This window comes from Lepisma saccharinum, chromosome 2 (genome assembly GCF_977018435.1).
Source record: "Lepisma saccharinum chromosome 2, izLepSacc3.1, whole genome shotgun sequence".
Taxonomy (NCBI): domain Eukaryota; kingdom Metazoa; phylum Arthropoda; class Insecta; order Zygentoma; family Lepismatidae; genus Lepisma; species Lepisma saccharinum.
The window spans coordinates 144,651,265-144,723,353 of record NC_139230.1 but is presented as its reverse complement, the minus strand read 5'-3'; the positions used below and the strand labels follow the sequence as shown (position 1 = coordinate 144,723,353).

The 72,089-nt window shown below is 37.8% G+C and overlaps 2 protein-coding genes across 2 annotated transcripts; both read right to left on the bottom strand.

The window, feature by feature from the left end:
• Positions 1-38,089: 38,089 nt before the first annotated feature.
• Positions 38,090-38,455, bottom strand: LOC145983686 (protein GVQW3-like). Its single transcript, XM_083116742.1, has one exon. The coding sequence runs from the start codon at positions 38,453-38,455 to the stop codon at positions 38,090-38,092; it is 366 nt and encodes a 121-aa protein (XP_082972868.1).
• Positions 38,456-43,445: 4,990 nt separating this feature from the next.
• LOC145983685 (uncharacterized) lies at positions 43,446-51,244 on the bottom strand. The gene is made up of 3 exons (XM_083116741.1): positions 51,101-51,244; positions 44,250-44,495; positions 43,446-43,652 (listed from the first exon to the last, which is right to left on the bottom strand). The coding sequence occupies exons 1-3, from the start codon at positions 51,242-51,244 to the stop codon at positions 43,446-43,448; spliced, it is 597 nt and encodes a 198-aa protein (XP_082972867.1).
• Between the last annotated feature and the right edge of the window lie 20,845 nt (positions 51,245-72,089).

Below are 72,089 nucleotides of genomic sequence, written 5' to 3'. Positions count from 1 at the left end.
CATAAACTTGTTGTTTAGATACTGCACAAAAGACACTAACTTTGAGTGAATCCCATACATTCTGCAGAGTTTCCCATGGATTCTGTGACCCCCAGATACGAACATTATGTGTGTTCACTTAGATGAAATGTGAATTTATCGCTGGATATCACACGGCTAAGAATATCATAATTTTCTTGATTGAAAATTTCTGTGCAGAAGTTCCTACAAGCCAAATGATCTCTAGGCTTTAGGGCCTGTAACAGCTGCAGACAGTACAATCTCATTTGGAGTCTCTTCCTTAACACTTTCCACACTGTCATTGTTGGCATATGCTAGTTCTTGACTCACTCACCACACAGATTTTCTAGGACTGTGAGTGAAAGCTGTTCCGATGCTTTCCACCTTCTCATCTGATACACGCGGCTGTCCGGAACTCTTGCCTTTAAACAGGCATCCTGTTGTCTTAAACTGGTTATACCACCTACGAATGTTGTTGTCATTTAAAAATCTTCGCTCATACGCCCATTGAACTGTAACAACTGAATTAAACCTCGCGCGTTCCAACACACAAAAAGACTTACGCTTTGGAATCGCCATCTTTACGAAAGGTTCCACCAAGCGACAGAGTTAGGAAACAAATTTTGTGCATGCATAGAATCGAAACTTGGTGAGTTACTCTTTCATTTTATACATGGTTCATATTTGTAATGTGTATAGCATAGAAAATATACAAGTTTTAAACTCCAATATTCATTTGTGTACACCCAGTATTTAGTGATATGGTATCCACATGTATTTGGCACCAAACATGTGAAAAGAGAAGCTGGAAAAGAGTAAATAATGGTGGTCATAAGAAAGTAAGAAAGACTGCAAAGAAATTAATGTAAAAAAGATGCATTACATAACATCATTTCCTTAAATATAATGCTTATAGTGTTGGGTATTCTGCTTAATTTAAAGAATGCATCATTTGGATGATGTACTTCTATTAGCAGTATTATTGTAGTATTGTGTATGCTGTAATAATTGTACTAAATATACATACAGTAACACCTTGCATGTTACCCAATAAAACAGAAAATAAAATGAATGATATAAAATAATAGTATCAACATCTTGTCGCAGGACAATTTTACTTTAACAAGTGACACTTGCACTGAAGATAGAATCCACATAATTATTGCTATGGATTACTAAAATAATTATATTTACCCCAAGCACAGGGTTCTTTGAAGGAGGAACTGTATTAAATTCTCGCCATTAGCTTAAGAATTTCTAGCTAAGGTTCTGTAATAGGTATCTCATGAAACAATAACTGAATTGGTCACATGGCTGCAGCATGTTATTTGGTTTGCCCAGGTTGAATTTTCTATCTTACGTTGTGTAACAATTTCAGTTAAATACTCAAATTGTGGGTTTTATAAATCTCACAAATCTTATTCTCCATTCACAAACACTGTTAAAATGCATATTTATATAATTTAACTTATTACACTTAACCAATCAATGTGCTAGCTTTCCATTATCTCGAAAACTGAACTATTAAAAATATATAGAAATTTAACATGGTGTTGTATTCAAATGAACATCAATTATTACTTATTTATCTAAACTATTTGGGAGGGGATTATGATTAACGAATTTGGGGAGGTAATACATCCATGATCTTGGGGTGATGTTTCGATTGATTTGGTAGGTTTATTTTACTGCACTTTTATGCCAATTTTGGCTAATTTGCGAAGATGGAGATGAGTGATGATATGATAAAATAGATGAATGGACACTCACAAACATCCTTGACCAGGCCGGGATTAGAACCTGGGGCCTCTGGTGTGTTAGCTAAATGTGATAACCACTCTGCCATGGGGGCTGGCAGCTGATGTTCGATTAAAGGTTATTAAAAGTAGGTTGCGTTCCAGGTTGGGGGATTCATTATTGTCAAGTTTGCTTGATTTTTTAGTGAGAGTGACATTCTTGAACAATTTCCAAATGATGAAATAATAGATAAATTTGCAAGGTCCAGTATCCAGAGACAAAAGCTTCTTTTAAGATCTTCATAGTAAAGTTTGTTTTAGTATCAATACTGTCTTGTAAATAAACATTAATTTCAAAACAGCACAAATGTTCTATTTTATGCACGTTAAACTGGTTTGTGTGATGAACAAAATATAATTAAGTGATTGAGTGCAAGTTTGGAACTTAAAACATTACGAAAAGTACTTATCCTTCTCCATATCATGGTTCCTCAGACACCTTCACAAAGTGTTTACCTTGAGGAAAACAACTTCCTCTCCCTGGGTCAGAATAAAAAATGGGCTGCCTGAATGGCTGCAAGGTCGCACTGAGGCCTCCTTATTACGTCATTGCGTAATCGATTCTATGGACCTCTGGTGGCAAAATTAATAATGATTCCATAAATCTGGCACAAATGAAACTGGAACATAACAAAATGACGGCTCAGTACGCACTATGGTCCATAACTTCTAATATTATTTTTCACGAGTAATCAAAAAACAAGGCAATATGAGTAATATGGCTTACCATTCATGCGATACTCTGAGAACTGAAGATTTCTTTTGTCATCATAAAAATGTACTGTGTAAGCTGTGGTTCAATATATATGATTAATTGGTTTCATTCTATGAAATATTAAGTTTTTCATCCTTACTAGGAAAACAATTGTACATTTTGTTCAAATACCTACATCTTTTAATGAATGAGCACAAGAAATAAAAAGTAAATAGTCAATACGTTTTTACTAAAATTCACATAATTATAATTACGTATTGTATTTCCAAATATGCAACATATTTTTTCTTCACAGAACTTGCACATTGTTATTTCATATAAATTTAAGCAATTTAAAAATGATAATGCATTTTATGCCGTTAAATATGTTAAGAGTTATCTATATATCCATACCACATAGTTTGATGTGGCAATGCATCTCTTATCCCCTGATTAATAGTAACGCAAAACAGATCACTGAGTCTCCACTTTGCACTGCACAGTAGTTGATGTAATAGTGACATGTTAGATAAAGGAAAGGAATAACTCAGGTGAAGTGTTCATTAAAACTAAAAAAAAATAGATGTCCTAATTAAATACTTTATGGGGATTATGACATGAACTTGTGGGGGGGGCTTGATTGGCTTTTGGGGGGATGTGCCATTGACTTCTGGCGGGGATTGCACCATTGGCCTTGGTGTGATGGGCACCCCTGCTCATGCATGCATGTACATGTATGTGTGTAAGGGAGTAGGAGAAGGGGGAGAGAGAGAGAGAGAGTGAGAGAGAGAGAGAGAGAGAGTGAGTGAGTGAGTGAGTGAGAGAGAGAGAGAGAGAGAGAGAGAGAGAGAGAGAGAGAGAGAGAGAGAGAGAGAGAGATGTAAATATTCCAGTCATACAATTTGTGATAATGCCACAAGAGTGTTGTATGTTGAGGATGATGAATATATCTATCATACGTCATACCCACTTAGAGGGTTAAGGAAAATATTGGAAGACGGCTTATGTTTGTCTCTGTGTGTGTTACCATTAACAGAACTACACCAATACCAATATATGTACAAACAGAATAAAATAAGAGTGCATGGTAAATATAAGTATGAAATTTAATTGGCTAACATTAATATAAAGTAAAATCTAAACAAAACCTTATACATAATAAAACATTCTGAACAATTTTATAATTTACTGACATTTTTCACCAGTGACTCTTTACATATGTAATTAATAACATAATAAATATGAATGTCATATAGCCCTAATACTTTTATATTTGTATCTGCAAGTGAATTAAGACACCCCCCCCCCCAACAAGTCTTAAATGATTAGTGCACATTGCATCACAATAAAGTATTAACAGTGTTTGAATTAAAGAAGTGCAAAGATAGAAATCAATCTAAATCGCTGTCATGTTAATAGGTGGGAGGGAGGGCAACTTATGACTGACTAATTTTGGTGAAATTGGAATTTTTTTGCATGAGGAACAAGCATTTGGATTTGTTTCATCTTCCGTAGAATGTTGGGCTAAAGATTTGCATATAACAGTGTTTATGACCATAACCGGAAGCAAAACAATAGGTTCGGGATTCTTTAATGTTGCACAAGAGTTGGTATGGAGCAGAATATGATGTGATGACATATCAATGTATCAGTAATAATGACTAGTGATAATTTTACCAAAAAATAATCTGTAATTTAGTGTAATTTTCTGCCATTTTGTTATTATTTGTTACAATTTAAGGGGTCAGTGGGAGATAGTCATAAGCCACAAATTTGAGTTTTTTGAGATGAGCATACCATTGTGTACAATAAGCAACTCTCTATCCAGGAAGTGTGAGACACTGCAATATTTCCCATTGGATGGCAGTATAATGCGTGACTGAAGTTCTTGAACCAGGTGGTAATCTGTGTAGCAATATTGTCATAAGTAGAGCTCGGGACTTTATGTAGTATAAAATTGTAAAGTAAATGTAATTGTGTCATAAAACTTGAAAAATATGTCATGAAAAATTAAAAATATGTCAGAAAAATGCAGGAATATTCCCAGTAATGCCAAATATATGCACAAGAGTACTTTCAAATTTCTCATATGGAAAGTCAGTATCTTCCATGGAAGATTGACTAGGGTGGGGGTGGGGCATTAAAAGAAGTCAGAATCCCTTTAACTGAAGAATGTAGTGGGGAAAATACTGAAAATATAGTGAGGTTCACTGCAATTAAGTATCTTAAATTTTATTTACCATTATGTCAGGTTTATACTTTGTGGAAATGAAAGCAAAATTGGCAGCTCACTACAGCTCTGGTAAATTTAGGCAAGCAATACACAAACCCAAACATTTTTTAGTCAGATTTTGATGTTTCACTGTGCCTAAATGCTGCAATCCTGAAGATCTATTTGAATATCCTACCCTGGTTTCACACAACTTGCAAAACAGAATATAGTCCCCCTCAGTCTTACCAGCACCGCAACAGATTTCTATATAGAAGACATTCAATTCACTCCCACTGCTATACACTGATACCCAGATAGCACGTAAGTTAACTGCAAGTTAAATCGACATTCGATTTAACTTGCAGTTAACTTACATACTATCTGGGTATGTGCCTTGCTTAAACGACAAGTGATCTTTAAACTCCCATACTCTATTGCTGATAGAGTAGGTACTGTAATGTACCGAATGTTATTTTTACTTTTGACTGATTGTTGTGAGAAGCGGAAAAAAGGTATAGATATGAGAACAATTGACACTTGTTTACTTCCTGTCCAGTAATTCTCGTGCCTGCACAACAATGAGAGAGAACATTTCTCCTCAATAATGTTTGCACAGCTCTCAATTGTGATGGAATTAAAGGGGGGGGGGGATTATTGTTCTGTATTAGTTGCTAAGAAAAGATGACATCTGCTTTTAATTTCTTCGCTAATAATTTCCTTATCCTGTCATCGATAACATGAATTATCCTTTGCACTAAAGGCATGAAGAATAAATTATAAAATAAACAATTATATGCAATACAATTACAAAATTATGCAGAAATGTGTCTTATGAGAAAATTGAAGAAATATGTTGTAAAAATGTGAAATTAGTAAAATATGTCAAAATATGCCTTAACAAGTTCATTTATTTTGGCTGATTTTCATCAGATATGTAAAGATCTCACCCCAGTATTCGATCTGCTACCAAATAAAACATTTGTTAAAACATAAAGTCCTGATGCCTAGTCATAAGCCACATAGAGATGGACACACTCATAATGTCAGCCATTGGAAAAAGTGCATTTTGATTGATTGATTGATTGATTTAGTTTATTTTACTTCGCTTTTTGTGCCTCTTGGCTAATTTGCGAAGATGGGGATGAGTGATGAAATGATGAAATTGATGAATGGACATTCACAAACAACCAAGCCCGACTGGGATTCGAACCCGGGACCCTTGGCGTCGCAGCGCGATGTGCTAACCACTCGGCCACAGGGTCGGGCAAGTGCATTTTGATTACAATAGTAACAGAACTTATGAGTCAATATTTTTTTCTTCTATTGTTTATAGTGAAAATACCTGGCACCCGTCAACTAGCAGTTCAGGGTCAGAGGAACCTTCAGTAATTGTAATAATGAATAAATAACAGTTGTGGTTATGTTCACGTGGTTCGTGACTATCTCTGTCAACAGTTAATGTACTGCATAAAACATTGATTGATACAATCCCCTGATCACATTAACTTAATGTGAAATATCTATCATAGAAAGCAAGTAAATATCTATGTCAAACTTGATTGATTAAGTAAGAAGTGCAATTAAGTGGGTGGTAGTATTGTAATATTTATTTCTTGTGGCTATGAACTATCTCTCATGTCAGCTGTTCATGCTGCATTTTCTCACTCTTGCACCAGCTGAAATGTCACCACAATAATCCAAACCTTTAAGGAAAAGGTATCTGAATTGCCCACAGTAGAGCCAATAGAAAACATAATGGCTACATAATGCTGGATGCCATTATGTATCAGATAAAACAAAGAAGATGGTGCAGGCTGACACACATTCCTCTGCTTATCAAGGGGAAATGTTACAACAAATTGCTCTGAGAGGAAGAAAATATATTTCAATAAGTTTGGGACATGGGAGATTTTAATGTCCATTGTCCAGAATATTAGACATATGACTGGCAAGAAAATAATGTGAACGGATAAGATGAAGAGCAGGGAACAGGAACAATATTTTTTAAGTATGACATACAGGTTCATGGAGTTAAAATTTCAATCTGCAAGAAATATTTTTAATTTTCCATGGCTTGCAGAACCATGCACAAAGAGTGATAAATTTTCAAGAGCAAATAAAGGGTAGTTTAACAATAGCAATACATGAAGGGAGAGATAAATATGATAATCATCCACATATATCAGATAACAACATGCATTCTACATGTCTCTAGAGGTTATTACTGAACAGAATTACATTTGGGAAAGGCTGACAATAGGCTAAAGTTGATTGTGGGTACAATCACTTTGGCAAAGTAAAATCCACAAGAGTATCACGTAATAACAATAGATGTTCAGCATGCATGTCTCACTCCAAAATCTACTGCTGCTCCTGCATTTTACAAAAGAAAAATTTAGCCTAAATCTACAGCATACATGGCTGTGAATTGACTGTCATAGAACTGTCTTGAAAGAAAAAGTTTTCAACAGGCCAGTTCTATGTGTAATGTTCATAAGATACTTTATGTATTGTGCATCATTCTACGCATGAAATATAAACAACATGTAAATAATATATGGTAGCAACATGCTCTCTTTTCAGAAAATTCATGCTGATTTTTTTTTGTGCCTCCCTATCACATTCTTAACTCATTGTAAGCTTTGAGTCAGATATACTCAAAAGCCACATTTGTTTTTATCTCCAAGTTATTAGGTTAAAATCTACAAGAAGACATGGGCATTCAGATTTAATAAATGATTTAAAACATATTACAGTGTATGTTCATCTCAATCCCGCATCCATAAATTGTGATGCTGATTTATGAGTGAACACGAAACATTCAATTGACTGTATCTCAAAACTATGTTGCCATTCGCCACCGGACAGCCCATACCAGTACGTTAATCCGGTCGCAGCACCACATCAGTATCGTGTAAGGCCACCTTTAAGCGCAATGACATCCGCAACCCTTCGAGGAAGACTTTCCACCAATTTGCGATATGTGTCGACAGGAATCTTGCCCCATTCCTCCTGCAAAGCAGCAAACAGCTCAGTGGTGGTTTTTTGGGCAGCATGGCCTGGCTCTCAAGCGGCACTCCAACTCGTCCCAAAGGTGTTCAATGGGGTTGATATCTGGACTTTGGTCTGGCCAATCAAGTTTTTGCAGACCCATGTTCTCGAACCACGTGTTGATAATGCCTGCTGTATGACATGGAGCATTGTCGTGCTGTAACAGGTATGGGCCAATACCGAATTGTTGCCTCAATGTCGGTAGCGCAGAATTGTCCAGAACTTTTTGTTTACGCATCGGCATTCATGTTTCCCCGAACTAAAACAACAGGACTAAGACCATACCACGAAAAGCAGGACCACACTATGATGCCACCTCCACCAAATTTCACTGTGGGTACAATACAGTCCTGTAAACAGCATTCACCGGGCATACACCACACCCACACACGTCCATTAAACCGCCACATCTGGTAGTGCGATTCATCACTCCATAGGATGGATTTCCATTGTTCGAGAGTCCAATGCTGGTGTTCCTTGCACCACTGTAACCGACGGGTCGCATTGCGGGCTGTGATATGCAGCTTGTGAACTGCTGCGCGGCCTTGAAAACCAAGTGCGACAATCTCCCGGTGGACAGTACGATCACTTGCAGCACTACTGGAAGTCAATTGAAACTCCTGTGCCACCATCTGTTATGACGCCTTCCGGTTTGACTTCACCACACATTTCAAGCATCGACGGTCACAATCTGTTAATATTTTCGGTTTACTGGGTCTGGGTCGGCATGTCATGACCCCCTCTCGCTTCCACTTCACGATAACATCACTCACTGTCGACCAGGGTATCTGAAATTTGTTGGAAATCTCAGGGGTCGAATGCCCAAACCTGTGGGCTCCAATGATCATCCCTCTTTCTGCCACACTCAGTTCGCGTCGTCTGTCCATATTGACTGCTGTAGTTGGTATGAGTGTATTCTCAACCGGCAATGCCTTTTATAGGTTGTATGATGTGTATAGAAGATCCCGAGTACTTTTTGAGGGGTGTCCGGTGACGAATGGCAACATACTGTATGTCATGGTTTTGTGAAATAAATGTCTAAGTTCACAGTTCTTCATTTAAGACAAAAAAACATTGAATCACTTTGTCACACACACTAATTCATAAGGTGAAAGAACCAGATAATTTTTGGTTATCTGAAAATATTTCCTATCAGGACACTTTGTGATACTAACAAAACTAATTCAAGAAAAAAATGTCATCTCTATAATTAAGGACTAGGCTAAGGTTGCAGATATTTTTGGGGGTAAGAGTTCTGAAAGTTTAATGATTTCTCGTAAGTATTAAAGGAGTATTAGGAAGCACTTTAGAATGCTGGAAATGATTATGTAAGTTGAACAAGCTGATTAGGGCAGTTAAAAATTTCACAAAGTAGTATTTACGGGAGAAATTTTGATTTAAAACTTAGCTTATGCAAACGTCCACACTTTGCACCGACCATCCTTTCTTGGTGTCTGGTTGTCTCAGACACAGAGTTCTAGCAGATTTCATGTGAAACTCTTGGAAGTTTTGTGATTGGGACTAGATTTGTTACATGACCAGGTGCTGGAAACATTTAGGGGCATAATTTGAATGTTAAGAGCACTAAACCTGACCCACCTAAAAAAACAAAAGGCATTTAGGGATGTTTTATTAATGCCAAGAAACCTAAACCTAACCTGCCTAACCTAACACTGAAAACATTTAGTAATGTAATATCATTGGTCTATGGTTATAGTTCCTCGCACTCCATACACATGAAGTAGATGACATGAGCAGCCCATGTCCAAGATGAGAGTGAAGGAATGGTAGCTCGTGAACAAAAAAATCACATACGAGTGTATGAAAGGGAAAAATAGTTGTCAAGACAAGACTCTTAAGTATACGTTAAGAGACATAAATAGACACTGAACCATGTAAAAAATGCCTGTGTGCCATGATTAATTTTCAATTCAACAATTGGAACATGGCCCGAAATATTTTCACACTTTTGAGAAATGAAGTTTACAAATGAACACAATATAGTAATTAATCTGCAAAGCAAAATAAACATACATAGCCTACATCTTCAAAGAAGCTTGTGTAAAGCAAATTTCAGAAGTTGTAACTATCTTGTTTATTCTAATTGTTATTATCAACAGGCAGGAGCATATTCTAGTCCTCCAGATGTACTTCTTGAACAATTATATGATTTTAGCTTAAATTTCCATGAGATTTTTTTTTATTTCAAATTCTCTGAGATTTCCAGGTTCTCCAAGTTTCGAAACCCTGAATATACAAATATACTTACACAAATGCTTCTCTTCCTTTGCAAAGGCTTCTGTGTTTTGTTGCCTTCTGACGACTCCATTTGTAAATTACTGAAAATAAAAATAAATATTTGAATAAATAACACTATGCATATTGTTACTTATTAAATAATATGCTTGTGCATTTCATGGAATAGTAGAGCTATAACTAGTATTGTTACCACACAGTAGGCTTGTTAAAGAACTAAAGACTGACACACATAAACTGAATGAGCCTTGCACTGTGACGTTATACAATTTCATGCACACAAATTTAGAGAAATAGATTTCAAGAGCAAACTCCTTAATTTGTGAGGAGGCTAAATAAACGTGAACTGACAATGAGTTATACTTATATTACATTACAACTGCAAGGACATTGGCACCCACATAAAAAATCACACATGATATAAAATTGTGTGAATGTGGGTGTACATCATCATAAATGGGCTCGTTATCACACAAAGTACGAATTTCGGGTGATAGATTGAGTAACACGACATATAAACACTTCTTAAAATGATAAATAAACTAATGGCTAACAATTTTTTTACAATTTGGACGTATTACACAAGGGCCGGTGTAAATTGTCATGCACAATGATGCTATATTTTGAAAATCCAAATGCTCCACTACGCATTAAGTATTCCTTGTTGTACAATTTTACTAGGCACACAGTAATGGGCAATAATAACAGTTTAAAATGTCGTCAAAAAGTTATTAATTATAAAAAAATATTAACCTGGTCGAAAAATGTTGTAAGGAGCTGTGCGAATAAAATGACAATTATTACGAAAAGAGACACTAGAAAAGTGAAGTGAATGTCTATTTGCTTAATTAACAATGCATTGAAGACACTATGCTACACTAATAATAAAATAAACACAAATTACCAGTGCTTCTTCTAAGATAACAGCTGATCAACTGCTCTATACTTCATACATATGACGTGTAATGTCACTATGGCAACTACGGACAAGATTTTATGTGCAGTACGCTCGTAAAGTCGTCTGCTAGTCTCGCGCATGGGCGCGGCCATGTTGGCTGTATACATTCGGTTGCTAGGGTGGTTGCTAAGGCGCCAACAGGCGAAACGCTATTGTGTGTTCGTACAGTTTGGAAAGATGAGCCGAAAACAATGAAGAAGGGAGAGTTGGCACACAAGGAAAACCACTTGCAAGTTTTAGATACGTAAGATGAGAAGATGTCGTCGAAGGAAGCTCCAACGAAGCATGAAAGAAAAGAAAAAATATATATTAAGGAAAGTGCTACTCAGATGATGTAGCACATGTTGCAACTAGCACTTTTTCGAAATGTCTACAGCAGTTTTCTTAATAATAACTTTATGTGTGAGCGAAGAGATGTTTACGGGGACCAGATTAAATATTATTTAACCAATGTGGCCTGTATTCCTTTGTTACGAGGTTATCACGAACACAAAAGGGGTTGAACATAATATATGCCATTTCCTCTATTCGTAATTGTTTTGTCGTTCTAATTTCAATTTATCACGCTCTTTCATGCAAAAACAAATCGAAGAAAAACAATTTGTTGTAACTAATAATGGTCTTCCAAGCTAAAGACATCTTCAGGTCGATCCGAATGGACATTTCCACTCTAACCAAAAATATGATTTTAACTGTATCACTGCATCCCATTCATTTTATATTAACGTTGTGCAAAATAGTTTGTGTTAATTCGACATAGTTTAGATCTTAGAAGGTGTACCAGATTGATTATATACGTCACGAAAACGATACGGCCTCTGATTGGATATTGCAGTTATGACGTTCTCGTTCGGCAGTGAAAGCGGTCGTCTGCTTCGTACTCTGCAAGAAGGCGATGCTCCTCGTGGTCGTAACGCTGAACAGAACACTGAAGATTCTCTGTGATTTTCATAAGTAACGTTTCTATTATGACAGACGGAAGATATACGAAATCCAATTCCGGCAATCTAACATGTGTACATGCATTCACGGTAGCTTCATGTTTTGCTGAAATGAGAGGAGCGAAAGCAGCGAGTTAAGATTCAAGGGAAATTTAACATTTTTTGCTTTTACTTTTATCAGGGACGTCGTTAGGGGGGGCACGGGGGGGCACTGGCCCCCCGAAACGTTCAAGTGGCCCCGGCAAACTGTTCTACACTTGCTGAAAATTTTACTTTCATGACAAATATTGCAAAATAGTGTTTCAGTAAATTTTGCTTTCAGTTTGAAACACTGCTCTTGAATGTGAGTGGCACGAATCCCAAACAATACATTTCTTTCTCGTTTTCCTGGTTCTAGCTATAGTAGATGTCAGTGTAGGAACCTAGCACTTCGATATTTCTCGGAATTTTGAAGGAGTGGTCTTTTTCCACCCCTCGCAGTCGCAGGTCAACAACAGGCAGGGTTGGGCGTTGGGTGTTGCCATTGCGTCCAAATAATGTTTCGAGCTTGAGTAGTTTGTGACGAGATTAAAGAACGACCGCTTGGCAGCTGTAAACCACATACATGCAAACAGTTCAACGTGGTCCCGAATCAGAGCGCAATACACGCAAAAATAAGTATCATATCTCCGGGTAAGTAGTATTATTCGCATCAAAGAACTATTCTACTATTGAAACAGTCTAAAGCACGCAACATGTTAAAAATAATTATCTTCACAAACTGTACGATTTCTTGAGTCGCATATTTTTTTCGATTTCGTGAAGACCGATGTTGAGAATCCTCCTTAACAAACGATGCCTCCCCGATAGCGTCGTTGCTTTGCAATCGAGGGGTCCTGGGTTCGATGCATGGGTGGAGGCACATAGTGGTCTGGATCTTACTTTTAACTGTAGGTCCAGTCCTGAGTAGCCTTACTGTGCATAAAGTAGACTTAAAACACCAACTCAACTCAACTCCTTAACAAACGTTTCGAATAATCGAAAATTTCAACAAGTAAATACATTTTTGTAATTTTCAAATAAATTATTATTATTATTATTATTATTTTGGCTATTTTTGGTTCGTATGAATCTGCCTCGCATAGTAAGTTTATTTTATTGAGTCAAGTACAATAACCAACCCTTGCAATAAGTCATTGGAAAGAAATGTGTGGTTGCACATACGTATATTTAAGCATCTATAAATAAATAATAACCCGTTGTTCGACAGCCCTGGAAGGGCCTTGGCCTATCTCCCGACTGCCAGTCCCCCTCCCACAATCCTACCTAGAGGTGTGGAGATCATTAACCAGTAATTGGGTGACGTGAAGTCAGCACGTCGAACCCCCAACCGTTATGTGGGATATCCGTAAAGAAAAATTATATTCTTGTGGTAAGGAGTCGTTGTCATTTAACAAACTTTATTGATTTATTCCATCAGCATTAATTAAAATATAGTGCCATACTGAACATACCAACTTATCAAAGGCACATTGCTTTCTTAATGAGGCATTTTCCTTGTCTTGCAGAGCAGGTTCAGTTTTGGAGTATTGAAATGTTTTACACAGTCCGTTCGAAGAATTTTGAGAATATTGATATTTTGTCAGAGGGACCACCCCCGAATAAATATCTGTGGATGTTTTACAGGTTTCATCGTATTTAAGAAGGTAATTTTTCCGGTGCTACTTTCCTCCGTACAACATGTCTTTGGCACTCAAGCTGAAGAGCCGATTCATAGGTGCAGACATTGGCAGAAAGAAACTCTGATTGGCACCATGTTGACAAAAGACTCAACCGACAGAACTCGAAGCGCTCGGATCCTACTTTGCTTGAACACAAACAGATGCATTAGTAGAAAATGCAGTGATTTTATGGACCGTCCCTTTCTGGGAAGTCGGGGACCTTTTGAAAACATACTTTCCCTTCATGCGCACCAGGGGGCCTAAGCCAGGTCACCCCTTCCCACAAACTCTTCTTTTCATCTGGCTCTGGTTATCGGCCGCGCCGAAACGCACTGCAGGTAGCTAGAACTTTCTGGGTTAATTACTCTATGGTTCAGCATGGACATAGGGTTTTCAAATTGCAAGTGACAAAATTCTACTGTTTTTCCCTTTTCTGGCGGGAGATGAATGACAAAGATGTCACGGTTCCTTCAGGTTCCCACACTCAACCCTTGTGCTCATAACACAGACTTTATATCTTGCCTTGGTAACTTTCTACTCATTTTCAAGAAACATCTGCTTCTTTTTACCCTACTGTGTTGATTGATCGACAGTTGATGACTGTCGAATACGTAGTTCGAAGAACAGCTTGATCCGAGAAGTGGTTTCTGTAAACGCGAGATTCCGGTAGGATCACGGAGTGCTTGAGATCTCATTTTCATGCATTGCGAGTGAAATTTCGATTGATTTGGTTCATTTTACGTCGCTTTTCTGCCACATTTGGCTAATTGCGAAGATGGGGATTAGTGATGATATGATGAAATAGATCAATGGACACTACAAACACCCATGCCCAGTCCGGGATTAGAACCCGGGGCACCTGGTATCGTAGCACAATGTACTAACCACTCCGCCACGGGAGCCGGCGAACCTGCCAGCTTGTCTTCCTCTCGAAAAAAATGAAGTAAGGTCGACTGATCAACCACATGTTTAATCTCACTTGTGATGAAGAATAAGTCACGTTTAATTCATGGAAGGAAACGAGGTAAGTAGTCAACTTTTTATAGTAGTGTGGACCCTATTTAAACTGATCCGGAAAAAAAATGTTCGTTGACCGTATTTAAAATCATCAGGAAATTAGATTCCTGGACCGAATTTAAATTCATCTGAAAAAAATATTCCTAGACAGAATTGAAAACTACAGATGAAAAGGTTTCTTACGGTCCAGAACCCATTTACGCTTGCTGATTTTCTCTCCTGGATGGGAATTGAATTTATTTAATATTCCTGGACCTTTAACAACTCTGGCCTCCACCCGCAAATGCAGACGCTGTGGCTGCTGCTTAGGCGGGAAAGTTGACTACACATACAAATGGAATTAATCCGAAGTTATATAACGAATAATAGTTACTTACATAATAATATCATGAAATATGGAGAGTGAAATTACTTATCAAGCAAATTCTGTTATTTACTATCCTAGTGGGAGCGAAAATCTTTTGCCCTTGGTGGTGAACTCGGTTCCTGCAAATTCAAGACGGTATTTTCTAATTTTCATTTCCATTTTCGCCGTCAACTCCGTGGTGGAGTGGTTATCAGGTTACGCTAGGAAGCAGTGTGCTCCGGGTTCGAATCCCGGCTTGGGCATGTGTCTTCTTTGTGATGGTCCTTTCATCAATTTAATCTTAACTCATTCTCATCTTCACGATTAGCCAAAAAGTGTAAGAGAAGTGAAGTAAAAATGAACCAAGTCAATCAATCATTTCTATTTCGTTATTTTACGCCGTTTTTCTACCTCTTGGGTTAAATGCGACGATAAGATTGAATGATGATCCGAAGGAATAGCGATGCGAGAGACATGATGCAACCACACCTGTCCAAGGTCTGAAACTGGGACCTATTGTTTCGTAGCGCGTTATGCTCATGCTTCGGGAGTGGAATCCTTTGAATGTATAACTATAAAAGTAGGGTGAAAGAAAACAACATTGTACTGTGCAAAAAAGCCATGTTTAGGTCCTCTAAAGAAAACTACAATTATTCAGTAAAATTAATTTTGAAGGACAAAGCCTGCGAAGTGTTTTTCCATTCGGTGGCGCGTGGTCATCACATCGAGTCCCATCTAGTTTTGAGAGTGGAATTCGCTTACATATTGATTTTAAGTAGCTTCCCAATTGTCCTCACGATGTTGGGTCATCACAGAAATTTTGGATTTCCTACCAGGGATCGAACCTTGAATCTGTCGTACCAGAATTTTGTTATTTCTATTGCCATCATATATTCAGTTTTGCACGTACAAAAAAGATTACTTTTAAGAAATTAAATGTGTGCATAACATTTCTTATATATCGCCATGATTCTCCAATGTGTACAGTACGACGCCACAAAGACTCGGGCATGTTCCATAGAATAGTGATTAACGGTGTCGCCTTGCACTAAAGGGCACCGGATTCGATTCTGCTATAAACAAAAGCCACAGTGTTCTCTACTTCTCAATTTCCTTCGATCAAATTTACATATCTAAGGAGTAAGGACTAATGGCATTGTTGTTTGTGTCTCAAATCTAACATAAGAGAAAATACATAGATTTTTAAAGACTGTCTAGATGCCATTAAGTTAATGAGTTCATTCTGCATTTAGATTCTCGAAAAATGGCCGTGGATTTCGCGAGTCTATATTCGTAATTTATTTATGTATATATAATATATATAAAGCACAGACACACACATACTGTACATATATGTAGGCCTATATGGTCTATTAATAGTTTGTTAGTTTTAATGGTTTGATAGAAAAAAAATCTTTAGTTTTGGGCCCCCCAAACTAATCAACCTAGCTACGTCCCTGACTTTTATCGACAGCATATTCAAAATCAATCAATATTATTCTGTTGCAAGACTTTTCTAAGTAGCAATCGTTCCTAATGTTCAGTTATTATTTCGGGCCTCCCTGATGGCACAGTGTTAGCGTCGTCGCCTTGTAATCAAGGGGTCCCGGGTTCGATGCCCGGTGGAGGCACAAGTTGTTCGGATCCCACTTTAAACTGTAGGTCCAGTCCCGATTAGCTTTACTGTGCATAAAGTGGACTTAAAACACCAAATCAAGCAACCAATCAGTTATTATTTGTAGTGGTGGTGGTATTACTGCAGTGCAATACGTTTGCCTGCAGAAAAATGTTACAGTGTCTTTTTGCAGGACGGTACAAACCAGCGTCTTTTTCTTTTTCCTGCGTAGCCGAAAATAAATGCACGTAATGCATACGAGCGTCGCGAGGACCGGGGGGTTCGAACCTATCCGTTGACCAGCTCCTAGAAGTTGGCATCGTTCATTTCAAGTTACAAAAAACAGAAAGTATGTTATTTTATTGTTAATAACAATAACAAATTAATTTCATTTAGGCATTATTCCAACCAAGGCCGTTGCCAATTTTTTTTTGCAGGAACTCAGGACAATGATAAAACTTGAATAGTAGAAGAACATTAATAAAATTTGAAAAACAAATAAAATTGTTATTTTAGAATGATAAATATTATAAACTAATAAAATAAACCAATTTTATTCCAGTTTTTATAATAATAATAATTATTATTATTATATAAACGGGGACAATTTCCGACGGCCATGATTCCAACAGAAAAACAAAGTAAAAAATGCACGAGATGGAAAAAGTTAAGTGTAAATGCAGGTACCATATTTTACCATTTAAACCAAAGAATAAATGATTCTACAGTTTTCAAAATTACAAAAAAATATTTTTTTTATGTAAGAGGTCGAACAACATAAACTTTATGACCTGAATGTAAATAACAAAATATAGTACTATGCATTTCAGTATAGTAACTATTGAAATGTGGCGAAATAAACGTTGCGCTGAGTATTCGCTCACCTGGTGGACCGAAAACAACAGCCTCTCGAAAGAAGGATGTAATAAAATTATTACAGGAATAAAACTCCTTTATTTTATTAGTTTATAAGTGTTCAATAATGACAGTCATAACCATTATTATGTTTATTATTTCTACTATTTTGATTTTTATGAGCCTAAACCTAATACCTCGTACAAAAATTTCTGGCTACGCCTATAGTAATGCACGACATTGTAATAAAATAGAACAGTGTTTTTAGTAATTTGCACCTTTACATAACCTTCACAGACCAAGTTCATTGTTCTTGTAGCTTCATTCATGTGGCATCTCCATGCAAATCGCACCCAAGCAAGTCGCCTTTTTTTAGTCGTGGGTACATTGAGGAATATGTTATTGGGACATCTGGTACTCGTATTTGTGCATAATGTTAAAATGCACCACTTATAATTCTTTATTTTCCATTGTGATACCAACAACACTGACCAACTACAAAATTCGGGCGGCTCGGCTCTTGTACAGTAACTCACAAGATGGAAACTTGTTGTTTCTGCGCAAGGCAACGGTAAACTCTTATTTGCAGTGTTAACTCGGCGGAGAAAACTGTAGTACAGCGCTGACAGTGGTAACGACCACTTCCTATTCTAGTAATTACTTTTGTTTTCCAATCAATTATTGCTAAACTAATATATATATATATATATATTAGCATGAATTATGGGGGTCGGGAAGGGAAGTCGAATCGGTTCTTTGACACCCATGGAAATTGACACAGTTCGTTTCAAGTTACAAAAAAGCAGAAAGGTTATTTGTTAATGAGAGAAATAGAGATAACCAAATAAAAACTGCATTAGGTTGGAAAGATACCCATTTATGTTTTCATTCTATCATTTAATTAAAGGAATAACTGGTTTCACAGTTTCCAAAGAATTGAGCCGTCCCCCGTTGCGGAGTGGTTATCACTTCGCGCTACAACGTCAGGGGTCCCGGATTCGAATCCCGGCATGGACATGGATGTTTGTGAGTGTCCATTCATCAATTTCACCATATCATCACTCGTCCCTATCCACAACAAATTTCATGACAAAATTTCGACTAACTTTTGTCTGTAAAATTTAGTAATAAATTAGAATGACTATGCATTACAGGAAATATTAAAAATAAAATATGAAAAACAGTTGTGCTAGTTATTCACTCATCTGGTGGATCGAGTAAAAGAGTCTTCAGAAGGATATAATAATAATAATAATAATAATAATAATAACTATTATTATTATTATTATTGAATAAAATTGGGTCATGTCCATGAGTTTATAATAGCCATTGAATAACAACAATCATAACCGTAATAATAATATTGTTATTACTAATACTCAGGGCGCCGGACTTTATTGCGACAGTGGACATCTATTTTATTTATTTAATAACTGTACAAAAGTCAATCCTTTTTTACGTTAATTCCTGTTGTAAATAATAGGTGAAGAGGAACAGAATCAGTTCTTGTACTAAATTTGTCTCTTGTCGGTGAGATCCTGTAGGTTTCAGGCATTTCAGGGCAACAGGTTTATCGCATGTTTAATCTTTCATTGGATAGTCCTCAAATGCCGAAAGCGATATGCATATCTCAGAAGAGGAATTCTTGAAGAAGGTCCTTTCCAAGGGATCAGTGATCGGTTAGTTCCTATGAACTTTCCAGCCTGATTATTACCAGTGCGTAGTTAGAGATCAGTTAGTTCATTGAACTCTCCAGCCTAATTATTGCCTATTTTTGTGGGAGCAGGAAAAGGTTCATTATCCATTTTGCCTTGACTCATCTCACTCAACAGGTTGCTAGGTGCCGTGACTTGCCGCGAGTTGATAGCTTGCTGGAGATGAAGCCTTGCTCGAAAAGGTTTATTAATCATACCTCAGAAGAGGGGTGAATTTCCCAGAAGCCGGAAAATAGGCTTCTAGAGGAGAAAGCTTTCCTATTGCGGTCAGTTTACCATTGTCAGTTGCATACTATGATAAAATAATGTAATTGTTTCTAAGTGATTTTATTTTATTTACCTAAAATGCCTACATATGCAACATCTTGTTGCTTTCTCTTCTCGACATTCATAAAGTTTTCGGCTGTCCCTTCATGGTAGTTAAGTATTTGAGTGTGTGTCGAACCCAGTAGGCTTAAAGAAAAGTATAATGCCATGAAATTATCGGACTGCACACACGAAATTTGGTCTGGGCTCAACTAAATCATCACTCAAAACTTTGATTTTCAGTTGATCTGTGCAGCTTATTTCTCTTTTAATAAACCCCTCCAATACCCGGTACTGCTGAAATATTCACTTTTGAGAGAGAGAGAACTTCGATCTCTTCGGCCCTCGACCTGAACTAGCACTAAACTAAGGCTCCGGAAGTTCTGCTGTCGTCAATGTCTTCAGCTTTGGATCAGAGCTGGAACTAGTGGTAGACTTCGTTACTTTACGGTATTTAGTCCTTTTCATTTTCGAATCACTGGATCTTATAAAGCAACCAATGGATACTGACTGATCACTAATCGATTTTATGAACTTTCACACTTACATCTGAAGTCTCATTAACAGATTATGTTGTTAAAGATCAACCAGGAAATTGAAGCATCGTATTTATAGCGTCATTATATTCTAGAACGTTTTGTAGATAAAGCGATTCGTTAATATTGCCAGTAGTTCGACTCCTCTCATTCAAGAACGTTCTCTCTCGCGCTTTCCAGAGCTTAAAAATTACAATGAATCGTCCTACTTGTGGCGCTACCTTTGTTGTGCAGCTTCCAAATGCTCACAAGTCTTTACATAGTGTTCAAGTTCGCTGCTACAACACCGAAAGCAATAGAAAAGTTTACGTGCAATTTTATCAACAACAGAAATTATAGAAAGTTATCCGTCTTGCCTTGATAATTATTTCTGAAGACAAAAACCTAATTTTATGTAGTGTAAACTGAAAAATTTCCTGAAGGGGGATCCAGCCTCCTGATCCCCACCTTGGATACGTGCTATTAACAATAACAGAATTACAGATAGCGGTGGGGGGGGGGAGGGCGAGGGTGCAGTTGCCCACACTTCTTTTTGCCACTTTTGAACCCGAACTATGTAAATCTTATCTACCAAGGAAAAGTAAACTGTCCTTGCCTCCCCAGTTTTGGAACCCAATTTCAGCCACTGGTTATAGAACATTCTCCGTCATGTTTCGATAATTATTTCTCTCACATTACCATCACATTCAAGAAGCCAAAAACCCAATTTTATCTTGCGTAAACACGAAAAAGGGGACTCGAGCCCCCTGATCCACACCTTGGATACGTGCTATTAACAATAACAAGGTTATACAACATTATCCGTCTTGCCTCGATAATTATTTATATCCGTAAGTTATCGTAACACTAGCTGATTACCCGGCGTTGCACGGATATTTATTTATCCAAATCTTGTATTAGACAGGAAAATAATGAATTCTAACTATAGTGTAAAATGTAACTAATTTTAAATGGGATCGTGAATATCACCAATTAGTTTAGCGACTCCAAAAACTGTGGATTCGACACTAATCTAGGTCATTTGTGGCATTTTATTTTTCACCCCCTCTCACCTCCCATGCCGATAGGTGACGAACTTGGAGTTGAACCGCAACACAGCCTGAACGTTAGACAACCCGAAAAACACGATCGTTGTGCGGAATGCATAGAGTCACGGATGTCTGTTTGCGCGGAATTTAATATCGGTAGTTCTGATTATTTTTAAATGTCACCCCTCCCACCCCACCCCTAGGGGTGCCAGGGGTGTCTTACCCCAAAATATTATTTCCAGATTGCAAGTGATACGTGTACCAAATTTGGATGATATTGCTCCAGGCGGTCAGGGGCGTGATGCTGATCACATCACCTCCACTCACGACCGGATCAAGGAAGTGTGGGGCGTTACCCTCACACCCCCTATACGCCTTCATGGCGTAGTGCTATGCACAGGGGAGCACTTTACTTTTTTTACCTTTATTGCTCCAGGCGTTCGAGAGTTATGCCGGAACAAACAAATATACACACCCACCCACACACACATACATCCATTTTTATATAATGGGTGTCCCAGAAGTCTTTCCCTGATTACAAACTTTATTCATATAGAGATGCGAAAGTGGTGCCAAAATGTTGGAAAACTAACCAAGTTTGTTTTGTTGCAGGTTTGAGTAACGTGGCTATAGTGCAGCAGTGTCAGTGCGCAGAAAACCGGAAATGTTCACAAATCAGGAAAAACCTCACCATGTCCTCTGCTATCACGAGACCCGGTCACCAATAACAGTGCAGAGGAACTTTTAAATGTACAGAATTCTTTCGTCTAGAATATCTGTCATCAATAAGTTGGTATTTAAAAATTGGAATTTATCTTCATTCGCAAATCCTGTCAAGTCCAAGAAACAGTGTATGGAAAGATGCCACCCGATGTCAAGAGCATTAATTCAGGATTCCTTGGCACTGACACTGCTACACTACAGCCACTTTACTGAAACCTGCAACAAATAAACTTGGTTAGTTTTCCAACATTTTGGCACCACTTTCACATCTCTACATTGCAAATAGCGGATATGAATAAAGTTTGTAATCAGGGAAAGACTTCTGGGACACCCGGTATATAGAAGATAGATTATTCAAGAAGCCAAAAACATAATTTTATCTAGTGTAAACTGAAATATTTCCTTTGGGGGGGGGGAGCTCGAGCTCCCTGATCACTACCTTGGATACGTGCTATTATCAATAACAGTGTTACATAACATTCTCCGTCTTGACTCGATAATTATTTCTCTCCTTACATTATCGTCACATTATTTTATTTCACACCACAAGAAACCAAAAGCCATACGCAAAGCAATAAGATAGCCTATATCTGACCGCAGAGAAAGAACCAACCAGGTGACTTCACGTTTCTTTACTCGACACCAAGCCTGTGTAAACCGAATAAATCGTAAGTTCCGGTCAGTTGTTTGCTGCTCACTTTCTTCGAAAATTCTTGCTTTTGTTTCCCCATTTCTTCTTTAACTTATTGCCTGTCAGCAACCTGTTCTTTTATCTACGTATTCTTGTGAATCTAATCTTTACAATGGTATAAGATACATATTGCTATTTTCCTTGATAGACGCTGTCACTTACAACAAAAGTATCCCTCGCGATCCGTTTCCATACTAACTGCATGGGGAAAGTACGGGGAGCGCGTTGTATTAAGCCAGGTGTACCGTTGCTATGGCGACAGCGCCGAAAGTGACGTTTACTTTACCAGAAAATATATCGGAACTCAAAAAACCTTAAAATTTGCACAGCACTTGTTTACGTTACTTGCAATTTTTACAATTTAAGTGCTTTATTCTTGTAAATCTGGTAAAGAATAATACATAATAATTCCACGCGACTGTACTTTTATTCTCATAGTTGTTATTAATAACTAACTCTTTTTTTTAATGTGATATCATACTTTTCCTCATGGCTAGTAAATATGCTTCTTTATTTTATACATACATTTATCGAGAAGAATAGTTATTTCAAAAAAATATATTATATTCTGTTTCATGTTTCGCAACCTCTAGGGCTTTTTTATTTACAGGAATTATAATTTTAAAATTGTTTTAACCCAAAAGAAGAAGGACGAAAATACGAGGGGAAGATGTCTGCTTGATACAAAAAAAAAACATATGTTAATATTAAGTTACTGGACAGGGCATTGTGCATAATAAGAAATAGCATGTGCTTACTCATTTAATACATTTTTCTTTGTAATTTGGGTAGTTTCTCCGATTCGTACTCCTGCCGTTGAATTGCACATACTCTCAAGTCGTAACAAGAGGAAACATAAAAGCGTAGTGTAAAAACCTAAATTTTTGTATTATTGACCCATGGCAGCTAGGGACGACCAAAATTACATCAAGTTTAGTGCTCTTTGTGCCTAAACATACTATATTTAGCTCGTCTGAGCTACCCTACCGTTGCACCTTAATATATTAATTCTCAGGTTCAGGAGAATGTAATTTTCGGAAACTTTTGACTTGCTACATAATCTCAAAGGTATGCTAAACACATTTTTGTTATCGTTGTACACGAGAAATTCTTACCTTCGTTGAAAATAAGGTTTGAATATCTATCCTATCGCACTCCAATGTAAAGCTTAGAGCAATCAGATGACGAACGAAATTCTTTAGGGACACAACAGAGAGAGCGCCTCTAACGGAAAAGTCTGGCAGTGCACAGCTCCATTTCTAGTCCATACATTCTTCAAATTGTTCGTCCATCTTTACAGATTGTCTGCTCTGCGCAATGTCTTATGGGACCAAAAGTCTATCGACAAGTACGGTGACAAGTATCGTGTGAGGCAAATGGGTAGCCAGTCCAGGGCCAACTAGGGCATTCCTGCTGGAAATGCAGTTCCGTGTGATTCGGGTTTTAATTGACACGTGGGTTCTGGGGGGATTCTAACTTAAACCGTTGTAGGGGACAGTATCCAACTGTATGTCTTAGATTATGACGGGTATTTTAATTACCATTGAGCATTAAATTGACAGGTGTATCCATTTCTTGTGTATTACTATTGTCTTAGACTTTTGCGGAAAAGGATGATATTTATGTGACTTCAGCGGCGCAGAGCATGATGGGAAATTTGACGAAAACCGCATGGTCCGGCACTCGGTCCGGCAAGCCATAGCAAGCGTGAAGCGAGGTAAATGCTGCGTGCATGAAAATTATCCAATGTTTAACATTTTAAATAGTATTATTTTATATTTTCAAATGAAGTCTCCGTTTGGTGAATTAATGCGTTGTGTATGGGTGTGTATGTGGGTGTGTGTGTGTGTGTGTGTGGGGGGGGGGGGTGTGTGTGTGTGTGTACAATCAGGGACGTAGCTAGGTTGATCAGTTTGGGGGGCCCAAACGTAAGATATTTTCTATCAAAGTATTATAAATTAACAAACAATTTATACACCATATAGGTCTATACTGTATACATATATTATATATGTATGTGTGTGTGTGTGTGTATAAAATTAAATGTTTTTGCCGATTCGTACTACCTTCGTTTTCTTTGTTACAATCAAGTATTGTTTGCACATTACATGTAGGAGGAGGGTTTGATCTACATTTCACATTGGTCAGCTGCTTCTACCTGCTTTCAGGAGAGGAAGCTTGTAGGGTAGTGGATACCGTTAAGGATTGTCAACCTGACGGTCTTGGGTTCAAACCCCTCCGGTGGCAGAAAATTTTCATAAGTTTTAGACATATTCCATTGTGCTCATTGTCCACGCCGTGTGAAACGGAATGATTCAGTTTGGAATTAACGATGGGGGGAGGGGAAATAACAAAATCTCCATTTCAACTAACCGAGAAGTAGAGAAAAATTGGATAATTCTTATAAATATTAAAATTACATTCATGTTTTAGTGGTATAATCGCAGGTAAAATCAAAGATCTTACGTGGAAAATTTTATCTTGCTCTAACCCAACCAAAAGGCATTTCGCACCCATCTAATGCATTCTCCAATACATTTTAAAATGTTTAAAATTCGTACTTTAAGTTGCTTTTTTTGTGCAGAACCAGTAAATATTTTTCTCACGAGCCGCCACTGACTGGTGGAGATATGAAGTGTTAAAGTGTTAAATCTTAGATTGTCAAGGGATTTCGGCAGTGAAGAGAGAGTTAAATTTTGGAGACTGTGTTTAGCAGTATTAGTCCAGCCGATATATGCAGATATTTTGCTGAATTGTGCATTCTTGTGATAAAAGCATGGAACTTCAAATGTAGTTTAATATCCTTCTTAATATCATTTTAAAGATTGGAGGCATTTAAAATACCCTGTTGGTCATCAATGCCGCACTTTTTCGAAATGGTGGCCGTATATCTTTTGACACAAGCGGTATAAATGAACTTTTTATTGGTACTGTTTGAAGATTTACACTATCTGGCCATTCGTCACCGGACACCTGGAACGAGTACTTTAATCCGGTTTCAGGCGTCCGTCAGTATCGTGTGGGGCCACCTTTCGCAGCAAGTACAGCCGCAACCCTCTGAGGAAGACTGTCCACCAAATTGCGATAGGTTTCGACGGGAATCCTGCTCCATTCCTCTTGCAAAGCGGCGAACAACTCTTTAGTGTTTTTTGGGCGGTGTGGCCTGACTCTCAACCGGCGCTCCAACTCGTCCCAAAAATGCTCAATCGGGTTGAGATCAGGACTTTTGGTGGGCCAATCAAGTTTTTGCACACCCATATCCTCGAACCACGTGTTGATCACACCTGCCGTATGACATGGGGCATTGTCGTGCTGAAACAGATAAGGACCACTAATTGTGCCCACAATGTCGGTAGCGTAGAATTGTCCAGGATCGTTTGGTATGCATCTGCATTTATGTTTCCACGCACTAACACAAGAGGACCAAGACCATACCAGGAGAAGCACGACCACACCATGATGCAACCTGATGAGGTGTCCGGTGACCGGTGACGAATGGCCAGATAGTGTATCTCTGTTATTGGTCAAGGGAAAGAAAAACTTTGCAATAAGGCCTACGGAAGCATTCTAAATGCGTATTAATGAGGAAAAATACCTTGATTGCCTATGTTAATTTGGTGCGATTTTCCGCTCCTGTGGCGGAGTGGTTACGACACTGCGCTACGACGCTAGGGGTCCTGGGTTCGAATCCTGGCCTGGGCATGGATGTTTGTGAGTGTCCATTCATCAGTTTCATCATATCATCACTCATCCCCATCTTCGCAAATTAGCCAAAAGTGGCACAAAAGGCAAAGTAAAATAAAGCATATCAATCAATCAATCAAGATTGTTTATAATAGCATGTTGCTGTTAAAATCGCTTCAGTTTTGAAGTCTGAAGTGTAATTGTTAATTATCAGCATTTTAGTTACTAATTATCATATTTCACGGATGTGGAAATTTGGGTTGTATACATTCCATAGGGGAAAAAAAACACAAACAAGGAACGAACCATTTAATTCTACTTGAAAGAATCTCAAAAAATTCAAAAAGAGTATTAAGTGTTATCCATTAATTTTATTGGTGGCTCAGTCGGTAACGCGTCTGACTACCATGTTCAAGGTCCCGGGTTCGATCGCCGGCCGGTTCAAATCCGGGAACTTTTCTAACGTTGGAAGCGGCTCCGGCGCCCACCCAGCGTCGAATGACATGGGTATCTGGGGGAAACCCTGGGGGGTAAAGGCGGTCAGGGGCTTTGACACCCCTTGTGTCAAACGTTATACTAATAAATCAGCCGCCATCTTGAAAACGTCCGCCATTGCTGACCAACAGGGTATTTTAAATGCTTTCAATCTTTAAAATGATATTAAGAAGTTTCATTCTACATATTACATTTGAAGTTTCATGCTTTTATCACTAAAATGCACGATTTTACACATATCAGCCGTACTATATGGTAACCACACGTTTTCGTTCCCGAAAGTACAAAAAGAGAAGCTGGAAAAGACTAAATGTCTCGGGATCCTGAGAAAGTATTGATACTCTATTAAATTAATATTCTTGAAAGCCTGCAAACAAATGGATGTAAAAATTTTCTTGATCGCTTCGCTCGCAATGTTATATTGCGGGAATGCGTGTTTGTGAAGTTATTTTGCTATAGCTGCATTCCCACGTATTTTGCATATATATATAGGAAGCAAATTTCTTGCGAACATCGTACCACGCAGTGGATAGTTAGAATGGGCCCCCATTTTCCTAGAGCCATACAACTACGTGCCTAGTAGTGAGAGCAATAGACCATATCAACTAATTGTAAATTACAAGCAAAGGTATCTTTTCAATTTCATGTTTATTACAACCAAAGCATTAACAGTAAATAGTAATTACTAATAACAAGAATTCTAGCATCACTAATGTTTATATAAATAACCAGTAAATAACGTTGACTTCTTGGCACCTAGATTGAGTGTCCACCCCCCTGTATATGTTGAAATAGGACGATATTAATTCTTTACATTAAGACACGTAATGTTATCGGCCATAAAAAAAAGCTATGGAAGCTTAATTTAAGAAAATAAATTTAAAAAATAAACTCTCCATTTTAAGTATGTTAATTTTAGCCCTAATGGCCGATAAATAGACTAACGCGGATTAAGTAATTGATTATTTCATACTTTAATTGAAATACTTAACTGTAGTAGAAAATTTCTCCAGTATGTGTGTGTAGCTTCGCTACTAGAGACCAAATGCGAGGAATATAGGACCAAGTGGTCGAGAGATTCTCCTTGCTCGGACACAAGGCCTCGAGATTAGCGTGACGTCAGAGCATGTGATGTAGCGTTGCCAAGTTTATCGTACAGCTATGTAATGGGGTGGTGATAACCTCCTCCTCTTCCCTTTACAAAGGTACGGTACCAATTTGTGCCTTGGTATTCGGGTAGCGCTGTGTGCACGTGTAGTTGTTCTAGGTCGACCTTATTCCAGCATATCTCCTGAAATATACAAGGACAAGAAACAGTATCTTCGTACAATTTATATATGTAAGCACACATTTTGACTAACAAATAAATATGAATCCATTTTCAGCTTACAATATTTTTGTTAAAATATCATTTTAGAAAAAAAAATAAAGGTGAAATCGTTTTCTAGGTCAATTCGTTAACCTGTAACACTCAAACTAACTTACATAAAACACGTGACTACGTAAATGTAAACCAACATCAAATTTAACAGGAGATACAGGAGTACGTACTCTTCACAGATATAGACGGTGTTAAAGGCGGAGCTACTGCGGAGCATGCGCACTCGTCTGGTCCCCCTCGAACATCCGGTTACGCTTACGATACTATGGACATTAATATGAAAGGGCAAAGTGAAGGTTCTTTTACAAGGAAATAGGGTGCAGCTGTGTAGCAAGCATATGGTTGCACAGTTCGATCGGGAACAAATTTATTGAGTCAAGTATCACTTCATAGGTTTCCGAAGGACGTAGAGACATTCTATGGTAGAGAGACGAAACCTGTTGTTACAAGCAGAACGAGAAAGGATTGGTACCCGAAAAGGATTTTTACGACTTGCATTTTGTTACAAGCATGTTGATCGTTTATATGCGTATTGTGTTGTGGTGAAAAGCACGCCTCTTGGTGAGGTTTCAAAGCGAAGCGACACGCGACAGTAGTGATTCGTAACGTAGTGACAAGCGGCACAGGCCCATTTAGTCTATAAATAAGCATTTACCGCTCATGGGAAATCAAGTCTCAGGCGGCACAATACACACCATTGGGAATCTGAGCGACACGTGCAGCTTGTCCTGTCGCTTCGGTTCGAAAAATTTCATTGATCACTGAGAATTCACTTTAAGTGGCACGGAGATTACACACCGAAGCGACAAGCAACAGCCCCTTCACTCTAAAGGAAACAATTCCCCTTGCATACGAGTACAACAGAGTGAGGCGACACGATGTATGGTACTGAGAAAACAACAGTCCAGTCCAAGCGACACTTGCATTTTCTCGTGGTGAATTGGTTCGAAAGGAAGCTTTCAGACTGCAGCGATACGTGTCTTGGAAACCAACATTAAAAAATAAACAACACCTTCCGAACGACAAATTGCAGGTCCGTTTTATCAATACCATGCATTGTGTTGCCCTGACCTGTTATTTGCGCAAGCGTGACTGGTGAATGGTTTGCTTTAGATCGAATGCTTCTGTACGAAATCCTGATATCGCTTGTCGCTTCAGTCTGAAAACTCCCTTGTTGCTTGAAGTAAATCCGTGCAAGTGAAAGTGGCATGCCAGCCATATCATAGGTTTTCCTTAAATCCCTCAGGCGGAAAGGCGATGTTGAAAGCACATATATTTACTAGCATTTGTTATGTGTCATTAGCCTACTTCTGCAGATTTGTTGGCAAAGATTCACTTAACCATACTTTATAATATAATAATATCACTAGTTTTATAGAATTATTTTTCCCTCACTTTTCCATTTACAAAATAATTGAATATATCTAAACGTTCGTCGTGCTTGTACATGAGATACTTGTATGTACGTAGCGTGCTATATAACTGGCGGCCACAAAGACACGTCATATTTTAATAATCTGCTCTGCAGTTGATCATCCGACGGATTCTAGACGTCCACTCCTTCATAGTAGAACTTTAACAAATACCTTTCTTGACTATAGTCACCCAACTGATGAAAACAAGCGCTCATTTCTTACTTCGTATGTCGGCGAATCTGCACTGGCAACAACGGGGACTGACCTAAACCGGAAGTTCCGGGGGGACCGGGCAAGACCTCACCAATGTTTATGTTTACATTTTTAACACGGTCTATATACAAAGATAAGACAACACAAACTAGTCAGTCTCGAGTAGCTACCCCTAAATTATGGATTTATGCGAGGTAGGTATCTTTTGAGAAGCTCACATGTGACCTTCGCAAATTCTTGGCGTCTCTACAGTCTTCCAGCAGAACAGTGTTTCCACCTAAGAACTTTTTAAACAAATATGGTCCCTGATATTTCAAACATAAAGATTTAGTAATTTTATCAGACAATTTGGAAATTTCTTGAGACTGTACCAGAACTAGATCACCAACATAACATATGATATCAGAGTATCTTTTCTTGTACAACGCATCAGATTTTTTCCACATTTTTGCCATATTTCCAATAGCAATTTCACATTTTGAAGCAAGATCTTTTATATTTGTTTCTTCCTCAGATTGAGAAAGTTTCCATTTAGTTTCCAATGGCAAATGTAATGGACGGCATAAAAATAATTGTGCTGGCGACATTTTTAATGTTTCGTGATACACAGAATTAAAGCTAAATTGAATTTATTTTAATACTGTACTCTAATTTATCTGATTATTGTGAATGTAAGTTCTTAATGCACTTTTAATGGTGGCAATGTACCGTTCACTTAAATTAGCTGTGGCATGATATGGAGAGATAGTTATATGTCTTATTCCAATTTGAAACAAATATGACGTAAAATACTCACTCTTGAAATATGCAGCATTATCTGTGACACATTCAAAAGGTATGCCATTCAACATAAACCAATTATGCATAATTTTTAAGCAACTTTTAGCACTTAATTGTGCCATAGGTTGGCACATGCAGAATTTTGACGCTCCGTCTACACAGATAAGAATGTACTTACAATTATTAGACACTGGCAGTGGTCCAACCACATCTACGTACAAAGTTTGCAATGCCTGCGTGACAATTTCTGACATTAGAACATTGGATGGTAATACATTTATCTTTTTTGCCTTTTGGCAAATATTGCAAGAAGAGACAAATGCCTTTATTTGTTCTTTCATACCAGTGAACTTCCGTTGAATATTTTTCAAGATTTTAATCCCATAGCTATGGGCACCTCCTATAACATTTGTATGATAGTAGTCTATGATGGAGTTTTGCAAATGTTTAGGAACAGAAATGTTAAACGGTTGTCCACTTGCTCTGGTACGTTTATACAACAAGTTACCCACTAATTTATAGTCATGTATTACTTCCTTATTTTCTATTTTATTAATGATGTCTAAAAATTCAGAATATTTCCCTTGTTCTTCTTTCAAGAACATAGAAAACAGAGGATGAAAATACATACCTAAATTTACACTTTCCAATGCTTCTGCATCTAAATCTTCAGTATCGAATTCGTTACTATTGTATATTCTGGACAAAAATCTGCTATTACATTGCTTTTGCTATAGATGTGTTTAACTTCAAATTTAAATTCTGATAATTTCTCCATATATCTAGCATATAAGGGTTACTTTTTTGCTTTTTTTTAGCATCCATGTTACACTTAGAGAGTCCATTTGTACTTCAAACGGCTGTAATTTAAAATAGAATGCAAATTTTTCAATGGCTAACCATTCAATTTCATAAATTAACTTATTCTTATCCCTTTCTTTAATTCGTTTAGTATGAAAATGAACAGGCCTCAATATACCCATGTCATCCTTTTACAACAATGTACATCCATACCATCTTAAACTACAGTCTACTTGTACTACAAAGGGCTTATTTAAGTCTGGTAACTTTAATATTACATTCTCTTAGAAACATTTTTTTATTTCCTCTAAGGCCAATTCTTGAGCTTCTCCCCATTTAAATTTTACTCCCTTAGTTTTTAATTCATACAGGGGTGCCATTAATTCTTGGAAATCAGGAAAAAAATCTGCTGAAATATGATAGGAAACCACATAATTTATTAAGACTGCATTTGTTCTTAGGCTTAGGAATCTTTCTTATCGCCTCTAAACGTTCTGGGTCCATATTCAATGTACCATTTCTAGTAATAATTCCTAAATATTTAATTTCATTTTTCATAAACTGGCTTTGCTCTGGTGAAATTTTAACGCGCCATTTACGAAATCTTTCCAATACAGTAAGCAAGTTTTGCAAATGTGATTTCTTATCTTTACTAAAATAACCACATCATGAGCGTAGAATTCTAGAATAGTTTCCTTGAGATCCCCTAGAATTTTATACATTAATCTAGACAAACAGCTACTTCCTATCGAAACTCCAAATGGTACGAGTGTACTGATACAAATTAGAACTAGAAGCAAAGGTTGTTAACGGTTTGGATTCTTCTGTTAATTTTACATGGTGAAAGGCTTTTGCTATATCAAAAACACTATATATAGAACCCTGGCAAAGAGGTGTTAGTGTTTCTTCAAGCACACTATTTGGAAAATAATCATAAATTAACTTTTTATTCAATTCTGAATAATTACAAACAAGCCTGCTCTTATTTTTTCCCTTTAACTAGGAAACAGGGACTACAATAGTTGCTAGTAGATTTTTCAATAATACCCTTCTTTAATAAGTCCTGTATGATTTCTTCTATTTCAGGACGTTTTTCACGTGTCATAGGATACGGATTAACCCTAACAGGAATATTATCTGTTACTTTAATTTCATATTCAAAATCCTTTACGCATTCGTATCTCACTCCCATTATAATATTACAACACCTTAAAAGGTATTATGATCTTCGATTACAAAGAAATGTTTCATTAGTTAGTGCTACAAGAATTTTTTTCAAGAGTTGTTCCTAAAATACTTTGCTACGCATCGGCTAACACACTCGTGCACAAAAATAATCTTACTTGTTTAACATAAAATGTCAGATGTGATTTTGTATATGCCATTGAAACGTATATGTATTCATTCGAATGTATTGGAAATGAAAACACACATGAATGTGAGACATTCCATTCCAGGATGAAACCTTTAACACATATAACAAGATAGAAATGTTATACAAAAATTATACAATTGTTCTACAGTTACAGTTTTAAAAATTAAAGTAAAACATTATAATATATGCAGTGTTATATAATTACAAAGTGTAAGACTAACAAGGGACGTTATCTAAGTGTCCCTCTCCGATTTCCATGAAACTTGGCAGGTGTATAGTGGGGCCCAAAGGAAGAAACACGGGTTTTTTTGTTTCAGCTAAAAAAACTGTTTTAGGGGGCAAAACCCCCTCAAATGTCAAGATGAGGACAAATTGAAGTGAGGATCTGATCCCTGTGTCCCCCTCCGATTTCCATGAAACTTGGCAGGTGTGTGTATAAACGGGCACCAAGAAAGAAATATGTGTTTTTTTTTGTTTCAGCTAAAAAACGGTTTTAGGGGGCAAAACCCCCTCAAATGTCAATGTGAGGACAAATTGAAGTGAGGATCTGACCCCTGTGTCCCACCGATTTCCATGAAACTTGGCAGGTGTATAGTGGGGCCCAATGGAAGAAATACGTATTTTTTTGTTTCGGCTAAAAAACGGTTTTAGGGGGCAAAACCCCCTCAAATGTCAAGGTGAGGACAAATTGAAGTGAGGATCTGACCCCTGTGTCCCTCCGATTTCCATGATACTTGACAGGTGTGTGTATAAACGGGCCCTAATGAAGAAATACGTGTTTTTTTTTTTTTGTTTCGGCTAAAAACTGTTTTAGGGCGCAACCCCTCCTCAAATGTTAATATGAGGACAAATTAAGTGGGCATTTGACCTATGTGTCCCCCTCCGATTTCCATGAAACTTGGCAGGTGTATAGTAGGGCCCAAAGGAAGAAATACGTGTTTTTGTTTGTTTCAGCTAAAAAACTGTTTTACAGGGCGAAACCCACTCAATTGTCAAGATGAGGACAAATTGAAGTGGGGATCTGACCCCTGTGTCCCCCTCCGATTTTCATGAAACTTCGCAGGTGTATAGAGGGTCCCAAAGGAAGAAATACGTGTTTTTTTTTGTTTCGGCTAAGAAACTGTTTTAGGGGGCAAAACCCACCTCAAATGTCAAGATGAGGACAAATTGACGTGGGGATCATCTGACCCCTGTGTACCCCTCCGATTCCCATGAAATTTGACAGGAGTATAGAGAGGCCCTATGCCCCCTGTTTCTTCCTATGCCATATTTACGTGGTTTCGGGGTCAGATCTCCACTTCAATTTCTCCTCATCTTGACATTTGAGGGAAGGCTTCTATACACCTGCCAAGTTTCATGGAAATCGGAGGGGGAGACTTAGACCTCCCTTGTAAGCGTATTAATTAATTACAAATCGCGCACGCGCGCACACACACTATATATATATATGTATATTAGCAGGTAACAATATGTTATAAGCACATTCTTACTTTCCAAAGAAGCACATGTGGGATGGCAAAACGGATCCGGATCCGAAAATTCCGGATCCGCGGATCCGAAAAATTTTAGGATCCGGATCCTTAAGATCCGGAACCAACCGCATCCGGATTTCGGATCCGCCAGGATCCGGATCTGGCCATCCCTAGTCCAGAATATCTTGAATGAAGTCCTTGGGATCCAGAACGTGCTGTAGAAAAGGAGTTACTACTATCCTGAAAAATGTCAAATCCATTAATAATACTGCCACTATTCCACAGAATAGGTACACTATTTTTCGAATGTTTCAAAGTCACTAAACCATTTTCCAAATGTTTTTATTTGAAAGTTTAATCCTAATACACAGTCTATAAGTAAGTTCTTCGCAAAATAGAATTCGACAGGCCATGACACTTCATTTCACTAATGGTAGCACTACTTTCTTATGCATTTGCAACACCCTTGAATTACCAACTGTAACTTGAAAGTTTACATCCTGTTCCTTACATTTCCTGTTCTTTTTAATATTGTCCCACAAGGATTCTTTCAAAAATATTGTGAGTCCTCCCTGTATCCACACAAGCTAATATATCTTGTTGAGCAACCATACAGTTAATGAAAATAGCGTGACACTTAATATTAGGAGAATTGCTTCCTATTTTCTGCTGCATTGCAAACATTTTTCTTTTTAAAGGGAAAATATTTTCTCTATGATTAAATCCCTGGTACGTACTTACGGCACTGATTAACTGTTCTGTCTTTATTCTGGGGTGGTAGAGGAGAATGAAAGTTCACTTTTTCACTTTTAATATTTTCAAAAAAATCCTGTGCAAGCTTATGATATTTCTGGATATTAGTCAAGGCCACTTGAATTTCAGCAAATGAATTAGGAATAACACCACCAAAAAAGAACCGTTCCGAATATTTAGGCAACAAACGTTCCAAAAACAATTTGCATTTCCCCTCTTCCGTCCACGAAACACTAAGTGGGCAATCGGATGGGCACAGGAAATTTTGGGTGGGCGCTAGCGCTTGTTCTCTCGAACAATTTTGTGGAATTCGAACTTCCGATCGTTAAAACCGTTGACGAGACCGCGTCTATCGTTAACGGTGTTTTTAGCATAAAGCTGTGTTTGCTTTATTTCCCATACGTGTTCCGCTAGAATTCGAATCAGCGGATCTTTCAGATCCACTGAAGGTCGCTGGTGTAATTTGCTTTTAAGAAGCTACTTGCAGCATCCCGGCCGGAACCTTTCGGCGACGTGATTAACCTATTGAGTTACAGGTGTCCCGGGTTCTAGTCACGCCCTCTTTTGTTTGTAACATGTACCCGACCAGTCTAGTCAATTGTAGAAGACAATTTATTTACACCAACCCAAAAATATAGTGTTAAACAAAGGCGGTGAAAGGAGAAAAAAAATGAACACAACCAAAAACCATGCACTTAAAACTCTAAACATACTGGATTAGAAGCAAAACAATTAAGGCGTGCATACTAACAGAGGTCAGCTGATGCTGATTAACAACAATTTTCCATGGTTCCTCCGTAGCGGTGTTTATCACTGTCACACGGAACTCTCACTGAAGCACTTTAACACACGTGAGAAAAAAGGAAAAACAGAGGCGTATTGCCGATACCCTGTCAAGGAGTCAGTCCCTCCTGAACATTGTTTGGCACTCCAAAATTGTTCATACACTTTGAACCGTTTGTTATATATGTATTAGTAATATACATATACTGATAACAGCATTCTTGTTCGAAAAAAATTGTCAAGTCTTTCTGCGGGTCATAAAAAAACTGTTCCCTGATGTTACACTGTTAGCTTGTAGTTTATACACTAAGTACTGGCTTAAGATGTTGTGAGGCCAGTGGGAACAGAAAAAAATACACTAGTAAGCATTCGTTAAGAAATGACATCGTCTGCTCCTTTAGAAATCGCTGTGGTGAGCGTTCATTGGCTAATGGAGATCGTTGTGGAAGGTCCGACGACAGGAGTCATACCGAGAACCGACGAACATGCGGACAACGCGAACACACGCACACACGACACACAAACACTTGGGGCGTATCTTGGCTTCCTGGGGTTAACGGACGGCGACGGAACTGTTAATTCCTGAAGGCGCGACGATATCACTCGGGCGAACTTATGCGAGGACGACTTCAGCGATGAAAAAGGGGGCTGCTTTCGACGGGGGGGTTTGACCAGTGGATCCCTGGTACTTAGGAACATGCCGAATCTGCATGGTGAGAAATGTTCTCTCGAACAATTTTGTGGAATTCGAACTTCCGATCGTTAAAACCGTTGACGAGACCGCGTAAAGCTGTGTTTGCTTTATTTCTCATAGGTGTTCCCGTAGAATTCGTATCAGCGGATTTTTCAGATCCACTGAAGGTCGCTAGTGTAAATTGCTTTTAAGAAGCTACCTTCAGCATCTCGGCCGGACTCTTTTGGCAACGTGATTAACCTATTGAGTTATGACGCCAGGTGTCCCGGGTTCGAGTCACGCCTTCGACGTGATACGGTGTTAAGTAAAGCTAAGGAAAAGTTACTTTCGGTAGACACTCTGTCGTAATTAAATACTTTGTGGGGATTACGATATGATTTGAGGGCGCGAATGATATGATTTGGGGGGACGCATGATATGATTTTGGGGGAAGTGCGTCATTGCCCTTGGAGGAAATGGGCACCCCTGGGTAAGATCGTCCTAGGAAAAGATTACCCCCCACCCAAAAGTTAATTATTACTTGGTTTTCTGGGTAAAATCAGTGGCATAGCAACATATCGCGAGGCCTTGGGCGAGTTTAGAGTGCGAGGCTCTCATCTGTTCTTAATATTTGAAATCTCAATGTGAATTGATACAAAATGTTCAGGGATACGTCTGCAATTTACCACACTTAAATAATAATAACAAATAGTGCTCAGATGTGGATGAAAAACCATCTATTTTCTGAGCCTGAAAACAATGCCAAGCCTGATATAAGTCCGTTTCACTTCAATTAGAATCAGAAAACACTGTTTTATTTTGCATTTTTTTTTCATTTTACTGCTGTTTGGCTTTTAGGTTATTTTTCAGTATATTTTTCTCCTTTCCTATTGTTTCATGAATTTCAAATGCATTTACTAACAAAACTTACATATTTGAATTTCCTGCTATGTTTTTTTTTTTAGCACAATATTATTCTTAACTTAAAGGTTTGGCAACGGATTAAAATACTTTGTGTGAAGCCTACTATGAGGTTCCGTTGCTGGACAATATTTTTGCTTTAATCTGTAGTTTTAAAGTAAAATTCGTCTCAATATTGAAAAAAGATATAGCCTATGCTCTGATGGACGTGAAACAACTGTATTTTCAGTTGCTGGCTGACAATAGTATCGTGGAAGGCCCACTCTGAAAGAAAATTAATTATACAGGCATATTTTATGTAATCTTGAAGTAAAAATAAAGACAATTACATTAGCACTTAATTGCTTTACCCCTTTGCTTCAGTAGTTTCATTTTCATTTCATTTTCATAAATATCTTTGGGTCGTTTCTGACCATTTTTAGCTCGTTTCTGACAATTTTTAGGTCATTTTTCAATAATTTTAAGGTCGTTCCATAGGTCATCTTTTGGCATTTTTTAGGTCATCAACTTCAGAGCCCTAATACGTAATAAATTACTGACGAAAATGATGTTTATTAATATGCGACGAAGAATTTTACACTTTTCAGAGGTATATTCTTGTAAAACACTGCTGGATGTTTTAAAACCAAAGTAGTAGTAATAATACGTTTTTAAATAAGATTTTCAGACACTAAGACTATGCTAACTTTTTTTTAAAGAGATGCAAAGAACGAATATCTAAATATAACCTATATTATTTTAATGAGTTTTTCTTTGTCACCTTATTTCAAAATTTGAATGATGTAAATATCACAAACCATGGCATGAGAATAAAATATCGAAGGACGAACATAAATTGTCTGTGTTTAGCAGAGCAGCAGAAGGGGGCGCTAAACCACAATCCTGGCTAGAAGGCCAAAATATCTAGCTACTAGACTGCCTCCTCCACACATTCGGTTTCAATACCAACAAATTGATATTGTTGGACCCATAACTAACACCGATTACAGCCATCACACTTTCAATGGTGATCCTCCAGTCTTCCATTATCATCTTCTTCACTTTCTCCATCAATGTGGCATAATTTGTGAAGGACGGTCTCCCTGTCCTAGGAGCATCGGAAATTACCATGTGGCCGGTTTGGAACTGCCGTTTCCACTTGAAAACCATCTCATAGGATGGGCTTTCCTCCCCGTATACTGCTTTAATCTCATCGTAAATTTGCTTCGCTGCTTTCTCCTGGAGATGCAGGAATTTGATGACGCTCCGTGCCTCAATTTTGTCAATCATTGCACCTTCCTTTGTTCACCTGTAAACTTGGAGAGCAACAAACAACCAAAACAGACAAAAAATTGTGTGCTTAACCTAGAAGGGCCATTGTACAATACACATATCCGAGTGGGTTTCATATCCACTTGACTTGGCCTGAATCACACTACTCTACACTATCTTCCAGGAGTTCTTCGTAAGTTACAATTTTGAGCAAGATAGTTTTTCTGTCGTGACTGTTACTGGAAGAGTAAGAAATAAAGAGAAGACGGTACATGCTGCAGAGAACACTGGAAGCTAGTGTAGAGTTATCAAGGAGAGGAAACTTTGACAAAGCACTTGTAGATGAGGTGATTTCAGATTTAAGCACATTCCTCAATTTAGAAGTTGATCAGCACATTCGGAGGATAAATCATCTTTGTACTCGTTGCAGAGGACAATCGCTGCATCTGAAGCTGTAGGAAGGAAGGAAGAACTCCTAATATTATCCATGCCCTCCTTGAGTTGACTTGCTCCGTGGCAGTTGGAGGTGTTTTTATTGTTAACATATTAAAATCGGGAGTATAAGGTCAAGAGAAAGAAAAAATACAAGACAAAGTGCTTTTTATTCACAAAAATGATAAATGGATAAAAATGTCCGAGCAAGTTATCGTAAATTCTTGCGCAAATGTTTCATATGAGAAATACAACAATAATTTTACATTCTTCCTGGCCCCCTTAGGTTTAGGGCATGCTTGCGTGTATGTTACGCCTCTGCTTTGAAATAATACTTCAAAAACTAAAATTTAAAGCAAGATAAATGTTTTAATTTTATTGTGCAAAAGAATTAGCCTTTCCCATCAATTTTTCTCACTTCTATTTATTACATTTTCGTATGGAACCTATGGGATGCGATGCCCCTTCAAGCGCGAGGACCGGGCGGTCGCACACTTTGCCCACCCCATGCTATGCCACTGGACTATCCTCGGGCAAGTTACCGCTACCAAAAAGTGCGTTATTACGTGAATTTGTGGTGAAACGTGGTAAAAATATCCTAGGACAAATTTACCGCCTACCCAAAAGTTAGTTAATACGTGGTATTCTAGTGAAGGGGGTAAAAATATCCCAGGACAAGTTTACCCACTACCCAAAATTTTATTACTATGTGGTTTTGTGGTGAAAGGGTGTACAAATATCTTAGGACAACTTTACCTCCAACCCAAAAGTTCGTCATTACTTGGTTTTCTGGTGAGTGGGTGAATGGTGGTAATAAAACCCAGGACAAGTTTACCCCTACCCAAAAGTGCGTTATTACGTTAGTTTTCTGGTAAAAGGGGGTAAAAATATCGTAGTACGAGTATACTCTTACCCAAAAGTTCGTTATTACGTGTTTTTGTGGTGAAAGGGTTTAAAAATATCCTACGACAAGTTTACTCTCTGCCCAAAGGTGTGTTATTATGTTCCTTTGTTGTCATAGGGGGTAAAAACATCCTAGGACATCTTTACACCATGCACAAATGTCTCTTTTTTGTTTCATTGTAGTCATAGGGAGTAAAACTATCCTAGGTAGGACAAGATTACCCCCTACTTTAAGTTGCGTTATTACATGGTTCTGTGTTGAAAGAAGGTAAAAATATCCTAGGACAAGTTAATCCTCTACCCTAAACTTCCTTATTATGTTGCTTTGTGGCAACTTTTGGGTAGGGGGTAAGTTTTCCTAGGATATTCTTACCCCCTTTCATAACAAAACCATGTAATAACGAACTTTTTTAAAGTTATTTAACAGCAACAGAGTTTTCTTCTTTCTTCACAGCATTAAATAAGGTTTCATGCTTATTAGGACAGTTTTTTATCAAGTGCAATGGAGATTGACACCGATAACAACGTCTCAGCACCTGTGATTTCACTACAACTTTACTGTTTTTAACTCTAGTTTCAATAGATCTTTTCTTTTTCTTTCACTATTTCTATAAAAATTCCTAGAAATAATGGAGGCCTTCTCAATTTCATTTCTAAAATATTTCTAGTTCCACAGAGTTACATGGAATAGGACGAAACATTAATTTTTCTGGTACAGTTGGATTTAATTGTTCACATAACATACCAAACATTTCTATTTCAGTCCATCTTACATTTAGCAGTGTTTCCTGTTTCTTACGTATTCAAGGCGACTTTTGTTTTCTTGCTGATTTAATATAACATTTTTTTTTGTAAAAGTTCATTACGGCCCACTGATGTTATATAAATATCCAAAATTTGTGCTACAAAATTTCGCCAATTAACACTTTCATTTATTAGTTCAAGCCATTTGTTTTTCACATGCACGTGAACTTTACTTAGGACTGCGACGAAAATGTTGGGAAACGGAAACAAATTTAGTTCCAAAATCTTCTGGATTTCAAGAAGAAATTTAAATATGGATACAGAAAACAAATTTTTCATTACTGGCACTCACTCAACACATTTCATTAACGTCTCCCCAGCAATTTGGGAGGATACCCTTTGCATAGCCTGGTGAAAATTTATATGCTACCAACTTGAATCAGTGTGTAAATTAACAGGGGGTATGCAAGAGATTACCCTGGGCCCCCCAAAAAATAATAAATGTCTGGTAAAAGAAAATTATTTTAGCTCTTATAGGGTTTTTATCACCTTCAAAAAAATAGAATTGAAATAACATAGTATATCATTTCTTAACTATGTATGAAGAACAAGGTTGGCATTTTTTAAAAAAATTAAACAAAATCATAATTTTTGTTTCAAACATGTTTTAAACAAATAAAATCAGGAACAAACCAAAAAACATGTTTTAAACAAATAAAACATTTAAGACATAATGAGAAAAGGTTTGCTTTTTGATAATAATGATTAATAAGGAATCTGTAAATCATCCAAGGAAGGACTGTATATCCAGATGTAAAGTAAATACTTTATTAACTTCTCAAAATATATATTTACGTTACTCTTAAATCTTGCATGTAAGCCATTCAAGAAGATTCAACTAATCCACTAAATAATTTAAATTTGTGTACAGTATATCAGAAATTCAGACAACTATCTTTTTTGTTTTTACAAATGCCTGGTTCATGATCACTTTGGCTCTAAATCTACACTATTTACATTATATACATTACATTATAAAAATACTAATCTGGAACATGGGAAATATTATAAAATTCTTATTATTACTCACTTCTTGATACCAAAAGGGTGTGTAAGGTCCAAAACCAAAAGTCCAGACTAAACCATTATAGAATTCATGTAGTTAAACATGTATGTAATTTACATAACATTTGGCATGACCAATTTGGATTTGCAAGAGGTACAGCCCATGATATTTTTGGTGAAGTGACAAATGTGTATGAAATGATTGACATGCACATTGTTTGGCCCAATGAAGTAAAGCATGATGAAATAACAAGGGTTATTTTGAATTTTATTTGTGGGTGAATTTGTATATATTTTGGAAATTAAATTCTCATGTTGAAAAGAAACATAAACAATACACATGGTAACTCCCTTGACTCTTGGTACCATTATGAAATATTTTGCACAGTGCCAGCCTCAGAATCACAATATTTGTTACTTACAAACCAAGGCTACATAGAAAAATAGAAGGGTATACATTCTGATGTTGAATATCAACAGAAAGGCTAATGATGGACACTTACTGTAGCAGATGTTTACAAGAAAATAGTTCAAAACATGCCCATGCATAAAGTATTTAATATACAATTTCTAATGTAACTACCAGTAATACTCAGTATATCAAATTGAAGTTTACAAAGAAGTGAACAAAATTTTAAATTGCTTGCTTGTCCATTTTTTCCATTGTTAAAAAAAACAAAACATATTGGTGCACTACTACAAAAATGTTGAATTTTCAAGAAGAATTTTAAATTTCCCCAACAGTTTGTCTACAAATTTGTAGAAACAAAATTCCCCGAGTTTTCCAGACCAGGTAATTGTAACATGTATGTAAGAATATAACTGTATTTTAGATAAACCTTAAACTTAGAATCCCACTTACGCAAGTTTTTAGAATATTCATTTACAGGTTCCAACTAATAAGGGAAGGGGGAAATTTAACAGAAACTGACTGTTGGATATGAGCATCAAGGGCAAGCTTTTATATAATACTTGCAACATATTGACTAATGGTAAATACAGAATTCATCATAACAATTATAGCATAAATAACATGTAATCATAGTAAAATTTAGTATGTTTTAACCCTTGTATAATCCTAAAATTTCCACAAAAAGTAGTAAATGCCAATAGCCATTTACTGTAGTAATTTCTACGATAACTATTGATAATATTAAGTGTATCAAACTGAAGTATAGTTTGTACACAACAAATTTAAAACTTCTTGGTTGGCTTTTACTTAATTCAAAAACCTATTTCTAGTGCATTACTACACAAAAATGCTCATTTTACCAGAAACATGGTAAATTTCTCTGAGCTTTTCGGAAAAAGTAAATTCCCTGGCTTTCCCACCCTGGCTGAGGATATTGAGCAAAGCAGCCATACTAGGTTCCAATAATGTATTTTGGGACAATCAAGGACAGAAATATGTCACTTTCATTCTACAATTGCTGTAACAAGGTGACAATGTAGTTTCGTTTATTTTCCCCTCTTTCTCGAAAATCATCATGACCATTATCAGCAACATCATCATCATACATGTCATGAATTTCCACAGCATCATCATCATCATCATCATCATCACCACCACCATCTGCCTCCAATCCCTCTCTTTCCACAATGATGTTATGCAATACACAACGTGCTGCAATAATTCTGTTCGCAGACATTGGATCTGCAATATCGGAATTTGCATTTGAGAAGTCCAAAAGCTCTTTCTATTACTGATCTGATGGAACTTAGTTTTATGTTATAATTTATTTTTTCGGGTGTGAGATGACCATTATTTTATTTTGGCTTAATGGATAAGAAGCGTCACCAATCAAATGCTGGTTTGGTGGAAGCAGGTTATTCCTTAACCTCTCATGCAACAGGCTGTTCCTCATCACCCATGCATCGTGAACTCTTCCTGGCATCCCAACAAAGATATTTGTGAATTTCCTGTTATGGTCACACACACCTTGAAGTATGACAGATTGCTCATTTTTCCGTTGTAGAAGTCGACTACATTTCCTTCTGGCTGCTTGACGACGATGTGGCACCCATCAATCGCTCCTACACCACCTGGAATCCCAGATTTTTCTTCAAACACCTGAATGCAAAGAGAGAATTTTAAAAATAAGACCAGACGTAAGGGATAATAGCAGGAGCAACATGCAAAGAAGAAAATAATGAACTTTGAAATCAAAATCTTTAATCTCCAAGATAACCATTCATATCAAATGTTTAGCATAACCATTCATTATGAAAATGTTACTTTCTACTCAGAGCAAATGTCTAGTTACAATGAATGATGAGACTGGGGTTAATATTAAAAAATTAAATCAACTTCTTACTACATACTTATATTTTTCAATTCCACCTGCATAAAAAAACATACAGCACACAAGTATTGTCTGGCGAGTTTTTCCAACTTCACATTTTTTTACATTAGTTCTTCTAGTGGTGCTTCACAGCAAAATGGATACCCTTCTAAAGTTAAATTTTCTAGGTAGCCTTAGTTCTAAGAAACAAATTTTGTGATTCTGAGGCTGGCACTGTGAAAAAAAAAATCATAACTATGCTAAGAGGTTGCATCACAGTTGCCACCTGTATTATTTTGAGTTTCTTTTCAAGTTGAGAAAACTTCCGAAGACATAGAAATTCAAGCACAAATAAAATGCAAAATAACTATTGTTACAGAACTTACCCTCGTTATTTCATCACGCTTTACTTCATTGGGCCAAACGATGTACATGTCGATCATTTGAGACAATGCAGTTGTCACTTCACAAAAACTGTCATGGGCTGAACTTTTTGCAAATCCAAATCTGTCGCCTGTGGATAAGAATCTTTCTAACTTTGCCAACATCCAGTTTGTGAAAGCAACTTTCTTGGGTAATGGAATAAGGTGCCTCTCATGGTTAAGCTGTCTTCCAACAGCATTTGTCACTTCCTGAAAATTAAAATTTACATTCTCAGAATCTTCACCATTTTTAGCAAATACCTTGATATATTTTTCTTTTGTACAGTAAATTTGTTTTGAAAATTCAGTTGAACCTAAATTGGAGTTTCATGTCAGGCCATTATCTCCCTACCTCCTTGATTTCTCCCAGCTTTATATCTGTCTTCTTGTAGACTTCTAACATTAGGGCTACCATAGAGCACATACAAAAGTATGTTCCATATTTCAACATAAGAAAGAACATAATTCTCAAAAATCTATTGAATGTGAAAATAGATGTTGCTTCAAATGAATAGTACACATCCAAAGTTTTCTATCATTAGAGCTTGAAATGGAAATTGGGAGGAAGGGGTGCTTTAAACAATTTTTTCTTGCTAGGGATTGGTATTCCCCTGTAATGCTTCTCGAACACTGATTATCCCACTCTCTAGACCAGAGATTCCAAACCCTTGGGAATGAGATTAAAAACTCCAGGCATCCTTGTTAGATTTTTTCGGTAACAGTTCCAACTGTTTTTGAATTTTTTTCCAAATTCTAGCAGAAAGACTAATTATCATAGAATTTTGGAAATCATTGTCATACTAAACTGATCCTTCCTTAAAGTTATGAACACTGTTTAGATTCGAAAAAATATTTCTTGAAAAAAAAAAAAGAATTCCATTGACAAGTGACAGTAAGTATTGTAGACTAGTGGGGACGAATGTAGAAGTAAATCAGAACCTTAGTACAATGCATTTAGGGACATTATTTTAATTATAAAATAACCAAACCTGACCTGCCTAACCTAACCACGAAAGCATATATTGAACAAAATCTTAAGTGATCTCTAAACCTCTGCAGTATGTGTTAACATAGGTAAATCGAAATTGAACCATGTAAAAATTGCATTCGTAGCATGATGAAATCGCAATAAAACAAAATGAACTTGGGCCACATTTTACTGCAATGGAAATCATTCAAGAGTGTTGTTTTATTAATGTGGGGCTTGCAATTGATGCTTAGAGCACAAATGTCAGGGCTAGTCATTTTGCCTCCCTGGGCGGTGGCGGCAGATGCCGCTCCATTTCACCCCCCCCCCCCCCGTCATTACGCAGCAACGGGAAATTGAAAATCAATATATTCCTAAGTAAAATATCAAAATATAAAATAAATAACGAGACTTATTATGCTATTTCAATACTATTAAGCACAAAAGAATATCTCGCTCGACCACAGTTTTCAATAGGCTTATTTTTTTCTTCTCTTCAAATTCGGCCCCCTTTGCCGGTGGCACGGTTCGCCCTCCCCTTCCGCCGGCCCTGCTATGAACTTGGTCACCCATCAAAGCATGGCAATTTTAACACAGAAAACAATATGCATCACATTAAGCAGCAAAAATGACAGCCTCCTCTTCCTCCACCTAAATCCCATCTTTCGCAGCAAACGTCGCAAACTCTCTTGACTTCCCGCAAAATTTATGTCCGCCTGTAATTTGACATGCAATTTTTTCAATGTCGGCACTTGATTTTCACGCAGAGCGTAGTCGTATATGCACCTACGGATAACGTTTTCATGGAAACCGTCCACTGACGATTTGGTCACTGGTCTTGTTGTTCTTTCCCGGGAGTGTGGAATGATGTGGAGGGGCCTTCTGACATCTCAAGAGATTGTCTTTCGTTCATGATAGCCCTGATTGTTTGTTCAGGAACTCCAGTCGCAGCCGCTGCTCTCTTGCCAAAAGGCTGTATTTGGGTGCTAACACCTTGACTGGCTTCCTCCTTCATGAACTCGTGCACATTGCAATCAATTTCCCGAGCTTGGCTATGCAAGGTTTTTGATTTCAACTTTGACAGAACTGGAGGCATTATGGAATTTAATGTTCAGTAACAAACACACCCGCAATACACGCACACAACATCAAACCGGTAAAATACTTAGTATAAAATAAAAATATGGTGCTTCCAATCCAACAAAACTCACCGTCATTTTACCTGCCTTTCCCCTTCCGTGACAGAAATAGTGCTTCATTATTACAGTTGGCAACACTAGTTACTAGCTAGCCAATGAACATGCACTGCATAAAAGAAGCTACCACTACGCCGTGCTATATTGCCACATTACCGTCCCTGCCGAACGGTGTGAACTGCGAGCTGGAGCGCTATTCAATTGTTTTCAATGATGTTTGCCCGAGTGTGTCCAGGAATGGAATGACAATATGGCAACAATAGCGAAGGTTTTCGAGCAGGGTAGAACACGTGATACTAAGAGAGAGGGAGACGAAACGAAAATTGGTATGAGCGCAAATTTATGTGTGTTGTACTCTACGTACATATTATAAGTATGCTCTAATGTAAATATTCTGACTAAAACATCACATAAAAATGTGATTATCACACAATAATTTTCCCATAGCTGGACAACCTTCAGCTCAGTGTTTTTGTTTCGAACCACATCTATAGCAAATCCAGTTAACATTCCTTGGACTGTCCTGTTGCAATTGTCCTTTATAACATTTCTTTACCTCTAATTTGCTCTTGTACATATTTCTTGGACTGTATGTATTAACTTTGTGGATGTTTGAGCCTTGCTGAATATGGCTACCAAATCTGTCTAGTACTTCATAATGTACCTTCCTCAAGTCCAAAAATCATCCATTGATTCACCATGCTCTTTTTTAGCATTTTTAAATTTATATATCTCAAGCAACTTGATTGTTTTAGGTTCATAAATATCTCAAGCAACTTGTTTGTTTTAGGTTCATAAATATCAACGAGTTCTGTCAGCAAAACCTCGACAGGAAAACTACTAGGATCATTTGGAACTAATTTAATATACAATGCCTCATACACATTATTTCCAATCACTGATAACAATAAATGAACGAGTTTAGTGGCGTATCATGCACGATTTTTGCCTAATTTGAGTTCTAGGATACCTAATCTTTTATTCAATTATAATAATCTTATTAATTTTTAAACTTACAAATCTATCCCATCCTCGTCGCCACTTATCTTGTATTGATTCGAAGAACTTATTCAATGAAACACTTGGGTTCGAACATTTTTATATCAACTTCAATACACATGTATATAAAAAATCAACAACAAGTAACTATAACAACAATATATATATCATTTGAAATTTATGGCTGTTTCAGCCCATGGCTTCATAACTAAACTTCCACTAATACATAACAATATTCCCCTTGGTTGCAAAATGAAACATAATAGTAACAATAATCATAACATTTCTAATCTGGTTCATGTCTGCAATGTGATTTATGTATCCTTGCAGACCTTTTGATGATTTGTATGTGCCTTTCAACTTCTCCATTTGCACATGGTCTATACGGTGGACTATGAATTAATTTTATTCCATGATTGTTACAAAATCTCTGGAAATCCCTTCTGGAAAATGGAGGGCCACCATCAGAACTTATGATATTTGGTATTCGAAATATGGAAAAATGATTTGTCAACTTCTCAACAGTTTCTTCAGCCGTTAAATTAACAACTTGCCAAACATTTACATATTTACTAAATGCATCCACTAAAATAAGAAATTTATATCCATGGAAGAAAAAATGATCTATGTGTACTCTGTGAAATGGTTCATTTTCAGGCTTCCATGAAACATACTCTTGTTCATTTGGTGCTCTTGAATGTCTTCTGCACACATTGCACGACAGAACATAATTCTCTATATCCTGGTTCATGCTCGGCCACCAAAAGTACTTTCTTGCAACATGTTTGGACTTCACAACTCCAGAATGAAATTTGTGCAAGTCTTGTAGAACCTTATTTCTCAATAATTTTGGCACTACAATTCGCTCACCATGGCATAACATTCCATTATTGCAATTTAAGACATTTTTATTCTGAGAATAATTTTTCAATTCTCCATCAGCTTCGTTACGTGCTACATTCCTCCAATCATTCACTGTGTATTCATATGCTAGTAACAATGTTTCATCCTGTTTCATTGCTTCAATTACTTCCTCAACTCTTAAAGGATCTTTACTTATCAATGTGTCATTATCCAAAAAATAAATAGGTAAATCCTCTTCTTCATTCACTAAACATGACACAGGTAATCTGGACAAGACATCAGCTATCCCTACATTCTTCGTGTAATGAATGGAATAATCATAATTTGCTAGAAGTAACCTCCATCTTTGCCATCTCATAGATACTGTAGGAGAAATTGCTTTGTCCGGATCTAATATCGATTTACCTGTTGAAGAATCTGTTAGAATTTTAAATTTGTTTCCTACCAAATATATATGAAAATGTTTTATACCTTCCACTACTGCCAAACTTTCCTTGTCAGCTTGAGAGTAACTTTTTTGACTATCTGTTAAAGTAGCTGAAAAATATGCAATAGGTTTCAGCACTCCTTCTATTTTATGTGTCAACTGACAACCTATCCCATATCCACTTGCATCCATGACTAAAACTAATGGCAATCGAGTGTCATATGATACTAAAACAGGTGCAGAAACTAATAGCTGCTTAACTAGCTGAAACTCCCTTTCACATTCTTCGTTCCAAAACCATTGTACACTCTTCTTTTGCAATAAATAAAGATTAGGTATCCTAGAACTCAAATTAGGCAAAAATCGTGCATGATACGCCACTAAACCCATGAATGTCACCAATTCCTTTTTATTCTCGGGCACCTTACATTTTAACACTGCCTGAACATGTTCATTCGTAGGTAAAATTCCATGTTCCGTGAATTTCCTTCCTAGAAAATTTACTTCATGAACAAAAAATTCAGACTTCTGTAAATTTACTTTTACATTGTACTGCATCAATCTTTCCAAAACTAATACAGTCAGTTTGTAACAGTCATACAATGTATCTGCTCCTAAAAGAATGTCATCAATAAATGATACCACTCCATCAATACCACCAAGTATTGTGTCCATGGCTCCTTGAAATACTTGAGACTTATTTTAGATCCAAATCGTAAACGTTTATGTACATATAAATGACCTTCATTTACAATGGTAAGAACACGTTGAGACTTTTCTTCGACTAATAATTGATGAAAAGCTGAACGTAGATCAATCTTCGTATACCACTTATGTGAACCTAACTTATGATAAAGCTCGTCAAAAGTTGGAAGTGGATATTGTAAAGTATCTACATTTGGATTTACAGTTTTGCTATAGTCAGCACATACACGAATACTTCCATCTGCTTTTCGCACAGGAACTACAGGACTACTCCAATCAGAACTTTCTATTTCTTCTAAGATTCCTTGCTGGCACAAATCTTTTATTGCCTTGCCTACTTCATCACGCATAAAGTAAGGTAGATTGTAACCTTTCCTTTTCACAGGTACAAATCCAGGCTTCAATGGAATTCTAACATTAATATTTCTTATAGATTCTGAAATGTCATTATTGAACAAAATTTTAAATTTTACTAAAATATCAGATTTCAACTTCCCTGATTCCCCATTCGATGTGTCTGTGTACAAGCTCCTTGTAATACTATTCCAAATTTTTTCTTCCATTTGCCCTTGCACAGTATCAATTACCAAACTTCTTCTCCAGTCGCCAAAGAGAATACGCAATCCTGCTCGACCAAGTATCGGTTTTAAATCATTTAAATCTCCTACTATAAACGGCATTTCATAACTCAGTGAGTTATACTTTACAGGTAAGGAAATTTGACCCTCAAACTTCAACTTTTCTCTTGTGATAGTACCATAGCCATTTTTGAGTGGATTCAATTGTAAAACGTCGCTGCTTTTCCATACAATACTCTTAGGTAGAATGTTAGCATAACTTCCTGTATCCACTATGAATTTAACTGGTTCATTGCAGATATATAGCTGAACATGTAAGGGTTGAATCTCATTGCATAATAACTCCTCAACATCCTTGCTACTTTCTTCATTTTTATGCTGTACAGTATTTATTACATTTATACTGAATATATTGTGCTGGCTTCCACTGTAGTCAAAATTATTACCTCGGGTTTTGTTTATCGCATCTTCCTCCTCAGAGGGTGTAGAAGAAGATCTTACATTTGACGTAGTCTTATTTAAATATTGCACAGCCGTTGAGGTGTAGTTAGGTTGTTTTTGATGCATGAAATCTGCCTTCTTCCCAGGTGATCTTTTATCTACATCCTTTATTTCATTCTTGTATCTACAAACATTAGAAAAATGATTTATCTTGCCATAAGGTCTGCAAGCTTTTCCCATAGCTGGACAACCTTCAGCTCAGTGTTTTTGTTTCAAACCAAATCTATAGCAAATCCAGTTAACATTCCTTGGACTGTCCTGTTGCAATTGTCCTTTATAACATTTCTTTACCTCTAATTTGCTCTTGTACATATTTCTTGGAGTGTATGTGTTAAATTTTTGGCTGTTTCAGCCCATGGCTTCATAACTAAACTTCCACTAATATATAACAATAATGTGTTAGTTTTCTTTTCGAATATTGGTCAAAAAAATTGTGAAACCTAACTGGAAAATGTGATTCAATTAAGCATCGAACATGGTTCTTTGATGGCTTAGTTTTTACCCATTGTACCATTTAAAATCCAGTTTCAGCTTTAAATTTTCAGTATTTTACACTCATATGTAGCAAAGTTACTTACCTCCATTGTCACTCGATTCATTCTAAAATGGCTTTGGTATTCATCCAAACTATAATTTGGCATTGCCAACTCGAAATAGTTCTCATTTCTTACATCTTCATCTGGCACATTTGGTTCTAAATGTGGCGGTTCTGCAAGCTCCATTGCAGCATTTAATATGACATTTATGTCTAACCCACCATCGAAAAACGGTAAAAGATTCGCTAGATTATCCATTACAGAGAAATAATTTGAATACTCTTTGTTCATACAACTCTATATTTCTTGATTACAACGTTCCAGTTCGTTTGAGTCGATTTCACCGGGTCTCCAGCACAATGGTAAACGTTGCTAATTTGTTTGCAGCAGACGAATATCGGCCGTGGATGCGATCACTGAGCTGAAGCGTTCGAAGAACTTATATTTTCCCGGTGATCGCTCACAAGTGAGCTGCTCCGCATCGGCTCAGTTCTCCGAACGCACCTATTGTAGATGTAAGCAGGCTAGAAAGGAACAATTTCACAAATCACGGCATGCATCTGAACTTATCTGGGAAAGAAAAGGTGTCAAAATCAATATGTAAGGTGGTAACTGAGTACATCATAAATCAAAGAAGAAAGTGCAATTCTATTGAATCCATAAATAATCAGGGAAGTGAAGTGGTAAATTTGAAATAAATGTAGTGATGTGGTAATGGTGGAAAAGTCCGTGTTGTGATAAATGGTGAAAAATGCAGTAAAATGGTAAGTAATGGAAAAGGTAGTGAAGCAGAAAATGAAAATTGTAGTGAACTGAGAAAAGATGAAAAAGGCAATAAAAGAGTTAATGAAAAAGAAAAATAACCATCAGAACGAACATCCGATAGAATAAGAAGTGTTCAGGGCAAACTTAAAGATGTGTAAAAACACAACAATTAATGTAAATGTTAAACCTAAGGAACAAGGTCTTACACCCAATTGTTAGTCTCAAATGAAGAAGAGAGTCATACATTGCAATATTGTGCATCTAAACATTCAAGGTATTAAAGGCAAAGTGTTAGACTTAGAAATGCTCCTAACCGATGAATGTAGATGCACATGTACTGTGTGTTACTGAGCACTGGCTGTCCAAAGATGAAATTATTTAATTTCAAATTCCAATTTTCCAGCTAGCCAGTTTCTCATCAAGGTCTCTAATAAAAGGATAGGAAAGAGTCATATTTACAAAAGATGATATAATTGCCAAACAAATTGTCTCCAAAACAGTGAAACCTGTAAAAAAACATCTATCTTCAAGATAACAATTACCGGCCCTATGGTGGAGTGTTTAGGAATGCCAGGAATCCCGGGTTCGAATCTCGGCCTGGGCATTGATGTTTTTGAGTGCTTATTCATCAATTCTATCATATCATTACTCATCTCCATCTTCGCAAATAAGCCAAAAGTGATGCAACACGCGAAGTAAAATAAAGCAAATCAATGAAGACACAATTATGACCTTGTAACTTTCTGTTGTATTTTTCTTTAACTTGACATGTTTGTAAAGAATGATTTTAAGACTGTATATCATGGAAAGGCCATTTCCGAATTCGCCTTCCTTCTGCCGGTAGAGCGTGCACAGCGTTTGCGACACCAGATGTTTTGTCCAGGCCCGCTTTGCGAGGCTTCTCAAGAACACTCCTCCTCCCGTACCTGGGCAGTTAGTGATTGACAGGTCGTAAAACCCTTGTGAATTTCTTTCATCAGACATGTCCTAGGTTTTGCTGTTCGGGTCGATTGGCATCTTGATTGTCAAAAGCTGATCTTACCATTTCGTGTCAAAATTCCAGACGAACAAAATATAGAGTCCTGCAGCAACAATATGTGGCTTGTAACATACATAATTGTGAAAGCTTCTGTTCAACGAATAGTATTTGACCTCCGGGCCGAGGTAGTTAGCACAGCATGCTACGACAGCAGGGGTCCCGGGTTCGAATCACAAGTAAGAGATGGATGTTTATGTTCTGAATGTGAATTGTGAAAAAATATGGAACTGAGTATAAACTGATATATGAGAAAAACAGAGAAAATATGACATCGGACTGCCACGTAGTAAACCCAGGTTCGATTCTCAGTGTGAATGATTTCAAGCGGAAAATTTTCCAACATTATCCTTTCATAAAATCGACTCTGTGAATGTATTTGATCTATTTTTATAAAACTTTCACTGATACGCAATATATGCACTAATTTAATCAAACTTGCATATTTTAATTAATATTAGGTCTAAAGCAAAATATGGTTATTTAATATGGTCCAAAAAGATAATAATTTACAAAATGGTCAAATTTTTCTATTTATTTATATTTTTGTTGTTGTAACCCCTATGCAAGGGTAGTATTTTCCTAAACTTGACTTCGTTTAAAAATTGCAGCCATGTTTGACTTATGATTTGCGGCATTTTTAGCCTTTGTAGACAGTTGCGGTAATTATGATAACTCATCTAAGAAAAATGATAGCTTGGGTAAAAAACATTGTTTTCAGTACATTTCAAGCTACATTGCATGTTTCGTGTATTTTTTCAACATATTGATTTTGACCAAAATTCAAAGTTTAGGATATTTTTGTTAGGGAAGTTATGTAATATCAGAGTATTTCGGCTGAATTACTGTTATAGCTCATTGATCGTTTCTTCATTCTCTTTTTCAAAATTTTGAGCCCAGATGTCTCCGATGGGGGAGCTAAAAAAAAATGATATTTACAGCTGAATGCATTTCAAATAATCTGGCCAAAGGCTTTGATACTGTTAGTCATCGTCTTCTGATTCACAAATTATGCAATAGATACAACATTCATGGCAAATTTCTAACCCTTCTCACAGATTATCTTAGTGATCGCCAACAACGTGTCGTTCTTCCAGGAACTGTTTCTAACTTTCTTCCTGTCCTCTCTGGAGTTCCACAGGGTAGTGTTCTAGGACCTCTCTTGTTCATATTTTTCGTCGATGACCTTGCCGACCATCTCACAGCTCCCTCTAGTAATTACCTTCTTTTCACAGATGACTGTAAAATTTTCAGAGAAATCTCCACTTCGGATGATACTCATCTTCTTCAGAATGACATAACGACATTTACTTCCTGGTGCCTGACATGGGACCTTACACATCCTGACAAGTGTACTACTGTCACTATCTCTCTCAAGAAGAATCTGTTAAAGTCATCTTACTCTATCTCTGGCAATAACATCAAAGCAGTATCCTCTCACAAAGACCTAGGCATTGTTTTCGACCAAAAGCTCACATTTGAGGAACATATTTTATGCACCACAAAAAAGGCCATGCGTCTCTTTACCGTACCGTTTTACTGAAATTAGTAACATCTCAGCCATCGCCTTGTACTTCAAATCATTCATTTCCCCAATAATAGAATACTGCTCTCCCGTCTGGTCCATGGCACGTCCTACTCATCTCTCTAGAATTGATTCAGTCTTTCACTTCTTCCTAGCTATAGTCTGTCATGGGTTCATCATTATGCAATTTTTCATCTCTGCATCTCCTGTCTTTTCTAAACTTACAACTGCTTATCAGCGACGTTTGCAGAATGATTTCAGTTATTTATAGAAAATTGTGAATGGCAAAATTCGCTGCAACACACTTCTTGAGGAATTCCACTTTCGAGTACCTATGCGCACAACACGCAACACAAGATTATTTTATACAAAAAACCTAGACTAGAAATTCAAAAAAGATCTCTCTTTTACAGACTTGCAGCACAATACAATGATCTCCCCTCAAATATTGATATATTTTCTTCCGAGTTTGCCTTTCGTCTTCTATCAGAAGAAATGCTTGTAATTAATATCACATAGTGCCATCTTTTACTTATTTTTTTGTTCATTGCTATTGACTTTTATGTTGTTTTGTTACACTTAATTATTTTTTATTTTATTTTTTGCTTATTATTATTATTATTGCTTTCTCATTGTTGACAATTTTGTGTAAAATAGCCACCTGTGCTGTATCTGGAATTTTCTCAATAAATAAACAAATAAAGATTACTCTATGACATGTACCTTTGAAAAGAAAATTTCCAGATTGATATTTCATGGATAACAAACCTACAACAGGGGAGGGATTGGTCAAAAACAGGCATTTTACATTATTATTTACAAAGAAATGTTTGCTTTTTAACAATCATGTAACTACAATTATTGTGTTTATTAATTACATCATGCAAAGGACGGAATAAGTCCGTTAGTAGTGTTACGAATTAAATTTTCCTTTTTCTTTATCCCATTAGTTATGAAGAACTTTATCCCGGCTCGACAAATGTCACAAGGTCTTTCAAACTAAAAAATAGACTGCTTTATGACAAATTTAAGTCAGATTACATGTCAGTAAGCAGTTTTTTACCTGTTTAGACCACTACTACTTTGTTATTTTATTGTAATTTTGAAAAATTAAATTATGTATAAAAAGATGTTTTGTTTCTATAATTAGCTACTTGTATTTGAAAGAAATTGGTAAAGCCACCCACCTGCATTATGCAATGTGTTTTGAAGGCATATTCATAGTCTCGGTTATTTATAGAGGCGATGCAAATCATCTCTATGCTCCCACGTAGTTATATAGTAGAGTCCCTTGTACGTAGATGCATCCCATGCAGTGGGAGAGCCCACTTTTCTCACCCTCTCCTCTGGGAATCGAACGGCAGTCAAGCTCTCCTATAGACTGTCTTTATCCTCCCAAAAATAATTTCCGAAATAAATTATGACCGATTTTGAATCAGGTCCAATACAAACAACATTGGAGATATTTAATATGTTAAATCGGTAGAGTATAAATACAACCCCCCCTAATTTTTTTATAATTCTCTAGGCATTGAATTAATAATGGAGGTTAGCATATTGAATCTTTCACCTGAAATTTATTATAAAATTAATTCTTAATGATTTATTGAATTGGTGCTTCAAGTCGACTTTATGCACAGTAAGGGTAATCGGAACTGGGCTAGGCATAGAACCAGGGATCCCTTGATTACAAGGCGACGATGCTACCACTGCGCCATCGAGGCTGCTCAATTTTTAATGGGAATGTAATTCAAATTATTAATATTACAAAAGCCTCTTCGCTGTTTATTCCATCCTGGTTAATGATTACGAAAGATTGTTGTTTCAATTTACCATGTAGAAGGGTTCAAACAGGTGTACCAGCCAGATTAAAAATCAGCGTTAGCTTCCAACATTTCGAGCACATACATAGCAACAACATCTCATCCCTGAAGATGAGAGCAATGTATACGATGGAATCTAAAGCCGATTTGACCTGGCTGGTAACCCGAGAACCCCTGTTCAATTGACATCACCAGGAAAGCTACAACTCCTATGTAGAAGGGTGGAAATGCAAACGAGCTGGATGAGATAATTGAGGAAATTAATGAATGATAAGTCTGATGAGATGGAGGCCAAAATAAATATGTACATAAGAAGATAGAGTGCCTATTGGCAAGAGCTAAATACAATAAGATATTAGATGGTAAATACAAAAAAATGATTTAGTAATAATTAGAGGTTATTATTGTAAGCGTAAAAAATTGATCAATGAGATAATATGTTTTGATATGTTTAATGAGTCATGATTAGGGTGCGGATTTATAGGCAATTTTTTTTCTATATGTATATTAACGATCATTACATATGTTTTGTCACTGGTGTTTACCTATTAATTATTCATATTGTGCTTCAAAAGGTGCTTACTTTTATTCAGACTTCATATTGAATGAAGCGACATGTGTCTCTTGGTAACTGGCTGTCAGTAATAAATGCAATCAACCATTCAGCTTATGTTGTCTGTTGCTTGTGTGTCCCTCGGACTGAGTTCTTTTTCATACAGTGCATCGTGTCACTCTGGCCTGTTGTTCGTGCAAGCACAGTGAATATTTTGCTTGAGACGGAGTGAAATATCCATGTCACTTGATTGAACTCAGGCTTGTGTGACATGTTATCCTACAGCTGTGTGAACCGTTGTGACAGGAACTGTTAATTTAAAGGAATGCCATTTCTCTTTGTACATTGCATGAAATGAAACTGTGTATTTTCAGAATATCTGCATGTAATGTTTCAGAATGTTGAAATTACTAAAGGACAGGGGTTCGAGGCTGAGGGCTTGAGTATAAATTCCTCATAAGTTGGGGTAGTTGATGTGTTTGTTTAATCGGGTTGGCCTGGATCTCAGGATACCAAGAATATAATGTTGAGGATTGCCCGCACTGCCCTAAGTCCTAGCCTGCCTAAATTAGTGATATTAGATGAACGTTGATTGGATTGTTCTCTAGACAAACCAGTATCTTTTTATCTTCATAAATTAAAAACACTAACTACTTTATTCTTGGTCTGCTGTTCAAATTTCCTGCCGATCGGAAGTATTCTGGTGGGAAATAAATATTTACAGTCTAACTTATAGACAGTGGGTGGACTTTCTTTACACCTACCATGAGATTGGTTGATGCCCTGACTACTGGAGAGGGATAGAGGAGTTTTTAGGAACGCAAACACTTTCCGAAAATAAAATGGTCGCTATGCAGCACCGCTGTTATTGTTGTTAGCATTATGACAATTTTGCCATTCGCCGGCTTTACTGATCTTCAAATTTAAGACGTACTCCCTCTGTCCCATAATTATAGTCCGGTATGCCAAAATGGTAACTTTTTATTTATGTTCTTTTGTAAACTTGATCGGCCAATTTGTACTGATCCTTGAGTAATAACGTTGTATGACTAATTCCCATGTTTCATTTTCTTCTTCTGTATACACAAATGTCACAGTTTGAATATCGGACAAGTATTTTGTGACAACAAACAAAAGTGTACCGGACAATAATTATGGGACAGAGGGAGTATTATTTATTTAGTTTATTCAATTTCTGTTATTTAGCGTAATGTTTAGCCAACTTTGGCTAATCGCGATGATGATAAAGGAACGCCACCACGGTCTAGTATACCTATTATTATTGTTGTTTTATTTACTGAGTTTTTCTTTGTTTCATCATTTCACAATTTGTAATATGTAAATATCATAAACCATTGCATAAGAAGAAAGTATTGACAGACACACATAAAATGTCGGTGCTTAGTAGTGCAGGAGAAAGGGAGGCACCAAACGACAATCCTGCCCAGGGACTGATCTATAAGGCTGGTGTCTTGTTTCAACTCTTAGAACCTCGGAAAACTGAATTCGCCTGAATATGTGAAATGACGGCACACAGGTTCACAGTTGACACTTACGATTTATCTTTAGACAGTGGGGTGCATAGAATGGTAATCTAACCTATAGATACGGCCACACACACACTCACACTCACACATACAGTGCTGTGCAAATTAATGCGGACAAAGAGAGAAAAACACCCTTCCACAATCATCCATTCTTTATGTGAGATAATCAAATAAATACGTAACATACACTTATACTAGTAGTTTCAGCTAACTGTTTGATGCATACTTGATACTGTTTACAACAATTGCAACAATTGCAAGGTTTGAAGCATATTTGTTGTTTCATTATTGTCGTTGTGGTGCAATGCCAATTGTTAACCAACAGACTTCTGTGAGTGCTTGGCTGTAGTAAACACGCTTTTGTTATGCTCCATGTTCCTACGTGTTTTCAGTATGGATATAACATCTAGAATTATTACATTGAGTGAGAACACGTCCATGATTGTGCGGCAAATTGCTGAAGTGGCTGGTGTTGGGAAATCAGCGGTGTCAAAAATTATTAGAAACTACAGGGCAACTGGTAGTTTTTCTCCAAAACAAAAAGGAAAGTGTGGTAGAAAATGTATTTCACAACTGCATACATAGCTACAGCTCGTTGGCTCACACATGAGAAGGAATAAATATCCTACCTCCAAGCGGTGTCAAAAATTATTAGAAACTACAGGGCAACTGGTAGTTTTTCTCCAAAACAAAAAGGAAAGTGTGGTAGAAAACGTATTTCACAACTGCATACATAGCTACAGCTCGTTGGCTCACACATGAGAAGGAATAAATATCCTACCTCCAATTCTGGTTTGGCTCTATTTTAAAGATGGAGTCTCATTCTCAATCTCGTGTCCCTAGGCCATGCAGGATCTGATCTCGTTCTTCAATGTATGTGGGTTGTTCAATATATACGTTTCCCTATACTGTAAAAAAAAATAATTTTAAGATACATTAGAAAACTATACATAGATGTGTAGGAGGATCCTTCCTCACTTCTCCACATAATCCCCATAGAGATTCAAGCATTTGTCCCACCGTTGCACCAATTTGTCCATACCCTTTGCAAGAAAATCAGGGCTCTGGCTATTGAGCACTATTGTCACATTACACTTCACTTCTTCATCAGTTTTGAAACGGTAACCTTGCAATTAAGACTTTAACACCGGAAAAAGATGAAAATCACTTGGTGCTAAATCGGGGCTGTATGGAGGGTGGGGCAGCTGTTCTCACCCCAATTCTTCAATTTTGTGTTGTGTTTGCACTGCTGAGTGGGGCCAAGCGTTATCGTCAAGAAGAATGACACCAGCTGACAGGATACCTGGTCGCTTATGTCGAATTGCATTTTTCAGTTTATCCAGTGTTTGACAATCACGGTCAGCATTAATTGTTCTTCTTCATTCCAAAAAGTCCATAAGCAGAACGCCCTTAGCATCCATGCTTCTGAACTCCTTATGACATGAGCCCCCGTTTTCTGAACAAGCATTTACTTTTCGCCCTTGAGCGCATGCGCCTTCACGTCTGATAACGAATCGATTGTTGTTCCTTGTAGACGAAGGATGGCGCTTGTCAACCATGTGCTTCTTTTTAATGGCATTACTTTATACAATATTCTATAGCACAGGGAAACTTATATATTGAACGTCCCTAGTAAATTAATATCAAGATGTCCGTTAAAATATATATTTCTGATAAACTATGGTAGGTGTGGTGAATGCAAACATAGAGTGACATTAGAAAGCCATTTGCTTATTCATACCTGTATGCTACACTGGTTGTTCTCTGAATTAATTCATGTTAAAATGGCATTTGAAAATGATTAACTAATAGTTATTGTCAGCTTAAGAGCATATGTGCTAAAAAGGATACAGAAGCGGCTGCAAGGGTAGGGACCCTCTTTGAATGGATCACGTAAAATTTGAATATCAAAATATATTTATGTGAAGATGTGGTCCACCCAAATCTTTGACAGGTATCCAGTAGTTCTCCCACGCAAGAAAGTCTGGTGCTGTCACTGCTGTTTACCTACTAACTATTCATACTGTGCTTCAAAAGCTGGTTACTTTTAGGGATACTTCAAATCGAAGCAACACGCGACAAGCGACAAGCGACACGTGTCTCTTGGTAACTGGCTCTCAGTAATAAATGCAACCAATCATTCAGCTTGTGTTGTCTGTTGCTTGTGTGTCCCTCGGACTGAGTTCTTTTTCATACCGTACATCGTGTCGACCTGGCCTGTTGTTCACGCATCCGCAGTGAATATTTTGCTTTAGACAGTGTGAAATATCCGTGTCGCTTGAGAATTTCACCAATTGAATGCAGGCTTGTGTGACATGTTATTCTACAGCTGTGTGAAATGTTGCTGTTGATTGGATTGTTCTCTAGAGGTTTGTGTTGCTTGTCACGTCGGTCTGCAGCTACATTGAGAAACATTGCTGTTGACTGGCTCGTTCCCAAGCAACACAAAATATTCACATCAAGCAACAAGAGCCTATTCAGTTTAAAGTAAAACATGCACGAACAACAAACCGAGTCGACATGATACACGATATTGAGAGAAAGTCCCAGTCCGAGCGACATGCGACACGAGTAGTTTCCTTCAGTCATGAACAAGCTATGAAGATGTAATTGAATACATTGTCACTTGCCCTCTTAGGGAGAACTCACACCGAAGCGACACGCCACACATGTCGCTTGGGAACGAGCCAATCAGCAGCAATGTTTCACACCGTAGAGGCATGACAAGCCACACAAGCCTACGCTCGATTGGTGAAATCCTCAAGCGACATGTGTCGCCAGTCACTTGTCTTTCCGGTGTGATTTCTCCCTCCATCGCGATTAACCCTTTACCTGCCAATTTTCCCTATTAAGAACATCAACTAATTTTCAATTTCAACTATATTGAAACAAAATTTTTCATACTTTTCTTGTTTGATCTATTAATTTAAGATATATATTTACTATTAACAACATTTAATTAATATTTTCATTATTATTGTCTTAATAGTATACTATGAAATTACACCAAAATGGTTAAAATTGCATTCATAATATTATATATCTTTTATTTACACCCAAATCAATTACTTTTTTCTTCTTTGTACATAATCTGGCAGAACATAATGCTAGTATTACATGAAATGCATTAGAATGGGTTTTCCATTGATTTCTATTAGTCTGGACCTTAGTTTCTTATCATGTTCCATTTTGCATGAACAATTTTACAGACAACAAATAACTCACACAAAAAACTGAAGAGAAATTTTCCTTTCTCACAGTTGTGAGGCAAGATTGTTTTGTAACTTGGTCAACAATGGAAATAAAATCATGCTTATTGTTGGCTACAAGTACATTTGAAATAATTGTTTTTACATTGTTTGTATAACAAAGATCCCGGCGTGTTTTGTGCCATGTTCTGTTAGCTGCTTCGGTAATCAAAAAAGAGGATTGATGTCCCTGAACCTCACTTAGTATGAATGTGCAATAAAGGAATGGGGGGCGTCGATGTCTTCGACCCTATGCTGTCCGGCTACAGACCTCAGCTGTGAGGGAAAAATGGTGGTGGAATTTATTTTCCAATGGTTTGAATGTGGCAGTTGTTGCAGCCTGGAAAATACACCAAGAACTTCATGGGAAGAATTCAAAGAATCACTTGGATTTTCCAAGAGAAGTAGCTACCGTCCTCATTCGCAAAAATCCATAAACATCTTCGAGGCCAGGACCACGATTTGAAATCCCAGGGTCTATGAGAAAAACTGATGGTCATTTTCTGATTGAAGCAGGACAAGGAAGGTGTGCATTTTGCCAAAAAAAAAAAGAAAAAAGAAAGAAAATGCTCGCCTACAATGTCGTGAGTGTGCAAGAAATATGCATTTACACTGCTTCCCAGCTTTCCATGGCTTATCACCAGTTTAGGACATTCTGTGTGTGTCTGTATTTTTTTTTAATTTTCAAATGTGTAAACTACATATATTTAAAATTTGGTATTGCAACATTTTCAATAAAACCAATCCTTATCTCCTTGAATAAAATTGCACAATGATGTTTTCTCATTTTTATACAATTATGTTATCCTATTATGTGTTTGTATTAGTATTTTGTATTTTGAAGGTTGTAATGTTGTCTCACTCTCTGTATTCTTATATATAATATTTCGGTTCATTTACTATGCTAATATACAGGGTGTTTTGTAAGTTCGTTTACAACGCTTAGGATGTGATTGTACGAGTGAAAATAAGGTGGAAAGTTCATGTAACGAAATTCCGGAAATGGCTTTGTTGCCAAGTTATTGACGTTTGAAAACGTGGGAAAATGATTTTCCGAAGTGAATAATGCCAAAACGGGTGGAGAGAAGTCGTAGATGTTGGGCGGTCCACTAAGGAATTGGGTATGCTCTTGTCAAAAAATCGCGCGGCAATGTTGTGCAATGTCGGCGCAAGGGATTCCCCAAAGGACGCGAATGAAGATGTTGATGGGAGTGGGGTGGGTGTGCGTTCTGCGTGAGCTGGTATTGACGAAAATTGGCATGTGTTGAATATTTATACTGCACACCATCCGTGAGTTAAAATAGAGTATTGTACGAGAAATCTGGAGAATTACAGTAGACGAACTTGCACATGTAAATGCCAATTTCCTTCGGAGATGCCAGGAATGTGTTGCAGCAGAGGGACATCATTTTCAACACCATCTGTAGTCAAGGTTAGTACACAATATGAAAACTGTAATTTTAATAGCCGACTCTAGCTACTGTTGCCAACCCCGTTCACAGGGAAAGACATGCGCTGATTCCGGGCCACTTGCCGCTGAGTCTCATAGCGAATGTCAGGGAATGCTCTGTATATATGGTCTTACATTTATACTGCCCACCCTAATTTATCAATAAGGAGCTTCTGTCCACCCGGTCGAAAATTTCTGGTGCCGCCCCTGAACAAGAGTCACGTATAGCCACAGGCATTTTCTCTTATTTCCAAAGAGACCACAAACTATGCAGTTTTGATAGAGTCAAGTGCCTAACCAGCCCGATACTCAACTTCACAACTTCAAATTTACGTAGTGGAGTGCAGTGCAGTGCAGTTTCATTCATCTTGCCTACCAGAGGCATAAGTCGGTCCCCTCTTGCTTCATGCATAGTGGGCACAATTACTTCAGGAGGAAGTCGCAAGTCTGGAACTAACAAACGGTACCAATTGGGCCTATGCGGTAGTTTGTTGAATGTAAGGAACTTTTTGGTTGAACACCTTGTGTGAAACTGTTTTCCCTTGTCTCCCACATCCTTCCTTCACTTGATTGTCTTTGGCTCGACAATTGGTTTGGGTTTGTTCCATTGGATGTGTGTCATCAATTGGTTTAAATTTGTTCCATAGGATCTGTTTGAAATATTTGAAATACTTGAAATACAACTAATGGTTGTGGACTTCTGAGACAGATGCATCATTGTCTTCCTTCAACATTGCCTGTGTTTTATATATATTTCTGGTATGTAATGTACATAGTACGTCTTTGCCTCTTCTATTTAGATGTTGACCCTGGGTAGTATGTGTGTCTTTACCAATGTCGTTGACACTCAACATTTGTACTGCAGAGAAGAATATGCACACTTTCAAGATTTTTCAATTTACACTCTTCCATGTTTAAACAAGATGTTAGTTCATACCTATGTGGGACTTCTGTAACAATGCCATTTGTGTTTTGTACATTTTCGAGGTACTTTTGTTTAGCACTGGTATCACATTTTTTTGCTGAGTATGATGCATTATTATTCACATTGTTTTTTCAGTACAGTAGCCCTCCTGTTGAAGAACACTAGCTGTGCAGAAGATCTACAATTAGGTTTCAATATATTACATGGTACACAGTACAAGACATTTAAAAACAGTATAATTTGTCTACTGTAAGCAGTAGCAATTTCCAGCAAGGAGTGGGGGGTGGGGGTGGGGGTGGGGGTGCTGTGTGGTGCGGTGTGCTAACCACTCCATCATGGAGATCAGCAGTGTGCGTAGTTTAGTTTAGTTTAGTTTATTTGCATACAATGACTACCGTGTGTGTACAAATAACAGTACATGGTAATATAGGACATGTCAATACATTACAATACAATACTACATTAATAGATCTTACACAAACAAATACAAAATACATAGCCAAAAATTGTAAAATTTGGTATTACTCGAGTATTATAACAAAATCACATAAAAGCATAACATGAAAAGATATAGAACACTACAGCCTACTTCTATGTGACACTAATCATCCAAGTTCATTTTACATTTAAACTTACAGGAAGAATATGTGATTATACTATGTTATATAGAGTTATAAACATTTTGTCTTATGTAAGGGTCGCTTCCTTGTAATCAGCTATGGAATAAAAAACATGCTTCAGAAGCAGCGATTTTAACTTGTGCTTGAATATGATCAATTTGGTTCATTCAGTGATGTGCACTGAAGAGTAGCTAGTCTAGCAGAGATAGATCAATCAATCTCACGTCTCTAATTATTTTTAAATCACAATATTTATTATCTTGAAGCCTCAGTTCATATGCAACATTTATTTACACGCGCTTCTCGTCCCTCAATGTGATCAGGTGGCAAGGCTGAATACCCTAGCTTCTTCCACCTAACCAGATCCAGGTATAGACTAGGGATGGCCAAACGGATCCGGATCTGAAAAATTCGGATCCATTCGGATCTGGATCCGGATCCAAAAGTTACGGATCTGGATCCGGATCCGGATCCGGGTCCGAAAGTTTCGTATCTCAATCCCATTATAATATTACAACACCTTAAAAGGTATTATGATCTTCGATTACAAAGAAATTTTTCATTAGTAAGTCCTACAAGAATCTTTTTCAAGTGTTGTTCCTAAAATACTTTGCTACGCATCGGCTAACACACTCGTGCACAAAAATAATCTTACTTGTTTAACATAAAATGTCAGAGGTGATTTTGTAAATGCCATTGTGAAACGAATATGTATTAATTCGAATGTATTGGAAATGAAAACACCCATAAATGTGAGACATTCCATTCCAGGATGAAACCTTTAACACATATAACAAGATAGAAATGTTATACAAAAATTATACAATTGTTCTACAGTTACAGTTTTAAAAATTAAAATAAAACATTATAATATATGCAGTGTTATATAATTACAAAGTGTAAGACTAACAAGGAAGGTTATCTCAGTGTCCCCCTCCGACTTCCATGAAACTTGGCAGGCGTATAGTAGGGCCCAAAGGAAGGAACACGTGTTTTTTTGTTTCAGCTAAAAAACGATTTTAAGGGGCAAAACCCCCTCAAATGTCAAGATGAGGACAAATTGAAGTGAGGATCTGACCCCTGTGTCCCCCTCCGATTCCCATGAAATTTGACGGGTGTATAGAGAGGCCCTATTCTCCCTGTTTCTTCCTATGTCATATTTACGTGGTTTCGGGGTCAGATCCCCACTTCAATTTCTCCTCAACTTGACATTTGAGGGGGGGGGGGCCTCTATACACCTGCCAAGTTTCATGGAAATCGGAGGGGGAGACTTAGACTTCCCTTGTAAGTGTATTAATTAATTAAAATCGTGCACGCTCGCACACACACTATATATATGTGTGTATGTATGTATATTATACATATATGTACGTATATTAGCTGGTAACAATATGTAATTAGCACATTCTTTTTTTTCCAAAGAAGCGCATGTGGGATGGCAAAACGGATCCGGATCCGGATCCGCATCTGAAAATTCCGAATCTGCGGATCCGGATCTGAAAAATTTTAGGATCCGGATCCTTAGAATCCGGAACAAACCAGATACGGATTTCAGATCCTCCAGGATCCGGATCTGGCCATCCCTAGTATAGACAACCGCTCAAAGGGAAAGGGAAGATTTCTGCCTGTACCTGCCTCGCCCCTAGCTCCCATGGTTGAAAGCCCGTGGGTTCAGGTCCTCCAGTCTATCTCCTATAGGACACATAGGGGATTGGTTTCCCTTTGATTCCTTTGTAAATTCTCTAAAGAACTCAGGGGAAAATTTTCTGCAGTACTTATGTTCTCTGCATTTACACAACCTTTTAAACGTTGTACAATATGTATGTATAATATGGGATGTAGGTTTATTTGTATATGAATGGGAACGTAATTGTATTATGTACAGACAAAAATGTTATGGTTTATTTTATCTTTTTTTCAAATATGGAATATATAATGATTAAATAACAAATATTTGCTCACACTCTCTCTCACTCTCGTTTTAGTAGTGTTTTATTTAAATATACTAATAATTTGGCCTCCAATAAAAAAAATTGGGTAAGCTAAACAGTCATAAATATGGATGTATTAATTTGGGCAAGAAAACGTGCATTCTAATTGTTGTTGTTTTTTTTTGGTTTATTTTACTTCACCTTTCTGCCACATTTGGTTATCGCGAAAGTGAGGATGAGTGATGATATAATGAAATTGATGAAGGGACCTCACAAAGAACAATTCAGGTCGGGATTCGAACCCGTAACGAGCACGCATTCTTGTTGCTATGTGTTGTACTCTGCAGTGAATAATGAAATAATTTGGAATGAAAAATGTATCGCAAAACTAAAAAAGCCAAATATATATTGTTGAAGAAACTACAAAAAAGTGTGTTTTGTTACCTGTTCATCCCCTCTAATATATTTAATTTTTGCCACCTTCCATCACTTTTTCTAGCTGTATAGATTTAATCGAGATAAGTAGCTAATGAGCTTATGAAAGTCACGAGGGACAATCATAAAGAGAGAACTCTGGACTCCTGATTTCACAGTGCCCTGCAGATGCACTGGCAGAAAATTATTTGTATTTTCCTTTTCTTTTCTTTAGCATTGCTTTTCCATCACTTTACATAACTTCTGCCATGACGATGAACGTTGATTAAATTAAAGGGATGAAAACTGGTTACAAAGGAACACTCATGCACAGGCTAGGGCTCGAGCCCAAATCCTTCAGTATCGAGATCGTGAGATGAAGAAATTAGGGAAATCAATGAATGCCATTTTTTTTGGAAAAACGTTAATCATATGCAAATATGGTGTTTCAAAAATTCAATTGAAATTTACGCACCACTGAGTAAATACGCAGTTTGCTTTACCGATACCCACGTATCAATAGTTCGAGCTTTCCACTCATCTATGTTGTCAGCCGACCTCCTTGGGGGAGTGCAAGTGGCCCCGGATTGGTACCAGGTGGAGGAACATAGTGGTTCGAATCCCACTTTAAACTGTGGGTCCAGTCCCGATTAGCTTTTATGTACATAAAGTGGACTTAAACACCAAATCAACCAACCGCGGGGGAGTGGTTATCACTGCACGCTATGACACCAGGGTTTGAACCCCGACCTCGGCATGGGTGTTTTTTGTGTTTGTCTCTTCATTAATTGTATTGTACCATCTTCGCGATTAACCAAATGTGACAGCGACGCTAAGTAGCATAAATCAAATCATTGATTGATTGTTTCATTTGGTTTGTTTTACTTTTCCTACACTTTTGGCTAATCGTCAAGATGTTACGATAAACTTGATGAAGGGACAAACACAAATAACACCCATGCCCAGATCAGGGTTCGAACCCGGAATCTCTGGCTTAATAGTCAAATCAACATGTTTTGGATTTTCGAAAGGGGGTGGGATTAACACGTGCTTCTTTCAGTAGTCCTTCCTCACTTTGCAATCCTTTCCTTTCTTTGACGTTCTATTTTTAGGAATACTGGGCCCTAAAGGGAACAGGGGGATTATGACCCACACCAACCACCCTTGGACACGCCACTGATTGCTACCCCAAGTATCGACATCACCGCACGTCACTGGGTTCATTCCTCACATCTTGTGGTAGTTTATTATACAGATCAATGGATGAGTTTAAGGGACCTTTCTTACATAAGTTAAGGCGGCAGTGTTTTATGTGAAGTTTGTTATTATGTCTTGTGTTTAGGCCATGTATTTCCTCATTTGTGCAAAGTTGGAAATATTTTGCTTTACATAAATTAAGCATTCATATATGTAGATACAGGGAGAGTGAACACATTAAATTTACGGAAAAGAGTGCTACTCGCTTTGTTTTATGGTACATAACATGGCTGATTGTAACCATGTCATTTTTCACAGAATATGTGTGTTCCTGGCAACCCTGGAATGCATCGCTTCACCACAGGAAATGAGGTCTCTAATGCAATCAAATGTTGTGTGTGGTTGCCAGCATCAAGGCGGCAAAATGGGCTCTTTGAACGACTGTAGTGCCGATACGATGCACCAATGAGAGAAATGTTACTGGGAAAAATGGTTTGTTTTGATGTCCTCTATACGTTCCTGTGGTTCGTTGGTGCCATTATTGATTGATTGATTGATTTCATGTTTTAAGTCCACTTTATGCACAGTAAGGCTAATCGGGACCGGACCTACAGTTTAAAGTGGGATCCTAACCACTATGTGCCTCCACCGGGAATCGAACCTGGGACCCCTTGATTACAAGGTGACAACACTACCACTACGCCATCAGGGAGCCCATGTGGTTGATTGATTGATTGAATTAAAATTTCTGGGTGCGTCGGCACTTAAGGCCATTTCGCACCCTTCTATGTATACGGGGAAATGTCCTTTTATCTAAAATTCTGACTTAATTTTAAAAAAGGGGTGTAGATAGCCCCTTGGGAAAAACTAAAAGTGCAAGGTTGTAAAAAGACCTGCACGAAACAAACATGACACATTAAAAAGTCAGAACAAACTAAAAACCTCCTTACAGACGGTGGAAGAGTCCAGCTCTTCGCAAAAAACTAAAAACATTTGTTAAAATACTGCTGTCATCACCCAAGAGGGATGACAAACAGCCAGAAAGGTTAAAAGTCTACCGGAGGTAAGCAAGATCGACACATTCAACGAGAATGTGTCGAATGCTTAATAAAACATTGCAAACATGACACAACGGAGGGTCCAGCCCTTGGAGCAGGTGACTATGCGTTAGACGGCTGTGTCCTAGATGCATGCGGGTAAGAATAACTTCTTCTCGCCGAGAGGGACGGGACGAGGAACGCCAAGCACCGATGGTGGGCTTAACAGCGTGAAGCTTGTTCCCCGTTTCCGCATCCCACTCGGCTTGCCAAGTGTCAAGAAGGCAACAACGGGAAACGTTCCGCAGGTCGCTAGCTGGCAAAAGGTGAACGAGAACGTCGCCATCTGCATATCAGCAGACTTGGCTGCAGCATCTGCTGCTTCGTCCCCAGAATGCCCACGTGGCTAGGGACTCAACAGAAGTGTACATCCGCACTGGCAGATAAGGACACAAGCCGTCTTAATATGCGTTGCGCTACCGGATGCCGGGAATACGGCGAATCCAGAGACTGCAACACGCTGGTCGAATCGCAGCACACAAGGACTTTATTCAGCCCATTCACGTCTGCAAAGTCCAGTGCTTTTCAAATGGCGTATAACTCTGCCGTATAGATGGAACAGGCAGGATGTAGCGAGTAACTGGAACTTTGAGAGTCTAGGACGAAGGCGCAACCAACAGATTCCACTGTCTTGGACCCATCCGTGTAAAACACATTAAAATTGGGATGCTTCGCACGAAGTTCTAAAAACCGTTGCTGGTATACAACCATTGGTGTTTTTGCCTTTGGAAGGGCAGTCAGAGAAAAATCGATAGAAGGTGCAGGAAACTCCCAGGTAGGGAGAGGCGGAATGAGTGGAGAGACGCCAGGAAGATCACTGTCAACACCAAGTGCTGACAGGATCTCGTCTGCACGAACACCAAATGGTCTAGTGGCACTAGGGTGGAGCCGATACCTTGCCAGCCTACTCTCGTCAGAGATGGTGTCAAATGAAGGATGTGAAGGCATCGAGCGAAGATGGAGGAAGTAGTTCACTATCAGCCGCTGTCTTCGCAGAGACAGCGACGGCTCAGATGCCTCTACGTATAAACTGGAGACTGGACTGGTCCGAAAGGCACCAGAGCACACACGTATACCAGCATGGTGGACGGTGTCTAGGATGCGAAGTCTAGATGGGCAGGCAGAAGAATACACAACACATCCATAATCAAGCTTCGACCTGATGAGTGTACGGTACAGGCGAAGCAGTACCGTCCGATCAGCACCCCAGGAAGTATGAGATAAAACACATAAAAGGTTGAGAACTCGAAGACAAGAGAACTTTAACTGGCGAAGGTGAGGTAGCCATGTTAATTTCTTATCGAAAATGAGTCCCAGGAAGCGGACCTCATTCACGAAGCACAGGGGAGATTTCCCCATGTACAGGTCAGGGTCTAAATGACATGTACGCTGACGACAAAAGTGAACACACACGGATTTCTCGGATGAGAAAGTGAAACCTGTTTGGCAGGACCACTCAACCAAACGGTTTATCGTCAGTTGGAGTCGACGAGAAGCTGACGCGAGATTCCGTGAACGACAAAAGATCGTGAGGTCGTCTACATAGAGGAGGCCATGTACTGGGGAAAGAATGTTTGCCATAACACTGTTTACTGCTATGGCAAACCGAGTCACACTAAGTACGCTGCCCTGCGGGACACCGTTCTCTTGTTCGTGAAGATCCGAAAAGGAGTTCCCAACTCGTACGCAGAAAAAGCGATCGGATAAAAAAATTTCAATAAAGTACGCCATATGGCCATGCAAGAATGGAGCTGCTTTAGGATGCCAAAGCACCACGTTGTGTCATATGCCTTTTGGAGGTCAAAGAAAACTGCAACTAAATGTTCCTTGTTGAGGAATGCATCCTGAATATGTGTTTCCAGCTGAACCAGATGGTCCAGTGTGGAACGGTTGGAGCGAAAACCACATTGAAAATTACTTATCAATGAGTTTTCCTCCAAAAACCAGGTGAGACGCTTGTTGATCATGCGTTCCATCAACTTGCACACACAGCTAGTTAAGGCAATAGGCCTATAACTCGAGGCTGCGGTGCGTTGTTTACCTGGTTTCAGGATGGGAACAATAATAGCTTCTTTCCAGGAAGTGGGGAAAGAGTCCTCCAACCAAAGCCTGTTGAATACCGCCAGAAGGAAATTTCTTGCTCCAATGGACAGATGACGAAGCATCTCATAGTGGATCTTGTCCACTCCAGGAGCTGTATTCTTAGAATCTCGAAGCGCCTGATCGAACTCCCGTTCAGTGAATGGAGAGCTGTATGGCTCAGTGTTATGACTTCGAAAAACTAGAGGGCGTCGTTCCTGACGTTCCTTCTCATGAAGGAAACGTGGTGCATAATTTTCAGCTGCGCCTTAAGTTTCAGGGTGGTGGCTGCCACCCTGACTGGAGAGCTAGTAGACTTCAGAAAATATTCCTTTGTATGCACCTGCTTGATCTTCCTCTCTGTGGAGCGAGGAGTGGTTGCTGGTTTCCTCGAAGCAGGGCGGGCTACTACGGGAATCGTTGGTGTTTGAGTTGACACGTCGCTGGTTTGTACCCCTACACTGCGACGGGTAAGAGCAGCTGCAGCAACTGTAGCGAATGGCACAGGTAATGTGGTGCGTATACTTTCCTGGAGACGTTGTTTTGCTTCGCCAGCAGAGATTTTCTCTGTGACGACCAACTCTCTGATTTTCTTCTCTTGTTGGAAAGAGGGGCAGTCACGATGCCAGACTGGGTGCTCGCCTTGGCAATTAATGCATTTGGGACCAGAAGAACAAGGTTCGGTCCCATGATCAGGCAGACTACACTTACCACAAAGGGCGGTAGTGGCCTTGCAGGAAGGCTGAGTGTGCCCAAAGTACTGGCATTTGAAACATCGCATCGGGTTAGGGATGTATGGCCGGACTTTTAGTCTCAAATAT

What these genes read in the sequence shown, in the direction of transcription:
- LOC145983686 (XM_083116742.1), bottom strand. Translation starts at nt 38,455, where the DNA reads ATGATTGACAAAATTGAGGCACGGAGCGTCATCAAATTCCTGCATCTC.
- LOC145983685 (XM_083116741.1), bottom strand. Translation starts at nt 51,244, where the DNA reads ATGGAGCTTGCAGAACCGCCACATTTAGAACCAAATGTGCCAGATGAA. An exon ending in TGAATCGAGTGACAATGGAG is followed by an intron (nt 44,496 to 51,100) that starts GTAAGTAACTTT and finishes TTTAATTTTCAG; the next exon opens with GAAGTGACAAATGCTGTTGG. An exon ending in AGCGTGATGAAATAACGAGG is followed by an intron (nt 43,653 to 44,249) that starts GTAAGTTCTGTA and finishes CTTTGCATTCAG; the next exon opens with GTGTTTGAAGAAAAATCTGG.